The sequence below is a fragment of the Conger conger genome, chromosome 6 (assembly GCF_963514075.1).
Source record: "Conger conger chromosome 6, fConCon1.1, whole genome shotgun sequence".
NCBI classification, from domain to species: domain Eukaryota; kingdom Metazoa; phylum Chordata; class Actinopteri; order Anguilliformes; family Congridae; genus Conger; species Conger conger.
The window spans coordinates 16,238,381-16,302,002 of NC_083765.1; the positions used below are offsets into that span (position 1 = coordinate 16,238,381).

General features: G+C 43.5%; 1 protein-coding gene across 2 annotated transcripts; it reads right to left on the reverse strand.

Moving 5' to 3' along the window:
• Positions 1-17,010: 17,010 nt before the first annotated feature.
• Positions 17,011-45,778, reverse strand: LOC133130735 (synaptic vesicle glycoprotein 2B-like). 2 transcript variants are annotated; one of them, XM_061245540.1, is made up of 13 exons: positions 45,650-45,778; positions 27,550-28,318; positions 23,530-23,710; positions 22,691-22,842; positions 22,444-22,577; positions 22,144-22,233; positions 21,624-21,734; positions 21,424-21,512; positions 20,883-21,047; positions 20,256-20,389; positions 19,940-20,140; positions 19,240-19,399; positions 17,011-18,757 (listed from the first exon to the last, which is right to left on the reverse strand). In XM_061245540.1, exons 2-13 carry the CDS (start codon positions 28,034-28,036, stop codon positions 18,574-18,576), a joined length of 2,088 nt encoding a protein of 695 aa, XP_061101524.1. In that variant the 5' UTR covers positions 28,037-28,318; positions 45,650-45,778; the 3' UTR covers positions 17,011-18,573. The 2 variants fall into 2 exon arrangements, with proteins under 2 accessions (XP_061101524.1, XP_061101525.1); XM_061245541.1 differs by having other exon boundaries at positions 18,629-18,757; positions 19,240-19,340.
• Positions 45,779-63,622: the final 17,844 nt, after the last annotated feature.

The following is a 63,622-nucleotide window of genomic DNA, read 5'->3' on the forward strand; positions in this document are numbered from 1 at the left end:
CTCCTGCAGATTTGTTGCCTGTCACTGCGATGAGCGTAATCAAGCCCAGTCATAAATTTCCCACCAAGAGTTCATGTTTAATTAATGTAGTTAAATACTCATTTAAAATTGAGATTCCCTATAGAAAGGATATGTGAGCACAGGAGATAATGTGAAAGAGATGGAAGTTTTTTTGTTTTTTTATTTTTTTATGAAATTGCCCTAATTGCCATAATTTGGCACACTTGATGCGACTTGATGGCAAACTTATGGGATAGTAGATCTCCCAGAACAGGGTTGGTTACCACTGGTTTACATTTTGAACAAACACTGACAGCAGAAATATAGCCAGAGTGGAGGGGTGAAAGGCTGAGGTGTGGAGTCTCACAGACCTCAGCACACTCCTACCTCCCAATCCACACGGCAGCTGTGGAACACACTCAGTACTAATAAAACTCCCCCAATGCAACGGCAGCCATGTTGTCCTCTCGGAGATGTTGTCTCACTGTGACACAAAGGGGGAAATGGGGAGGAGAGAAGAGAAAAAGACAGGGGCTGAAAGAGAAACAGAGAAACAGATGTGTGGCAGAGACAGGTGGACAGCTGATGGCAGTGCAGTGTGATCACACAGGCCCTCACCATACCCGAGCAGCCAGCTGGCACATTCCTGTGCTGCCTGATTATCTACAGGAAAGATCAATATTAGCATTGTCCACTTAATGCCTTTATTTGTGCAGCTAATACAGGGGCCTATTATAGGACTCTATTTCCAGGTCTTATTGCAGAAGCACACAGCAGAGAGATCCTGGAGGTCATAGCTCATTTCTCCTTTATTCTGAGTGGCAGGTGTGTTCCAGGATTCTGCCCATGTGCTGAAACAGCAGCTCAGACCTAAGGCCGCCTTTGGGCTGATTGGGCAGGACACCTGCAGATTCCAATGGCTTCCTTATTCTGCTGCACCCTTGACTGTGACTCATAACTCTACTTGGACTCCACCCAAACTTGAACCTGGGCTCTGCCATGGTCCTGTGAACAAACCCTTTCTCCAAGCTGTGCACCATGGTGATGAGGCAGTTTGCTACATGATGTGACACCAGAGGTGTGGTTGATGACAGGGCAGTTCTCACACTTTGGCTACTGGTTGATGTTTTGACATCCTGCTGCTTCTTGATGTCAGAGAGGCAGTCAGGACCATGGACAGAGACTGTCTTACATACACACGCATACCCAACTGAGGTTGACTGGTAATCCGACCCGGTGTAGCTGGGTTCTTGTATAGCCTGCTACAGAACAGAATTGACTGGCAAAGTGAGAGACAACCTGTTGCTAAGGGGGCTGAAGGGAGCTTGAGTCTTGTAAAGCAAAATTTGTAATCTTATGTTCTAGACACCCCTTCGGCTCTCAGTGAACATTTTGTGGCCAACGTTGTTTTTAATGCCTCCATCCAGATGTGATGTGTTCCCATCAAACCAGCCTTTTTTGCATTGTTATTATTCTGTTCTTAACCTGCTGGACTCTCTGGCAGAACTTCATTTCCTTATTTCCTCCTCAGGAAAGAGGAGCTAAATAAACTTTATTTAAGAAATAAAGCTGTTACATTCTGTTGTTTTTTTCCCTCCTACCCTCTCATCATCTGATGAAGTGCCTATATCGGCCACCATGACGCGTAATGGTTCCTAAATTAAGCCAGGCAGAACAGACACTTAAAGGTCCTGCACAGTCAATATATTTTCCCAGTTTGTCCCCAAAATAACAACCAAAGCAAAGCACTCTAAACATTACTCCTCAATACCGATGCTCTCGATAGAATAACATTGACATTTTCTCCCATCTATAACTATTAGGCAGGCAAAATGACAGGCTGGGTGGGTGGGCCAGCTGGCCCTGGCAGAGGCAGTCTGGTCACACCCCTTCATCTTTTGTTTTGGCTTCACAGACAGACAGGCACGTCTTGCACTAGCTGGCTGGCTATGCTAGCTTGAGTCAGCTATTTTGCTTTGAATAAGCTATCGCTACTGATGCTCTTTCATCTTTGGAGATGTATCCCATGGTAAATTGTAATATTTTAGATGATGAATGATTAATTAAACCACTGTTACTGTCAGTGAGTGAGTGTGCTCAAAAGCTTGAGTTTGCAGAAGTTTGTAAGAATAGTTAGCTACAGTATAGAATCAGTATGGTCCCTGGCCAGATCCATAACAGCTAGCTAGCTACGAAGACACCAGGAATCATGTTTAGAATTTACTCAGCAGCATGAGCACACCTAGATGAACTCCTATTGGTCTGCTATATAGAATTGCAACATTCATGGCATAGGATAATCTGACTTGAATGTTTCACAAGAGTACGTAGTCAAGCATTTTCACATTCAGTTTTACAAATGGACATTCAGATGCCATTCTTCACTTTGATTAAGACCTAATAACTGCATTTGAACCACATCCTCCCTGTTTTCTGTTATTCAGAAAAAACAACCAGCCAATGACAATGAAAATATCTGGCACAAGACTGCAAAGCAACAAGGCCTATATCTGCTGCAGTCACTCTGGATAACAGCTTCTGTGGAATGCCAGTACACTCAGCAGGACAGACAGCTAGCAGGAGCCATGCAGTTCTCACACTTGCCTGAGCATTACAATCCCATTAATGAGGGAAATGTGGGAGAGCTTTCAACACTGTAGCTGTTCCTTCTCTAACAAATGCTCCTGGGGAGTCTAAACAGAAAGATACATATCCAAGCCACCCAAACTGGCATCTCAGGCACTCCAAGACAAACTCCAATCCCTACTTTGATCTGGGTGTGGATAACACTCCCCCAAGACCATTAAAAAGCCATTTATCTCAATATTTTAAACTGGCCGTCATACTTAGTTCGAGTGCTGCCAAGAAATGAGAGACAGTTGCCATGCAGTGGTGAAGGTTGTCTCTAATTAACCCCTGAAGCACTACTTATGCCAAGAAATCCACCAATGCTCAATACTGACTGGAGTAATGTCAGGGAATGACTTAAGACTGTAATCTAGGTCTAATTAGGATACCTTGAGGAAGAGCTGATTGCTTAAGCATGGCTGAGATCTTGGCCTAGTTGACCACCCACCTCAGGCATAACCTCTCAGAGAAAGACCTGCTGTGTCTCCCACTCTAGGTCCTCATAATCAGAACACCAAGATCCCTTCCAGACCACCAACGACCTTAAAGAACCAGTTTCACAGAATAGATCATTAAAGTCCTCCTAACCCCTTAAATTGCACACTAAGAAAGCTTATACTGCTTGAATGAGCAGACCATTAAGGGGTTAAGCTGTCATACTCAGTTGAAGAAAGTCTTGGAAAGAAGGCGTTAGCTTGGCACATGAGCTTTTTCATTGAACACACAAGCCACACTACAAAGCTCACCATACGCTATTGATATGTTGGACAAAGAAATGGAAGCTAAAAATGGAATTTTAAAGATTTTCCAGAGGAGTAATGGGATCCTTTGCTTCTCAAATCATCCAAGTTCAAATCGCAAGAACCTGTGCTATTTTGGAAAACACAGCTTAACATCCTCCATGGCCCTCTACATAGCAGTAACCCAATATGTAAACATACTTCCACCAACCGCACAACATCTTGACACTTATGAACCCATATTGGTGAAGAATCCTTAAATACGCTGGGAGAAGACAGAGCGCTAGCGTTAATGGTAACAAGCGCGAGCAGGTGGGCTGGGGGTTGTGACTCATTGGTCCACAGAGAGGAGAAGCAGAGGGCAACGCCACTCCTGCTGTAACACCAGCTGGGTCATTGATCCATCGGGTCTGAAAGGGGAAACCCAAAATATGCTGCCTTGTCGCCCCAAAACGCAATCAAACTTGGCCGGGGAGCCCCCGTCCCTCACCAGGTGGCCACTACCATCCGTCCAATCACCATCTCCCTCCAAAAAAACCACAGACAATTACATTGGGCTCTGAGAACACCGAGTCATCCATTCCTGGCAAGTGAGCCGCACCCCTCATCTGAAAACCCCAACTGACCATTGTTGTGAAGGCGCTCTGCATCCAGATACGTGGCAGTTTTTGCACTCGCCCCTTAGAGGGGCAACACTCAGCACCCCACTCCCCCTCCGTCTCTCAGCGCGGGCGGCAGAATGCTCCGTGGTGCACAGCCTGCTCTCAGATTTCAGTCCTGTCTCAGGACAGATGCCTCTGGGGCAGGCGATAAGCCCCCACCGCCCCACCCCCCTGGGTTCCGCCCTGGAGGCCGGAGTGTGCCTGTGTGGTCCCGGCCAGAGGCCCACATTGTTCTGTGTCTCAGCCGGCTGTGCTGACAGACCGCACGGTGTCCTGCACTCTGTCTGCTGGGGGCTGCGCAAACACACCCCAAAGTTAGACACGCAAGTCATTAATGTCTCCATTCAAGCACATGATCACCTTTATCTGAAACAATCCAGTAAGCTGGTATTTGTTCCGGCCAATTTCCCCGGCTTAATTGGTCCATTAACACAGTTAATTATCAGCATATGTCAGCATCTGAAAGACAGTTCAGGGTACTACAGCAATCATCGACTGAACTGGATAGTATCATCATATCATTTTCTTTTAAAAAGTGAGTACACATTTTGACCTTCCAGATGCCAAACACTGATATACAGCAACTGTAATAAAACATCAGTACAACCTGATATGGTAGACAAAGGGAAATTGCCACACATACAGTGCTTCTTGTGAATGAATTTACATTTATCTGTACAGTTGCATCTGGAATGCATCTGGAAGCACACATTGCATTTAGACTTCAGAGGAAGTGTGACTGGGCTTGTGGGCCCCTCAGTGCCTTTGGAGCACTAGGGGCGTGTGGTCTTGAAAGCAGAACCAGCTGAACCACCTTCAGGCTGGTAATACTGGTCACAATGAGAGAGGGCCCTCAGATGGCATATAAACAGTTACAGAACATGAATATTGCCGACCCAACATGCAGACAATTCAACAATCTTTGTTGTAATATATATAAAATATATCTGAAGTTCTGTGCAAAACTGAAGATGCACAGAGAAAAACACACTGTTCCAGCGTGAGCCGAAAATTTGATTGGGAATATTTTCACACACGAGTCATGGCCAGCTCTACATTGGGTCTTGATGAATTTATTATCACAATTTATATAATATATATATATAAATATATCACAATTTAACAAAAAGGTACAGTATGTTGCTGATGCAGAGAGAGGCAGTGGCCCAATGCTCGCCTAAGGGTTTTAAAGCTTTAAACAATTGATAAACAAGAGGACATTAACAGAGCTTCTGTTTCTGCAGACCTGTCATACGCGTCTCAGGAGAGACCAGACGTGCGCACGCGCCCCGCCCCCAGCCATCCGTCAGACACCTCGCCTTCGTCGCTCTGAGAGCATGGTTATCTCAGGCGAAGGCTCTCTCCCATGGTCGATATCTATTTCCTGCAGGGTCGGATTACAGAATAATGTTCATATTGAACCAACGCTGCAGAAGTCTTCAACCACATTTTTATCTGAAGCACCCACTGCTGGTCTGTTCAAGGGAAGTGAATACCTGGAAATCACATTAAATAAATGCTTCTCTAGCAGTGATCGATCGCCCTTTTAGCAGAGGGTGCGTGGATTCTGCCAGCGAAACACCAACCAATTAGGGCCAGGATATTTCACATCTAAGAGGAATTTCTTTAATGGTTTATTTGTCTATAATCTAATTCGCGATTGTTTACCCCCAATAGAATCGGTGGTAATTATTTGATGGTTGCAGCCACCACATCAAAGTTAATGTGCAGGATGCTGGTTATGGAAGAGGTTCACTTTATCCACTGTAACACAAACCGGGCATCGGAGAAACATGCCTGCTTCTAGAAAGCACTGCAGACATGATTTTAGCTTTGATACTCTCAAAAAGGCAATTAATGCCTTTGCAAATGTGCCAGACTGCACAACAAACACCAACAAATGTGAAAATACAGGAATGGAACTAAACATGATGTAGGCTGATTCTGAATCATAGTAAGGCCTTACTCTGAGTATCAGCATCTGAGCTAAGAGTGCAGGGAGTGGCAAGTGGAGTATGAGGTCTACAGGAGCCGAGAGACTTGCAGCAGGTCATAGATACTGTTTTACTACTGCTTAACTAAGAATTAGGAAAAATACAATTGCAAATAAGCAATATGATTTATGGATGTACACTGACTGAGCACTTTATTAGTAACACCGGTACACCGACTTATTTATGCAAGTATCTAATCATCCAATCATGTAGCAGCAGTGCAATGCATAGAATCATGCAGATACAGGTCAGGAGCTTCAGTTAATATTCCCATCAATTATCAGAATGGGGAAAAAATGTCATCTAAGTAACTTTGACCATGGGATGATTGTTGGTGCCAGACAGGGTGGTTTGAGTATCTGATTTCTTGGGAGTTTTCAGATAAATAGTGCAAAAAACATCCAGTGAGCAGCAGTTCTGTGGGCAGAAATGCTTTGTTAATGAGAGAGTTCAGAGGAGAAGGGCCAGACTGGTCAAAGCTGAGAGGAATGAGCAGAGTAAGTGTATAAGCTACAGCAGCAGTAGTAAGTATATAGGCTACAGCAGCAGTAGTAAGTGTGTAGGCTACAGCAGCAGTAGTAAGTGTATAGACTACAGCAGCAGTAGTAAGTGTATAGGCTACAGCAGCAGTAGTAAGTGTGTAGGCTACAGCAGCAGTAGTAAGTGTATAGACTACAGCAGTAGTAGTAAGTGTGTAGGCTACAGCAGCAGTAGTAAGTGTATAGACTGCAGCAGCAGTAGTAAGTGTATAAGCTACAGCAGCAGTAGTAAGTGTGTAGGCTACAGCAGCAGTAGTAAGTGTGTAGGCTACAGCAGCAGTAGTAAGTGTATAGACTACAGCTGCAGTAGTAAGTGTGTAGGCTACAGCAGCAGTAGTAAGTGTGTAGGCTACAGCAGCAGTAGTAAGTGTATAGGCTACAGCAGCAGTAGTAAGTGTGTAGGCTACAGCAGCAGTAGTAAGTGTATAGGCTACAGCTGCAGTAGTAAGTGTGTAGGCTACAGCAGCGGAAGTAAAAAAATAAGTCTAATAAATACCTAATAAAGTGCTCACTGTATTTTTTATTTTCTTATTCCCTTTTTCATCGTTGGAATCAATAACATGTGTACAGTAAAACGTTTTTACTATTGGAAAAAAAAATATTGTCCCTAAGGGAGAAAAAAAACATGGAAGTACACAAGGCTTCAGATCAATGTACAGCCTGTACTGAAAGCACAAATTGGGGGACCACTTAAAAGCTTGGACGTTTATGTTTTAATCAATTTACGAGTGTAGTAGTCATTTGCTTAAAGAGAGGCCAATGAACGGGTGAATTACCCTGAATTACAGCTCTCCTCATTGACCGCATCTGTTTTACGATCAGGGGCTGTCATGCAAATGACACAGTTTTGTTTTAGGATTTGACATAGCAAGTATTTACCAGTCATAAAAACACAAATGATGCTGAATGCCTGCCATGGGTATTCATTTACTCATCCCCAATTTGGATCCAGTCCATTGAAGCTTTAAAGTCCAGAACAATCTGTATGACATCAGCACCACCATCTAAATGAAGAAAAAAAATAAAAACGATCTATATTTCAAAAAATTTAATTCAAGATTTCAGTTAAATTTAGCACCTGGCATACTCTCGCAGCGTTCTAATATGTAACATATAGTAGGATATGAATTCCCATCAGTGTCTATTGTAGGGAATAACAATACCACATAATAAAGTTACTGTATGGCACAATACAAGATTCAGTACATACACTGCTGATAATGTGCTCCAGAGAATGGGCTGATATCTCCTGGCCGCACCCCTGCACTCGGTCCTCAGAGGAGTGGAGAGGTGGAGGCTGACTCAGAGCCAGTGGAATAATAGAGCTGCTAATGGCCCTGTTTGAAGGGAATGTCTGTGGAGGCCAGAGGGAGCCCTCCTCTGTGGAGCTCAGATTGTACTACGCAGCACAGGTAACCCAAACCCCCGCCACCAACAACAAAACACAAAACAAAACAAGCCTCTGGATCGGGTCAGACCCGCCCGGCCTGGGCAGGGTTTCTGGTGCCGTCGCCATGAAGGCCGGCCTGTTCTGGCAGAGCGGAGGAGGAAACAAAAGACCCAAAGAAGAACACAATGCTTCCCCGGTCCAGATGCGCAGCTGGAATTACCAATTAGTTTACCAATTGGCTGCGACGAATTCGATTGGTTTGTAATGAATTCTAGTTACCGGGCCGCGGAGGAGGACGGATGGCGCCGTGCCTTTGTCCTACTGACACACAATCCAGGGGCCGGGGGCCCCGAGGGAGCCACGGACATCAATACGGGCCCCGCCGCTGTGCTCGGCCGAGCTCGAGAGGGGGAAACCTCAACCGCCTGAGAAGGTGCTGACGACCAGGAGAAAAGGAACCTTGTGTTTCTCCAGCGCTGCCTCCGCCCCCCCCCCCCCCATCCCCCACAGAGGGCCAGGCGAGCGGGCAGGCGGGCGGTGTGAGGGAGGGAGGGTGGAGGTCACACGGGCTCATTGATACTGAAGGTCAAGGCTGGTACCCAGAGTCGAGGAGTGGTGTGGAGGGGGGGGGGGGGGGGGTTAGGGAGGGTGGTGGGTCGCTGGTGGGATGTGGAGAGCCTGATCGATCCCAAGATAAAAATACACAGGGGTTCAGTTTTTGTCTTCAAATAAGACAAATGGCCTAAACTGTACGTAAATTGTAGTAGCTTTCCCTGTTGCTGAAACCGATATCGCACCGTGCCAAGTGCGTTTGCGTTGACCGGGTGACTACCACACTACGCAACAAAGGCGCCCGTTAAAAGACGGTCGCACGGTTGCACGGTCCCTGCCCTTGCATTAGCACGGTCCCTCTCCTTGCGGTCTCATCCTACGGCCTGCGCTTCCTCAGTACCGCTGGCCCTCACGCAGTGTTTTTATTAGTAAAGAAACTCCACCATAAAACACACGCAAGCACAGCTACAATCTTCCTAATGCAGAGCCCCCCAGGAGAGCGGAGCGCCTGGGATGTCCTCCCCGCGGAGGCGACCCCAGGGGAGGGTGCGCGCTGGTGAAACGGGCACGCCTGATTTATGGCATCTCTAAAGGGAGTGGTAATTGGGAGTAAAGCTCCACGGTGCTTTTAGTTAATAGACAAGTCAACCAGTGAAAGATGTGTTGGGCACCAGCAGCTCTTATTAAGCCTTAGTTAACGATACGGCCTGCTGTCGCCTGCTCATTCCGTAATGAACGCCCACTTCGCTGTGGAGAGGAGGCCGCAGACAGAGGAGGGAAACAGGGACAAACAATGCACTGCCACTGCCACGTGGTCGCCAAACACATCCCCCAACAACCCCCGCACGAGCACTTTAGACCTGAGAAATGACTGTTTATTTTAGCAGAAAAATTTGAGACTGGACATTTCCTGTTAACACTAACCAAAGGAACAGATAACATTCTTCATTTGTTGGAAAGCAGATGAAAGCTTATGGACCCGTGTTCAGACAGATAGCACCAAAATAAGCGCAGGGGCCACAATATTTCACAGTGAATTGGGGATACAGTAGTTCCACCATGGCATTCATTTCTATGCATGAGCACACTGTAACCTGGCAAACAATGAATCACATACTGAAGAATAGACCATTTCCCTGCCAGGATAAAAGAGGTATGTTGGCTTTGATGCATTATCAAAATGAACAAATAATTGTATGTAGCAGGCAAATGTTTGAGGGAAATGTTTTTAGAATTCTTCTTTTATGAGTTTCAGATATATAGTCTATATCTACTGTAATTATATTACAATAACTGAAAAAAAAACAGTAAGTCACAAAGATTCACAGGTTCTCTTACTGTATACTGTAAATATGATTCCAGTTCATCCCACATTTAAAAGCCTCATCCCCTACCATGCAAGAATTATAAATCAGAGCTTTGATGGAACAATCAGAATAGAGAAAACGAATTAGGCCTTTGTGCTCGGGGTTAAAGAGGTTTTCCAAGTTATTAAAATAAAAACATAAATCAGATTCAGTAGCACAGTCTTGGCCATTGGCAGTAGTTGGGGACCCCTGTGTCTAGTGTGTGTCTGCAGGTTGTGTGTCTGCAGGCTGGTTAGTGTTTGCGTTCATGTCTGCATTTGCATTTGTGTTTGAGTTTGTGTCCACTGCACGGGATTGATTACGTTCTATCAGCAGGTAGAGTGAAGCTGCTACTGTCCCCTCTGTTGGACATCTCCATTTAGTTCAGACTCCATTAGCCTGGGGCTAAGGGGGCAGGTGGCCCAGAGTGCATCTGTGGTCAGTGGAGGGGAGGGGGGGGGGGGCTTAGACTGAGCACCAGGAGAAGAGGGGAGGGGCCAGGAGCAGTGCCTGTAACCGTGGCTGCACACACTGTACACAGCGGCCGATCCCCTTGCATAGCTTCACCGTCTGCAGCCTGACCGCAAGCCTCCTGCCTGCAGACTCGACCGCAGGCAGTCAACAAGGCTACGCTCGGCATTATCTTGTATGACACGCCGATCGATAATGATGCACACTGCCATGTGGCACCGCAGAAATGTAACGGGTACATACCTGTCACCGTAAACAAACAAGAGGGCTTCAAAAGCCTGTGGCCTCCTGTTATCACTTTCTGAGGTGTTTAAAGTGCACTCCCCAATGTTACTGTAAAATAGTAAACCCTGCCAAACACTTTCTCTCTCTCCCTCTCTCTCTCTCACTCCCTCTCACAAACATACACATGCAACCATGCTCAACCACACACAATAAACTCAAATGCAACTTCAGATTTAGACTACTTGAATATGTCTCATCCGATGGCATGAGTGAAAAAAGAAAATTTGACGAAAACACAGTAGATGCTGTTCCACAACTCAACTGTAATCCTCCACAGAGAATGAGGGCAGTCTTCTAGGGTAGAAATGGTAAAATGGCAAACGGCAGGCATTTATGTAGCGCCTTTATCCAAATTGATGCTTCTCCATTCACCCATTCATGCACACACTCACGGCGATTGGCTGCCATGCAAGGCCCCGACCAGCTCGTCAGGAGCATTTGGGGGTTAGGTGTCTTGCTCAGGGACATTTAGACACAGCCCGGGCGGGGGATCGAACCAGCAACCCTCCGACTGCCAGACAACTGCTCTTACTGCCTGAGCCATGTCGCCCTGGTAGAACAGTGCAAACAAGTCACTCTCCTAGGCCTTCAGTCTCACCCATCCCCCCAATGTACGCAAACACACACACACACACACACATTCACATACACACACACACACACACGCATACGCACACCAACATACACACACATTCACATACACACACACACACTCACACACACACACACACACACACACACACACACACACACTGTTTACACACTGTCATCAATCTCTCCTCTTTCCAGGATGGGCAGGGAAGTGTAGAGATTATTCCCTCAGCAGGATGTATTCAAAGCACCTCCTGACACAAACCAGAGAACAACAGGAATGTGTCGAGGTGAAGAAGGATGATCCAAAAAGCTCTCAACACTGCTATCTACTGGCTTTTGTTACACATTACAGCTTTATTACTTTTAAAACCTGCATTCTGTCAACTTCTGTTTAAATTGTGGTGTTAACTGTTTGATTTTTAAATATGTATTTTTACAGTTTTTTACAATCGTTTTCACACTTGTCTCAATACCATGTCCTCTTTTTCAAAACTCTTCACACAGTGTGCTTTTGAAACATGCACCTGAGCACATCAGTTAACCTTTGGTGCAAAATGCACCAAAACACGTAATATTTCACCCAAAAGTGACTCCCGTGCTGCCGTAATTATAGCATATGCTTTCTCCCATAAGACTACTTTGTCACTCAATGTTCAATGAACTACAAAACACAAACAACTTGGAGCATTGCTAAATAAATATATTATGTGTTTCCCTTTCCTCTATTTTTGCATCCACAAATATTTCAAGCCAAGCAGCTAAAGAAACTTTTGATCTGTTGGTTTGCCTCTCACAATAGATGGCATGACTGAGTGTGGTAAATTACAATAAACTGTAAATGAACGAATGTTTTACTATATTGCAAACCCAGAATAACAATTTTTACTGTGTAATGTAAAACAATATATGATAAAGAAACAAATCACAAAAGCAACAGTATTCCTCAGAGGGTTTACAGTATTTTGACGTTTGTTCTCACAGTGCAATATACTGTAATTCAGAAAAGAATACAATACAATCAATTACTAAAAATACATTACAATCAATAACAATCAGTAATTCGCACCTATACCTATCAGTATCAAAAGTCTACTGTTGGCCTGGCCCATCCATGCTGTCCTATGGAATTTGACCATAGATTTTCATCAACATCACTCCGAATGTTATCTCTTGCTATACACTGAGGAAAACATATTTTTCCGTGCCTTATCCAGCCCTGGATGTGTTCCACTGTTATGTCATACACCCAGCAGTATTGCATCTAGAAGTGACATCTGTTCATGTGGGTGGTGGTCCTAAACCTTCACATATACCTTCATAAACTTCATATTCAATATATCACAGGGCCAGTCCCGACTACTCCTTTGTAATCACTTCACATGCTCTTTACTTCTTACTTTTCTGTGAGTGATTTTGATCTTTATGTGTGTGAGATATGTGTGTATATGTGTGTATGTATAAGCTACTGGATGCCTAAAATTTCCCTCGGGATGAATAAAGTATCTATCTATCTATCTATCTATCTATCTATCTATATTGGTACCTGAGGTCCTTGACACCCTCAGAAGTTCCTGTCAAAGGGGACAGTGTACAACTGTTTCATTCTGATCTGATGTTTCTGTAGCACTCTTGAAATGGTTGTAGTGCTTACACTGTCAATGTTTGGAAATATGTTCTTGTCTGCGATTATGTTGTTGCGTATTTCTCTTAGCCTGATGCTGTTGTTGACAATGACCATCCCAACTATTGTAACCTCCTGTTGAGGCATAAACATTATTCCCCTTCCCCCTGTGTGACTGTGTGAGGTAGCTGCTGGGTCCTGTAGTGAGTCAAAGACAAATGTGCTCTGATACATCTGCTTTTTCTGGAGACTTCTCAAATCACAGTACTGCTTTGTTGTACGTCGCTCTGGATAAGAGCGTCTGCTAAATGCCACGTAATGTAATGTAATGGAATGTAATGTAATATACACATCAATTCCTTCAGTCAGAATGTTGTAAATACTGTATAGTACCTGTTGGTTTCCCTGAAAATCACTCAATATTGAAGCCACTGTGGATCTAGGCAAGTTTGGTTGAACCCTCTACCCGCTTCCCTCAGGGACAGACCATGATTTACCACATGATCACTGACTGTGGCTCTGATTTCATCAGACACAACTGTTCTTGCTCTTCCACGATGTCTTCTTCCTCTACTTCTGGCTGCATCCATTTTCCCCACCAAGGCTAAAGAATGCAAATGCAAATCCAAAGGTGGCCCCTTTTGTATATGTGGTAACGGTGCACAAACAAAAAAGACCTGGGTAGGTTGTTCACTGAAATGACAGCAAGGTGTTTCAGCAGTAATAGTGGAAAAATCTCTTCAGTGACAACTACATCTATATTTACCCTTGCTACATGCCCATTTCAATGCAAGTATGATCACTTTTGTATAGATCGTAACAAGGCTGCAAACAAAAACTTTCTGCTCAAATCTGAATGATCTGTCTTACCAAAATGCAGCATATTTCCTTCCACAATGATCAGAATTTTATTGGGTTCTGAACTGAAAGTTAACTGTTTTGAACAGAGTATCTAAATGTCTGCTAAATTTGCTGTATTTGTACTAACTTTTGCCTTTAGTATGAAAGCAATGCAAAAATATCCACAGTTTAGTTCACATAGTCTAATGATATGGTGAATGTGTTAAGTGTTTTGAAAAAGTGGACATGGCGTTGAGACAAGTGTGAAAACGATTGTAAAAAACGGTAATTGCATCCTTTCGAACATTCTAGCACATTCTCAACTTTGTGATGAAATTTTCATTTCTCAATTGTTGATTGTGAATAAAATAACCACTGAATAACCCTTTGAGTAACCACTTCAAATGATATGCTATAGTCTATATATTTTGTAAATGGTCTCTTGGTTGATTAGTAATAATAGGATGTGTTCAGTGATATCTGTTTGCCCGAGTGACAGCATGACCTTAATGCTGTAAGGCATTTAATTTCAGAGGACCATGAAGACATGAAGGCTTTTTAAATGTGTGTGTGCGTGTGTGTGTGTGTGTGCGTGTGTGTGTGAGAGAGAGAGAGAGAGAGAGAGAGAGAGAGATGTGTAGTGAAGCAGAATCCCAGTTCTGAGTGAACGAGATGAAACCACTTAACAAATTAGCAGCCATGCCCGATTCTCACACGCGCAGAGGGACGGCTAAAAGGCCTGCGTGTCTGGCAGGCCTCAGAAACTGTGTTCGGGGACATGGAAGGAATGGCCAAAGAGGCTGAACAGGCCCAACTGGGGGTCTCAGAGCAGGGGTTTACATGCAAGTGTATGTGGCTGTGGGTAGGGGTGTATATGTCTATAAGTATAGCTGTGGGTAGGCATGTATGTGTATGTGTATGTGAGTGTGGCTGTGGGTAGGTGTGTATGTGAATGTGAGTGTGGCTGTGGGTAGGTGTGTATGTGTATGTGAGTGTGGCTGTGGGTAGGCATGTATGTGTATATGAGTGTGGCTGTGGGTAGGTGTGTATGTGTATGTGAGTGTGGCTGTGGGTAGGGGTGTATGTGTATGTGAGTGTGGCTGTGGGTAGGTGTGTATGTGTATGTGAGTGTGGCTGTGGGTAGGGGTGTATGTGTATGTGAGTGTGGCTGTGGGTAGGGGTGTATGTGTATGTGAGTGTGGCTGTGGGTAGGTGTGTATGTGTATGTGAGTGTGGCTGTGGGTAGGGGTGTATGTGTATGTGAGTGTGGCTGTGGGTAGAGGTGTATGTGTATGTTAGTGTGGCTGTGGGTAGGGGTGTATGTGTATGTGAGTGTGGCTGTGGGTAGGGGTGTATGTGTATGTGAGTGTGGCTGTGGGTAGGGGGAAGGGGGATAATAGTGTAAGGTAGTATGACTGCTGTCCAATGAATCCAACACCACCAAGGTCATTTATTATCACAGCATTCATGTTGTTAGGGCTGAACTGGGATCACTGACTGAACCAAGGCAGTATCCCCACCGACATAGTGCACCCCACCACCCAGGAATGGCATTCTGTTTCCAGAACATATCCATTATCTCATCTCCTCAAATGATGGCATCATCCTCCCACTCAACCCTTCCCTAGGTGAGTGACAGGGGCGGAAATGGTAACAAGTGAAAAAGAATGCAATTAAAGATATCTTATGGCTACACGTGCAGTCCCTATGAAATTGCCGCTAATGAAATATTCATAAAACTGAAAAATCCATATCGGCAGCATACCATCGGTGAGTGGTGCCACGTATCTCAGCGGCAGGGGACCGGGACTGCTTGTAATGAACGATACCGATGAAATTGATCAAATCCCATGTTCTTATAGCATGTTCCACAGTGGATTAGCACCACTAATAAATGTTTAATTACAGAGTGGAGTTTGGAAGCACGTTTTCTCTGGCTTTGGCTCTCCCTGATGTTTGCTCTCAGACGCAGTATGACAGCCGTGATAGATCCTCTCTCTAACTACAGCCCCGCCAGCACAGCCCACACATCATTAGCCACCCGTCTGTCAGGAGCAGAACAGGTTTGAGCCAGGGCAGTGAGCGCTCTCTCCACGCCCGTCTAGCCTGTGCTTCTCACCCAGTTACTGCAGGCTCCGTGGGCACCAGCACAGATATGGGACTGCCATCAGGCCTTCAGAGTGTGTCAGAGAGGGGTGTGAGAAGCTATGCACGGGGAACGTTACATTTCAGTGCTCTTCTGCAGAAAAGGCTTGATAAATATGTTTGCGTCTCATGACCTGAGAAATAAATACAAGTCCACTACTACGAACAGGCATACACACTCAGTCACAAACAAACAAGTGCTAAATGTGTACACAAAAATGTGCACATGCACACACACCCACACACACACGTTCCAGAGAAGACACAGCACAGACCAACTGTACTACCCACCTACACAGAAGAGGTACAGTATGTGTGGAGTCCATTCGAGCCGTCTGCTGAAGAGTAGTACATGCACATCGTTTAGACCTGCCTGTGCATGGGGACTGCATGCACATCTGGCTAACAGGAAGGTCAGAGGGGAATCCCCTGGGCAGTGGGCAGGACTGACAAGGCCAGTTTGTGGCAGTTCAATAACTGCCACTCTGGGGCCCCTGAGCCCTGTTGGACTGGCTCCTGTCCGCATACAGCTACTTCCCAGCATTTCTCCCCCATTAGCCATCTCAGACAGGGTCACTGCGGCCTCTACAGCCCTCAGCAGGAGAGGGACAGGGGCCACAGGAGCACCACAATCCTGACCACCTCCACCGGGAGCTGCCACACAGGGGAAAATACCTCTAATCTCTTGTTCCAGAGTGCATCTGGATATCTTTGTTATGTTTCATTGAATCTAATAGTTTGAATAGTTCATGAGCTAGATGTTTCTGTTAAGTTGTGTTTTATAAACAAGGGCAGTGCTGATTGTACATTTTCATTCTATTTTTGATGGCAAAACGTAATCTTCAGGCTTCATCTTGTGCCTTTGCTTATTCATACATGTGTAAGATAATTCCTGATCTCACACTTATGTATTTTCCTGATGTATTTTCTGGTGGGTAAGGATGCTTGTGTTGACTGGTGGAATTATATTTACAGAGGGCAGTGTCTCCCTCTGGTGGTACAATTCATCAATTCATGCATCTTTTTCTGCTTCTGTCTTTTCCTTACTACTTGTCTGTGAAGAGGATACACTAAAACGGACAGAGGACAAACAATGCAGCTACCATTAATTTCTGGATTATTTAATTCCATAAAATACTTAACTGCTGCCTTAAATAAAGAATTGTCTGTCCATGTTCCAATAATTACTCAAAAGCCTTCAAGTGTATTGATAGAATTTTATTTTTACCATCACACAACAAAACCAGAAAAAAAGAAAATGAAAGAAACAGTTTCCATTACAGTCTTTTTAAAATAAAATATAAAAACAATACAGTTTTATGGCCATAATTTAACACCATAAATGAAACACTAATTGACTAACTTAAAACACATTTAAAACCTAAGACTGTTCTTACTATCATAGTACAATTCAAACAGATGGCTCCAGGAAAGCTTGAGTGATTTCTTAGTGTCTGCATACACACTGCTGGTCTGGACCGTAGCAGTCAGATAAGGCCAACATTCTGTGGCTTGATTCACATCACACTACATACTGAATGCATGCATTCAGAGAGGAACTCCTGTCCTTGGTGATCACATGAGATATTTTGATTGTTTTGTGGAACTCAAAGTACAAATCTAAAGGGAATGATACCTCAACAAAAGCTATGCTTCTGCTAAAGCAAAGACAAATAATACAATTATTTTCAACTTTGGATTTAAATATATTAGTTTCAATAATACTGTATTTGCTGTCCTTCAATGAACTGTAACACTGAACATTAATGAGTCATACTCAGCTATGAAGCAACATTACATGATCACTATGAACTATGGCAGTTTCTGTGATAGAAACAATTTTTATAATAACATTTACAGTGGAATGAAACTTGTATTTTCTTTTGAAAATGAAGGGACTCTTCAAGACTCAAGACTGTCCAGTAACTGCTCATCACAAGCACCAGATGAATGGATCCTTTACTAAAATGATTGTACATTTATGCTGCCAGTGGCTACAATTCAATTTGAACATATGTATTTACAGCGAGACATACAGTAATCACCATTCAGAGTACCTTTTTTGTTGTTAATTTCATTTCAAACATTTAAAAGGACACAAATATTGTTTGCATCATCAACACACATGCATCTCAATCAGCAGCTTTTTAAAGCTTTATAGGAGCTTTATAGGAGCTTTTAAAAAAAAGACTGTATAATGCTATATCTCATTTTCAATGCAATGAATGTAGTGTGAAAATGTAAAAATATATAATCCTTATGTTTCGATTTCTGTTTAGTATATGTATGCCGTGACACAGAGTTACTGAAATAAATTACAAAGGGAAAGAAAACATAAACCTTCACATTGCTGTGTCAAGGTTAGAAAAACAACATAACAACATGAACAAACTAAAAATAGTACAGGAGAGTTTAAAACAGTATAACTATTTAAGAAATGCTACAATATTCTGTGGAAAAAAGTTGTGAAATTGAATCACTTCTCATTGAGGAAATGCTTTCAAGATACAACCATTGTGTGCACACGGTGGCTGCACACGTTCTAGTGAAGTATTCAATACAACCATATGATATGAGGCCTAATAAATATTAACAAAAATAACGGGGCACTAGCTAAATATAATGCTACTAGGTAATGGAAAATTTCCACCCCCTTGATGTCTGGAAACAGCATGTCTGCCATTTTGTCAGTCTTTCTCTCAACTTTGCTCAATCCGCTGTACTGTACTTGTGTAGTACCTAGACCTTTGACCTGTGTTTGACCTTTCACAGGAGGAGTTTCTCACGTGTTTCGGGCAACTTGAGGGCCAGCAGCCCCCCACACACCAGTGCAGAGAAGGACATGAGAATGGGGATGACCTTAGTGATGCCCACGAACGCGGCGAAGATTGAGCTGCTCAAAATGGCGGCGAGCTTGCACAGGCCATTCAGGACCCCGAACGCCGTAGCTCTGCAAAAAGACAACACTCACAGATGAGTTATGCATAACCACTCTGGGATTAATACCCTAAAGGCTTATAAAAAGAGACATTGGAGGAGCTATTATCCCTGGGTAATTGTAAATGCCTTGTTTATAACACTGTGGGAGAAGAGCGTAGCATTGTAGGCTACTGAATCCTGAAGGTCTGTATTAAATTGAAATAGCACAGGTCAGCTGCTATCTTGGTTAGGTCTTCCTTGAAAAAGAAAATTCTTTGATTAATTGAAATTTGTTTCAGTTTTCATTGTTTGTTATATAGTATTTAAAAGAACAAACAAGTTAAAGCGATTATTGATAATGGACATGTATTCCCTTATTTAGCCTGCTTAATTGAGCGGAGCTTATATTATATAACTTGCATATAATATTGGCTCATTGGCTCAAATTAGAGGGGCGATTTAGCAGACAGAGCAGTGTTTCCCCTGCCTCGTGGGCATGATCTGCACCATTACCTTTTAGATGTTGGGTACAGCTCAACTGTGATAACTTCAATGCCATTCCAGGCTGCCACACTGGTGCCACAGAAGAGGCACTGCCAAGCGATGATGGCGGCCTGGCTGAAACTCAGGAACAAGAAGAAAGTGCAGCCAGCCGAGATGAGCATGGACCCACCTGCAGGGAGAAGATGACGTCTTCACTGATTCAGTATCTGCTTCAGGACTATTTCAAACATTAACGTTTGACCTCCAATTTGAATAGGAAAGGCATCATTCAGTATACTACAGACTAAATGTGTAGAAAGAAAATTATATTTAGGCCTATGTGCAGTGAAATATTTCTAAAGGCTTTTTCAGACAAACTGGGAGCCCAACAGAGGTACATAAACATATATTTTCCAACTTTTAATTCTGTGCAGGTGGTACAGGTCTGCTTGGTGATTTTTTTATATACATTGCTGCACTCTCAAAAAGATCTTATGGTTGTGCCACAAAACTTTTTTACATTTGCTTGAAGTTAGGTTTTCATAATAGCGCAGTTATTAATGCATTTGATGTCATTCCCTACCTCGACATCAATGGCAGGCACTGACCAAGAAATCAAACCAGCAACCTTGTAGCTACATTACAAGGCCACTTTTCAAGCACACCAAATTTCAACATTCCAAGGCAGAAAAATGATAAGACGTTCGTTACCTTCTACTTCTTTACTCACCAATCATATTGATCCTTCCAATTTTGTCCATAAAAAGGGCTGATATGATGTTGCCTGGCAACACAGCCAGACTTCCCAGAAAGCTGACTAGGTATATCAGGATATCGTTTTCCTCTTGAAAGTTTAGATGACAGCCCTTTTTGGGATGCAGGAATGTGGCATTCTCCAGTATACAGTCAATAAACTTCTCCTCCCACAAGTCTGTAAATGGTATTTAAAATAACACTTAAAACACAAACACAACCTTACAGATGACATCATGTCATGTTAACGTTGTTGGAAAATGAAACAGCTTGCAACTTCCAATATGTCTTACCTGTGTTGTAGAAGACAGTGTTTTTGATAGTGCAGTTCTCAAAGAACGTCTGAGTCGAACTGATGCCCTCAAAGTAACAATTTTCAAACAGTGAATCCTCAAACTTGACAGATTTAATCTCTATGTTGATGAACCTAGTGATGAAATAGAAAACCGAAATCCACAGCCGTTACTAAAAAGCTTTACAAGTATACAGTGCAGTTTGTAAGTATTTAAACAGTGACAGAAAAAAGAGTATGCAAAAGAGTCTGTGCATGCTCACCCATAACACATTATCTGCATATCTGATGTATACCAATACTTTCTATGACAGATTCTATTTATTTTAGTCAAAAAGTATCCATAATGCATTCATTCACATCTATTTCAAATCCGAATAATATGAAAACTAACCATAATTACATTTTTACGCGCAAAGGAATATAGTTTCATCACCAGCAGAAAATATTTAAGTTTCTCTTTCTTTAAAGTAGCAAAAGATAATTCGCATTTATCAATTAGCTCTAAGATACTGCACATTAGTCGATGAGGCAACATAAAAGACGGCACTTCATTCATGTAAATGTATATATTGCATTTACATCTTAGGTCTTATAAGTAAAGTAATTGATGAGTTGTGTCCCATACTTGTCATTGATGTACTCCCCCTCTTTGTGGACCTGGTTCTCCAAAGAGAAGTTAAAGTGGAAGTTCTCCACCTTCTCTCTGTGGAACAGTTTCACCTTCGACTCGTACTCTTCAAACTGCAGGTACTTTATCATGTCAGGGAACCACACTGACAGACCATAGTAACTGAAAAACAAAGTATTAAATGTCACAAGTTTACATTGTATTTGTGTGTTTATGTTTACATTTACTGTTACCCTGGCATATGCTGCTCTGCAATAAAATTACAATGAGTAATTAGCTTGAGTGAAATTATTGAGTTTGTCCTCCGTGTTTTTATTTAGCCACAGTTTATGATAAATAAAAGGTGTTCCATTGTATGTCATCACCTGGAGTCTGTGTCATGACCTGGAAACTGCTATAGCACCCTATTGCCTTCATGGAGTGAACATTTCTATAGCTTAATCATGGAAGTTACCGAAGCGCAGCTACAAAAAATTAATGCATTTAGGTATGTCACTGGTTGTTGTACAGTATCTAACATTTAAAATGAGCTGTTTACCTGAAGGCCATTGTAAACCATATGATGGCCATAAACAGGCCAGTCAGACGCAGGTCAGCAGAGGCAAGGGACATTACATTCTGCATCACCTGCATGGGAGATGTAACATCATGATGTTACACACATACGCACATTACTGTTGCCGCAAAGTTTAATCTCCTGTCTTAAGCTTTTTGTCATTGTGGAGATCCCTAGCATACCTGCTTGACCAAAGTCATTGTCCTGACCATCCAGCGCTGAAAAGCAGTTCCAGTGGAGCTTTGAATCTCAATGAACTCATCCTCTTGCTTTGGTGTCTTTATTTGAGAGACCTGAGTACAGAAAATAATAATGTATTCCAATTTTAACCCAAATATCACCCGAATTTGGAATGCTAATTGAAACTCTAGTCCGACCCCATCACTGCAGGTTTGAGAATACAGAGTGCTGACATATTTCAATGGATGACCAGATGAGCTGCTATTGAGCAATCAGTCAGAGAAACCATGCCAAACGAAACCCTCCATCCATGAACAACTTGGTGCCCCATTTTCCATCATTGAGTTCTCAAATATCGACTGCAGAGGCACCGTGCACTTTTGATCCAGAACTGCAGATGCACCAATGTCAATGTAGGAGCCCGCAATCTGATGGTTTTCTATTGTTCTAGTTCATAAGGCTGCAGAGTGGAATGTACAGCAAAGTGCAGGTTTGAAGCCAATGAAGCACAGGTTCACTCACTGTGAATACTCTCTCTGGCTCTCCCTTCGCCCGCCAGTTAGTGTCATGTACCTTCTTCAAGATCATCCAGGCTTCATCATGTTTCGCATTCTGAAAAACATGAGCATGTAAACTATTATGAACACAGTTTATAATAGTCATGAATGAGTCATGAAGGAATACATAGACTGCAGTATTCTCAATATCAATATTGGAACATCTTCAATTGAAATAGAATGAAGCATATATTTCCTGTAATCCAGACTTTAATGAGAATACTGAGGGATTCAGATTCTGTTTCTCAGTAAATATTCACGGTACCTCCAGGAGGAAGCGAGGACTCTCTGGCATGAACATCAGGCCCACGAGGGAGCCGATGGCTGGCAGAGCACAGACCAGCACAAACACTCGCCAACTGTGGAACTGGAACTCACTGCCCATGCTGAAGCCCCAGCCTGGAGGATACAACGCACTTATTCACTGAGGGATTCAAATAAGCAGGTATGACAACGTGATTAGTCTCAGTGGGTGACCACCGGTGAGATCTGTAATATCTTTTGAGGTATACCATAGTGTGGGATGATGCCCCAGGCAGTGAATGAAGCATAAAGTCCTCCCATCATCCAGAACATGCACAGCCAGCTCAGGTGTTCCCCCCTCTTGTCCATGGTAAGGAACTCAGAATAGAAGGTGTAGACAATAGGAACGGAGCCTCCAATACTGAGAGGAACACACAGTCACAAATGTTCTGTCTCACACAGACACAGCTCAAGAGCAACAGGGAATAATGACATGAAGCACTGGCACTACCCTGCATTTTGGCTTGTATGGATTCCTAAATAGATCGTTATTGTTGTCCGATAACAGCTGTATACCTGGGCATTACACAGTCCAAAGGGAATTTTTCCAAAGTCTAATTATCCAAACTGCATTCTTTTATGATGGCAGTAAGCTGAAAGTTTCACACAAAGGAGAAAGGTGGAATTCCATGGAGGATACGATGTCATTTTCATTATTCACTATTGTCATTTTAACCAAAGAAGAAATACTTCTATGACTGTACAGCTATGACTGAATTGCTGATGTGGGGTTTGTCCTCATTCAAAGTAGACAATTGGGAAAGTATATTGTGTTGGGGATCTGAAACTATCACTTTTTTGCTGCCAAACGGCTATGGGCTCTATAATGTTATGTTTATTATACTGTCTTTCCATCTGCACTTTGATGGAACTACGTTTCTATTAGGTAAAAACCTTATACTGAACATTACTATATGTTGTGTTGATGGGTGGTGGCTTAATATAATGTATGGACTTACACAGGCAAAGCTTATGTCTGTCTTATATCGTATATTTGCTGAGAAAATGTCCCTCTAAGGCCCTAGCGAATGCAATGCTGTTTTCTCACCCAAAACCAGAACATAATCTGAAGAAGAGGAAGAAGCCATAGCCCTGGGCGAAGGACGAGAGGAAGGCAAAGACGCAGTGGATGGCCAGTGCAGTGACCAGACACTGCCGACGTCCAATCTTGTCTGCCAGACCGCCCCACACAAAAGCCCCCACCATCATTCCGACATACACTATCAATCCTGCAATCGAAAGAAAGAAGAAGAAGGCTGTCAGGACACTGAACAAGATCATTATCGTGTTGGCAGTGGCCACATAGAAAGTACATTTCACTATATTGTTCAGTATCAGCAAACCATGCACTTGATGCAGTACACTCTTTGCCCTCATTCTGCATAGATTTAATAAACTCACTGTACAGTACCTACTCCCAAATGGGAAATTGATCTGGATAAGCGTGTCTGAATGAGGAATATCTTTGAAAACTAACAGTCCCACATTAAAATAACAGCCCATCCAGTTAATTCCCAATGATTTAATGTGTCAGGGAATGTTATTTGAATGATATTTGCTTACTCTTTACAGTCTAAACACAAGTAGTAATTTGTGTTACGGGACCAGTTGAAACTGTTGCATATCAAGCTTGTGTCCACTAGGGGACTCTCTCACCCCTATGTCTCAGGGATTTGTAAGAACATCTTTATTCATGATGTTCTCAGATTGAGCTGTTTATATGCATAGAATTCCCATTGACATTTACCCATGAAAGTGAAAGCGATGTGCTTCAAAAACTCCCTAGAAAAGATGAAGGATCTAGCACAGAGGATCTAGCACAGAGGTTTTATCTTGGCATTTGAAAAGAATTGCATGCAACAGAGCAAAAACTTCACACAGTTTCACACAAGAATATGACATAAAATATTGTACTATTTGCTTTTGTAGAGAGATTGCTTCTCCGGCATATGGTCAGCATTTGAAAAAATTTAATTTGAGTTTATCCATCTTTCTAAAATGTATTTCAATCTCAATTCATTATTAAATGCTAGGTCTGCTAAAATACTTGGTAAGAGGCTGAAAATTATGTTTTAGTGATCATGTTATACTCTTTTAAAAGGATTGTTTTGATTTCAGAATTTTGTAGAACAGTAGTTGTCCATGAGATAATTTATCCTTGAAGAACTGCTGGCCAAAGTCAGTGCACTTTCTATTATGAAGTTGCCCAAGAAGAATGTTACATTCTGCATAACTAGAGTACAGAGCACAGCTACAGAGTCAAAAGAGCCCATGGGCCTTTCTGCCTGTCTTCACTGGCCTGCAGAGCACCATGGGTTTGCTGTGAATTTCATGGACCCTCTCTCCCATCCTGTTTGTTTTTACTACAGGGCCCTAATTACAGCATGGATAAGCAGCTTAACAGGCCCATGTGGCCATGGTACAAACCTCACTCTGGATTACTCCACTAATAAGGTCTGCCCGTATACTAGCCAGTATTACTTACAATTTACCTTGGCTTTTCTAAAATAGGTTACATATTATTGAAGGTAATGCCATTCTTCCCTGTTAAATTACTGTCAGGCTTTGTGCCTCTTTACCCTATGCTTCATGTCGAAGAGCACCTAATCGCAAAGCTGTCCTGTGTAATTTACATCTACAGTTGCAGTCTGTGGACTGAACTTCACTTGCATGTCTACACAAAGATCTGTAATGCCTATGCACATACCTTGCTCCTTCTTTTGAGTAAACCTTTTGGATTACTCATTACAGGTGAATAGTACAGGCATTGCATCACCTTTTTATTTACAAAGAATGGTCAGGAACAATAAAACATTTTCTTCAGTAAAGCACCATTTGTCAAAAAGGGGTGAGTCATTTGTAAAAAAAAAATAAATAAAATAAAAAGTACCCTTAATTCACTTAACCAACACAACTATATGACTACAGCCATGATGATTTGGTGAAGTATATTATTTGATGTTTTTCAGAGTTAAACATATGCATATATGCATGTATGGCCCACCAACATTTTAATATTTTAAGTCAGAAATCTTTTGTTTTGGAGACACGTACAAGCAGTCTTCCATTATATTACAGGGACCAGTGGTTTTATTGTTCAAAGTTAAGTTCTTGAGACGTAGCTGAAGTCTGTGGCTGAGAGCCCATGAGATTAAGTGCCAAGCAGCATTTTCTGTAAAAGCTGATCTGGATGTGTGACAAGTAGAAGTGAAGCAGCAGGTTTACATTTCCAAAACGCAAGGTCAGGAGTGAGGCTATCGATTACAAAGCCACCTGCTGACTCAGAATTCTGCAGACCCAAAAAGCAACAAAAGAGGACAAAAAAATTCTCTTTGAGTGAGACTGGTGACCTGATAGTGTCATAGTAAAAATATCCTTCAGAATATGAGATATTTTGACAATATCAGATATTTTCCATTTCCCTTTGAGTTGTGCAGCAGTAGCTAAATCCAGTTCTTTAACTACAAAGAAACTCTCTCTCAAGAACAACTCATGTTGGAATCATCTACTACAGTGTTTGCTTTGAATATTCTGATTTTTATTTTGCTGTTGGTACTTAAATAAATGAATACAGTAGATGCCACAGTGATTAGAATAAGACCACAAGCAGGGTTATACAAAAATATGATAAATAAATTAAGCAAGGGCTCAAACAGAGTGAGAGAGTGGGATTGAATGTTTTAAATTAAATTATTATTTCGAAGGATGTTTTTTTTAAGTGAGATCCTTTCCTAGTCAGTGAGACCATTCACTCTAGTAGTTGATCTGTTTTCACTCTATAGACTGAGAATAAATGAGAAAAGCAGAGGTTCCCCTGTGCTGCTTTCGCCCATGCCGTGAAAAGTTGGACTGCTGAGCGGTCACACTCTCCTTGATTAGTAGCATGCATCAGCCGTCATTATGCTACAAAACCCCTTCAGGTTTCGTAGTCAATCCCTCCCCCGCCTTACTAAGCAGGAATATATTGATGTGAAGTGGAATGAGCAAGGCAGCCAGATTAATTGTGCCATCGACCGCACCATTAACTAATTTGCCAAGGCACATTTTTCATTTACAGGCTTACTCAAGTACCTACTGGGCAAAAGTTTATTTCCGGTAGCAGCTATGCCTCAACCATTTAATTTGACAGCCCACTTGACTTTGTGGGCAAAATACACAAGTATGCATATGGCAGAACTAGTATTTATGGAAAATACCATAACATTTATGAGCTGCAAATAGGCATGTTTTTTATACCTGATTTGCTCCATTTAGGCCACACTTTGTTTACTCAAATACCTGTACCTTAATTATAGCTTTCTTTAGTCAATGTAATTGAAGAAGACACAGTCAGACACAATCATTATTCTTTGTCTCAACGTAATCCATTCTCACCTCCTTAGAGCATTTGATCTGCTTAAAAGGTCAAATTAATGAAGCCTAGTAAAGCACTGACAAAGATGAAATAATGGCTTTAGAAATAGTTTGGTTATTGCATTCATGTAATTGTCTCTGTTCCATGTCTCATTTAGCTGTAGGTCCTAGTTTGTCACTTGGTCTATTGTCTTATTCCAAGTTATTTATAAACTGCGTCTTATTTGTTTCATTATGCCTGCATATACAGTGATACAAAAGTGCTTGACTGTGTACAGTTTCTCAAGTGAAACAACTGGAAAATCTGGCCACACTAACTGTTTTTTTAGTTTTTTTTCATTCCAGTAGGAATTTTGATTAACTGATGCTGTTGTTAACATGGCTTATGATTTACAAATACACTACCAGACAGATTAACTTCTCAGTAGTTAGTTAACTACTACATTAGTTAATACCATTATTATTGTAGAGTGTTACCAATACAATATTTAAAATCTTGGTTCATTTCTCAGGTAAATAGTTTAAATAGAATGTAAGTCACAATGAAAAGAAAAAAAAATTATCTGAGGCTATTGGTTTGTTTCACATCCCTTTGGCACAGCTGTAACTTATGGTAGCCTACTCCAAGCAAACCATTACCCATTAAAGATTATCTGTTGCTACAGAACAGTCAAAATGGTGACTAATATTTTGCTTCAATGTACTCATGACTTACCCAGCATGCCTTTTTTGGAATTGGAAAGGCACATGTCCTTCTCCGCGCTGGGCAGCACAAAGCCCACCACGTAGCATTCCACCCCGTCGGCCATTAGCGCCAGCCCAATCACCACGAAAAGCGTCCACTGGAAGCGGCCATGACCGCAGTCCTCCATGATGCCCTCGTACTGGTCCGCCAGCTCCTCCTCCTCCCGGATGCCAGAGGCGGCCGCCCGGGCCTTCTCCCTGGCTGCCGCTGCCGCCGCCCGCCTGGCGGCCTTGACCTCGTCAGGGTGGGGGATGCCCTGGTACTCTCCCTCATACATCTGGTCTTCCTCATCATGCCCTTCGGTCGCATCGCTGGCTGCGTCCTCTTCCTGAGGGGGGTAGTCTGTCTGGTAGCCATAACCGTCCTGCCCTCCTTCCCCGTAAGTGGAGTAGGTGTTGTCTCCGACTACATCAGTGCCTTGCTGCTGGTACACATTATTTTGGTATGGGTCATCCATCCTTGCAGAGAGAGAAAGACCAGGGAAGCACTGTTGCCGTTATATCCTGGTATCGCTGTTGGCTATATGGGCATAATCCTTTTCAGCCTCTATTCTTGGGTGCTTAGTGGCCGTGTCTGAGTTATTTCACTCCAAACACTGATTGAAACGTAGAAAACACTTGTTATCCTTGACAGAAAATTTGGTGTCTTTTTTCAAGCTTTCCTCCAGTCTTAGATAAGGCTTGGATTACTGGAACAAATACCTCCGTCACACATCCCTGCACAAGGCCACATGCTGAACCTGAAAGAGAATGAACACTGTTAACATGTGAATATGCACCTTAAATAAAGTGTGTCACTTCTTTATGAAATTTCTTTATCACAATCAAATTGATCTCCACATGACAAACTTTTCGTATCATTCTTCAAACAATAAGAATAAGATGTTAAGTTTCCCTTTATAGTTATAAAGCCACAGGAGCTCAGTAACTTTCAGTTTCATTTTATAATCACTTTCTCTCTCTTAGTCTATTAAATGTTAAGCAGCAGACTGCTTTAGATTCTGCAATATTCATTCTCAGCGTTTACTCAGCAATACTTTTAATAGTTTGGCAAATAGCTTGTATCTAGCTGTTTGCTTTCTACAATGCTGTGGCCTTCTTTTCAATTTGCATGGCTATTTCCATGTATTAATAAGTTTATTGATAAGACTGCCCCAAGATGACCTCACAAAAGCCACAAAGACAGAAATATGTATATAGAATGAGGTGCAAAAATTTGGGCACCCCTGGTTTAAATGTTTGTTACAATTAATCTGTATATGATCGAAAGCAAACCTGAACTCTTAATGGTAGGGTTAAACATGAGATTGCTTTATATATATAAAAATGATAAAAAAATGGAAAGGGCCCTATTAAAAAAGGGCCCTGTACAAAAGTTTGGGAACCCTTTTGAATTACTCTTTGTCCATCCCTAAAAATGTACTTTTTAAATGATTACCTAAGGCCCAGACCCAGGTGATTTACTCGTCACATGAGTCAGGTTAGTACAATTCTAAGTAGAATGGCCTGATACCTGGTGAGAAATCACACATCACTGCAAAAGAGCTGCAAAAAAGAGTGCCAAACACAGGTCTAGCTCTTCACAGGACAACAATTTTAAACAACAAATACCTACATGGCAGAGTTGTGAGAAAGAACGACTTAATTAAGTGTCTGAAGTTTGCAAAAGAAAACATTGAGAAGCCTGAAGCCTTTTGGAACATTGTGCTTTAATCTGACGAAACCAAAACATTTGGGCCACCACCAAAGAAGGTATGTTTGAAGAAAAAAGATAGAAACACCTCGCCAACTGTGAAGCATGGACGTGGATCCATTATGTTTTTGGGCTGTGTGGCAGGCCTTTTTTATTTTTTATTATTTTCTTTTATTCTGTAAAATCTTTTATCAAAAGTCATCTTTGTTTAAAATTTTAAGAAATATGTCATGTTTAACGTTGTACCGTTTAGAGGTGAGGTTCACTTCTGTTCTAATTATTTCAGAAACTGCTGATCTCCTGAGATTTTCACACACAACAGTCTCTAGAGTTTGCAGAGAATGGTGCGAAAAACAAATAACATCCAGTGAGCAGCAGTTCTGTGGGCAGAAACGTGTTGTTAATGAGAGAGGTGAGAGGAGAAGGACTGGTTGTAGCTGACAGGAAGGTGACAGTAACATAAATAATTACAGCAGCATTGCTTATGAAACCTCAATATGGCCTAGAAAGTGACTGGATGCATTTTGCACCTTTATCTTTTGCTTGTAAATATTCATCGATCAGTAAATCAGATGAAAAAGGAAATTCTGGGAATTTGGAGCTCAGAGATAACGATAGAAAGGTATCCATTCAAGGTGCCCTGGTAACACAGCTAGTAAAGGCATCAAGTTTTGGACAGAGCTGACCAGTCCAAATTAGGTCGAAATGTTGTTGAATCATTTGGTGGCTAGTAATGGGGACAAAATTGGCTGCTTAGTCAATGGTTAGTCAACTGGGCTGGTCTCTCCTTCTCATTGATCTCCAAGGACAGCTATTGGTAATATGCGAGCCGTACCAACAGTATAATAACCAAAATAGCACTCTCCTCCAAGCGTGTTATGTTGCCTAGTAACTAATCACAGTCACAACAAACCATGTGAAAAAATAAGTTGTTAGCATTGATAGCATCAGAGGAAGCAAGCAGTTGTCTTCACAATACAGGATTCTGGTGGATGATATCGATGAAAGCGACATTTGACAATTTTGGGAATTGGCTGTGAAAAATTTAGGAGAAAACAGAAGATCCCAAAAATATATGGTTGGTAGCAGAATTATTCCCTGGTGCTGATATGAAAAACCTCTTCATTTGTCTTGATTTAATTATTTGCACCATACATGATCACAGTTATTATACCTGTCTGATTATTAGTGTGCTTTCTAAAACAGGCTGTTACTGCTTTGTAAAGCATACTGTGATGAAGCATGCCTGACAGTGATTTCTTCAACATCCCAGATTAAGAAATCAATTTTCCAGCCATTTAATTGGATCAGAGAAACCCAGACAAATCTGTCCTCTGATCCTTCACATAATAGAGCACTTTACATCTTTATTGCTCAGAGCACAGATGAATCCAGATTTCCCTGCTTTTATCCAAAGCCTATATCAAAATCTCTCATAATGCTGCAAAGTTAATTTGTCCCACTCATGGTTATGCTGTCTGTCACTTTATAATGGACTTCAGGGCTGCCCCATGTGCTACTGAACACAGACATGGTGTGATAATCATAAATTCAATATTAATAATGTGATTCACAGGCTAATATTATTGGAAAGGCTGTGACTTCCATTAATTAGAAGCAGGATAATGCTCAAACATAAAACATCAAACAAGATTTTCCCATGGGAAGCTTGGTCTTCTACTAGAGGGCTGCATTTGAAACGATAAGTGAAGTAGACAGCAACGGAGGGATTTTTTTGTGTGGCAAAGCTATACATTTGCTGCTAATTACACTTAAAGGTACAATAGGTTATTTCGGACCCCTAACGGTCAAGAGAGGAATTGCAACAACAAACGACACTTTTTAAGCTTCCCACCGTCTACAAATTTTAACACATAATATAAAGCGTTATTATACAGTTCAGTGCACTCGTGCACTGTTTTGGAAAACTGACAGTGACAAGCACAACAGAGCCTGCCGTCTTTTCGTAGTGTTCTTGTAAGTAAATGTTCAGCGAACAGGTGTTTTTATGAAATTTTGACTTTGGTGTGCTACACAACACTATTTATATTTTTTGTATCTTTGATGTTTTCACTTTAGCTAACCAACTATTTTGTGAGCAAACAAGTTATTTGGCTACATAACTAGGTGGCTATATAACTGAGATATGATAGTCCACCACAAACGATGCAACTGTAACTTACAGTTTGTGAGAAATAAAGGTTTAGCAAAACATGGATGATTGAACAAGGAATGTGCACCTGCCCAAATTGCACTCAGACAAGCGATCACTGAAACTCTGTATACTATCTAGTTACACAACAATACCAGTTTGCTATCAGTAAACTTACTAGTTACCTTCCCATATTTACAAATATCCTCTTGAAGCACAACGCTTGCGCAATTGCTATTATTTTCGTATTGCCTATATTTTACCCCAAGTGGATATTTGTAAATTTGTCAAGCTAAGTACAGCTAATTTGCTTGTTGCTACTGATAACAAACTGGCATGGTTTTATAATTAGATATGTAGACATCGCTTGGATAATAAGCAATAATCTACAGAGTTTCAGTGATCACTTGTCTGGAGTGCAATTTGGGCAGCTACACAAACAATCAGAATAAGCCCCCAGGCTCTGGCAGTTAGAACCGATTTTCAACCAATGAGCTTGAATTGTTGTACAGCTGAACAATGTTTTCATACAGAGTAACGGCCTGACAAATGTACTGTCACGTTTCAGGTCTGTTTTGCCTTGTTTTATGTTTATTCATTTTGTCTTAGTCTCGTATTGTCTTATCATGTATTATGTTAGTCTAGGTTCGTCATGTTGTTTAGTTTATTTCTTGTTACGATTTATTTTCCCCTAGTTATGTTTCGTTACGATTATATTACCTTGTTATGTTGAGTGGTTATCATCTTAGTTTCGTTTTGTGTTATGTTTTGATTTATGTTTATTGTTACGTAGACTGGTTACTGTTTAAACATACACTTTTACATGTCTTTCCGCAAACCTTGCGTTCCGCCTTTTCTCTCTCTCTCTTTCTGTCATTGACACCCTAATTGTTTCCATTTGTCTATTTACTAAAACTACTAACGCTAGATTGGGTAGAACTAACAAACTAATCATGTGTTCATGTTACCTTATGTTTCTCGTGCATGTCATTTACTAATTTACTAATGCTAGGGCAGGATAGGTTTATTACTAACGATTACTAATTACCTTGTCATCCATCGCACCTGTTTTCTATTTCCTTGCTGCGCTCGAACTAATTGTCTACACCTGTCTACGCCTGCATTTATATCCCAGTCGTGCTACTGTTCACTGTGAAATTGTCTGCCTCTTGTTTTCAACGCAACGCTTGAGCATTACTGTTATTGATTACACGTTACGATCCAAGCCTGTTTACCGACCACTGATTATTGATTTCTGTTTTGTTGACCATCGTTTGTTTTTGACCACGTCTTCGCCTACCGTTTTTGTACCTTTGCCTCACTGATTGTTTCATGGTTTCGACTTCCGCATCGCCCTTGACTACAACTCTGCCTGCCGTCCGCCTGTACTTCTGCCCCGCTGACGGCTCTCCTGCTACCGGACCTTCCTGCACGTCTACCGACTACGAGTTCGCCTCTTCCCTCGGCATCGTGCTTTTTGTTTGTTTACTGTTTAAGATAAGATAAGATAAGATAAGATACACGTTTATTGAACCCCGTGGGGTAATTTGTCCTCTGCATTTGACCCATCCTAGTTACCTGGGAGCAGTGGGCAGCCACAGTGCAGCGCCCGGGGAGCAATGTGGGGTTAAGGGCCTTGCTCAAGGGCCCAACGGCTGTGTGGATCATTTTTATTGTGGCTCAACCGGGATTCGAACCACTGATGTTGTGGCTCCCAGTCATGTACCTTAACCACTACGCTACAAGCCGCCCCAAGTGAATGGTGTGTGAATGGTGTTTGTTTGGCTGGATCTTCGTGTATGGACTTTGCTTGTGTTGACCACTCTCCTGGGATTCGTCCTGAATAAAGCCCTGACGGGACTTTATCTACTCATTGTTTCTGAGTCGTGCATTTTGGGTCCAACCCCCACGCACCCGTCTCATGTACACTTTGAAACCCTAATTTAGGGACTATAAACACAGGCAGAGGGTGAGTCAACATGTCAATTAGCCTTTTTCAGTGGTCTTTTATTTATGTATTAATGTTTTAACACAAAAATCTTACCTATTGTACCTTTAATTTAATGCCTTTTCACTCGTTCCTTTCTGTTGGGTCAAATGTCTCATGTATTTGCAATACATGATATGGACACCAGCAGATACGTGTCATAGTTGTAATAGTAGGTGTACAAGCAGTATAATCTGTAGTTGTGATGATAGTAATGGAAGTCATAAAGGTAATAAATTGTAATCATTAGTACTCTCAGCACCACTATTCCAGCATGATTATATTTACTGAATTGTGAATCCGAGCTTAATGTGCCTGTTTCTGGAATGCGAGTCAGGGCATATGCTGTAAAATTCTTCCAAGTGTGATTTCCTTCTGGCTGATGACTAAGAATTCCCATCACACATACTCTACACCTCAGTCTCACTCACTTCCCAGACTGCTCCGCACAATATGTTCTTAGTACATTATTGAGTCTGAATCTCAAGCTTCATAGTTAAATTGGTCAAATTCATTGAACTCTCCAATCAGCCTAACCTGCATGTCTTTGGACTGTGGGAGGAAACCGGAGTATCCGGAGGAAACCACACAAACACGGGGAGAACATGCAAACTCCTCACAAAGAGGCCCCGGCCGACCGGGATTCGAATGCAGGCGGTGCTACCCACTGAACCATCCGTGCCGCCTGGAATCTTTTCCGATTAGTCCAAATTTGTAGATCACGTTATCATCATCACGCCGCTAGTAGCCTACCAAATAAAACACAATGAGGGATTTTATAGCATCCTTTGACCTTCTCTGGGATTTGGAAAGGAGTAGGAACTAAAAAAATTCAACTAAGGCAGCAGTTACGGATCAAAATACCAGCAAGACCACCAAACTCCGGCAAAGCAAATTATGTGTTTTTGGCTGTTGATCAGTAGACTAGTTTATGAGTACTGGCATTGAAATAGCATTGAATTATCTCTCCCTTTAAACTTCATATTTCCATATTGCTGATGTCTTTGCTTACCAAATCTGTAACATGAAATAGCATAACGGTAGCCAAACCTGTTTTGCCACCCACATGTTACAAAATAAGGAACTGTTGTCGCTAAAGCAATGGCATCTTAAAATAGGTTACACAGATGGAACCGTGAGTTTTAAAACTTTCAAATGGTACGTCCTGTTACCATCGCGATTGAAAATTGCACTGTGAAAAAAGGAATGAATGCAAAAAACCCACACCAGCCCAGCCCTGGGTGAGACTTAAGGGGTTACGGTGAGAATGAGGAATTCCCAGGTGCATACTGGGAGATTTGTTTAAATCATTCTGCATCTATAGCCACTTGGGTAATACATACTGTAGGAAGATCTTATATAGCAAAAGGGTGTCTGTAAGTCGAGGCCCTTCCTTAGAAGTTGGGACCATTTAGCCACACAAACACACTGTATGCTTACGGGGGGCCCTGTTTTACTACGCGAGCGATCATGGAGGCTGTTTTCAAATTCATTGGAAATGCATGGAGGGAGTAAAGCAGAGCGGGTAGTGTAAACAGTTCCCGGAACAAACCTACAGTTGGGTTTCCAAGCACAGTAGGGGAGTCTGCCAGTGCACGTCTGCTTCAGCTATTGTACAGCACATTTGGAACAGGAGAGTAATTGCATTTCACTTGACTGTTAATTCAGCACAATGCACATCAAATGGAGAGCTGTCAAGCAGCACATCTGACTATTAGATGATATCCTGGTTAATTAGTTTGCAACCATTTAATCGCAGCTCCCTGAACTATTCCCATGTGAAGTTAGTATGATTGCTGGCCAGCACACACTAGTCACTCGGAAGGCCAAGGTGAACTACGTAGAATTACATATATACAATCCGACACGACAGTACTTTCTCACAGTGCTCCATTTTGGGCTACGTTTACGGACATTTTTGTATATGTTTTCCCTGGAGTTACATTGAAAGAACCAGGTGAATAGAGGTGCCCTTTGAGAGGCTGGAGATTACATAAGGCCACTTTGTCTGACCTTTTCATGGTGCTTTCCACTACGGCATATTAGGTTCTGCAAAGGTTCAGTACTAATGAACAGGGAGACCACCCTGAAAAATGCTATTTAGCAAAGGACAAGTGTATTCTTCAGACTGGCTTTGGAAACACCAAAAGCTCATTGTTTTAAATGAACCATGACAGAAGGTATGTAGAGGAACAAAACAGTGCCACACACCTCGAATAAATGTGATTTCATGCACCCTGAGTCTATTTTCAAATTGTGAAAATGGCGTCAAGACCAATTGTGAGTGAATCAATCACAACACAAGTGATGACCTGGCCGACCGACTGGGGCTTGTGTTATTAAACAGGCCCTGCCTCCAAGGCCATGCCTGGTGTCAAAACAGATCAATTAGACCTCAGTAAAGACAACCACAAAACACAAGAGGATTCTGTTGAACTGAGATGGTCCTGCTTTTTTATGTATATAAAAAAAAAACTACATTGCTATTTTAAAATAATGACTATTGCATGGGTCCCACAGATGCACATGTATTGCCAATGTGCTCATACTCTCAGATATGAGGGCCAGTTACTATGTGAGGAGTGTTTAATCACACAGGTCTGAGGATCTCTGTAGAAGAATGACAAATATGTCCACAATATGGCACAGTGACTGCAAGGGGGCTGCATACCAAGCTGAAAGTTCCCAGGATGCAAAAAGGAAGCTTTTCACAGGACATTCCAGGAAAGTTAGGGTAACTATTCCCAAGATATGTGTCCGCTTTGCATGCAGTCATTTGTATGTTATTTTTACATGACAAAAAATTTTTTTTTCGGGGAGTGCTCTTTTGATGATTATCCCACAGCCAAACTGGAATTTGAAGCTGGGTACATAATAAAAGGTTATAAGTTCAAATCAAGCTCGCTCTTGAGTAAGGTGCCTACTGAAACTATTTAATCACTCTGAACTACACACTACTGAGTGATAATGTACAGAAGGACAACATGGTGCAACAAAAAGCCGAAAAAAGCTTTTTTTAGCTATTTATATTTTTGTGTCTGGTATCTACTATGCAAATAGGTTACGTAATAACACGTTTCCCAAAATACTGTGCTGCTTGACCAGCTTGCACATAACAGACGTTAAAACCTCTGTTAGTGAGAAATGTGGCAGACTGTCAGAGAACGATTCACAAGTGAGGCTCATCATACGAGCACTGATCCACAAGTGCACTCCTGATTAAGAATGAAAGGTTTCCCAGAAGCGTGATGTGAGCTATAACTCACGCAGAGCTTGTGGCTTTAGTGTGCACAAAAACAATGGGAGAGACAGAAAGTGGGTATTCTGTGGTATTGACAGTATGCTCTATTTTCAGGAGCAGTCTTACAGTTAGGTCCTGGGAGACGCCTGCCTCGGATTGGTGCTAATTAAATTCCTCTGTGACACGAACAGCCCTGGAAGTGTCAGATCTGCACTGTGTTCCTAGCAACGCAGAATAAATGAAACCACATGCTAATTATTATCTCCTGTTGTGGAACACAATGACTTTCAATTAAACCGTGCTAATTATTGCGCGTGAATTAATAATGCTTTTCTTCCCACAGACTAAAACCTTTATACCAATATCTGTTTTATTCAGACATAGACATGCAAAACAAAACAACAGATATCATGAGAAAATGTGTCAAATTAGAGGTGCGATAAATGGCAATTGTTGTGTGAATAAAATGTTATATTAAAAGTATACCAAGTGATACAACATGATCTCTAAGGTTGACATTGAAGATTTATTTTTAAGTTTCCATCCTACAAATCCACTTGTTGTGGCTCTAACCAATGGGAACAGTGGTACATCTTAAGGTTTGAATCAGTCAGCAAAGATTATATTATTACATGCTATATAAAATAATGTTGTAATCTATTCTTCATTAAACCGTGCTGAGACAATTATCATGCTATTCAGACGGTTATGTACTGTATACTGAGCAGATATTTATAACTTAAGAAATACTGCAGACTTACTACTACACATTTGCATGTTTTGCAAGGCAAAATCTCACATAAGTTATTAAGTATGCTTCTAAGGACCTATATTTAACCTAAAGGGGGAGGTGGGTGTGTAGAGGGGGGGCGGTGGGGTGTATCTGTCCAATAAGATTAGCTCCAACCTTTTAATGTAATTTCTTTCAAGTTTATAAAAGCAATTTCAAGAATTTGATACATTGTGTAGGCCATGGACAATATCCAGAACAATCCCTATATCAATGACTTATTGGCCTGAATTCAAAGCAATTAAATTCCAAACAATTACACAGTGCATGAGTCAGACATTTTGAATGAGTGGGGTCAATGGAGAGAAGCAAGACAATGGCATTGCCCACTACCCCTACTCTTCAGCAGAGAGGTATGCAGACAGGAGGTTGTCCCAAAAGATAGGATCAACCAGGCCTCTCGCTGGCTGGGACCAGAGCTCATTAAAATGCACAGTTCTCCGCCAGGGATGCCATTTTAATCTGGCACAACACAGTGATGGGACAAGGCACCGGCCTGTTCGCTACCCCCATCTGGATTCCCATCGAGGTGCAGTAAGGCTGGGACCAGATCAGGGGTTCTGTTGGACCTGTTGGACACTGCTGAGCTGCAGGGAGTTCTTTCACAGTGTCATCACTCTCCCTGCATCGCAATCTCACACAGTCTCGGACGTACGGATGCCAAGCATCATCAAGCAACAGAATGAAACAAAGCAAATTGCTTTTTGCCCATTAACATTTGTCAAATGACAAAGATCTTAGTGGATCTGGCAGCTCTAGGCAGCATGCAGGGCCCGTTTAACAATTAATGAGAAGAGCAAAAAAATCATCTCTCTCCACATGTTTCTAAGTATAGCAGACAGGCTTGCCAACATTTTATCGGAATGTGCGTCATTTAAACTGAAAGATTCTTGCAGCAATCAATGTGGAGCTTCCACATTCACTTCTGTGCAATGATTGCATATGTATGTTTCCAAATAAATGGCATATCTGTGATAGATTTGGGCAGAGGCCTGAATGTTTTGTGGGCATAGCGTTTCATTTATTGAACAAATCTAATCTTGTTTGTTCTCTGTTTATTGGAAGTGAGACCTCATTCATTAGACTTGATGTTGTTTCCCTGAAAAGGATTATTGGTTATTTAAGAAGAAGATGGCTCCTCCTAACATTATAAATGCACCTAAGATATGTTTGGTCACTCCCTTGCTGCCCTCAAGAGATGGAGTTCCAGGCAAAAATCTGCATCAACATTACAAATATTGTAATTTGGATTTAAAATATTGGAAATACAACACAACAAATGTCAATATCAGTCTATGAGGCAGACAAACTTTTGAAACATATATATTTCAATTATGTTACCTGCTTTGGTCTTTCGAGGTGTTGCACAGCAACTTTGTGTTTAGTTATATGACTGTTGTTGCACATTTTTCAGATATTTGTTACATTAATGCATAAAAGCTTTTCTGCTCTTAGTAGGGCATTTCTATGATATAAGTTCTATGTTAAACATATTACTCACAAAATAACAGGTGAATGGCTACACTAACTGAGCACTTTATTAGTTTTACCCGTGCACCAGCTTGTTAATGCAAATATTTAATCAGCCAATCATGTGGCAGCAACTAATTGCATAAAAGCATACAGTCAGAGGTTCAGCTGTATTTCAGACCGTGGAATGATTGTTGGTGCCAGACAGGGTGGTTTTAATATCTTATCCTGTTTTAGAGAGTCATGTACTGCAGGCATAGCACAGCCTGATGGGTAAATATCAACTTTGTGATTATACAGTATTACATGAGCAAAATGCTTTTGGAAGGCTTTTAGTGAAGCAGCTGTCAACAGAACAGTGCCAAAATATGGACTTTGGTTGAACCCAACTATGGTTTGTTTATTAAGCTGAAAAGTCATATTTCTTTGGAAAATGTTACTATTATTCATTTGATATTATACAGTGTTTAATACCATTGCTTCCTAGACGGAACCACAGGTATGTTCTCAGTGGTGTACAACCATACCTACAGTCCGCACTCTAAGCCTGACTAACTGAGATTAAGCCTTAGCCACTTCCCTAAGCTATCCCTGATAATTCCTTTCCTGTCCGATGTGTGTGCCCGAACCCGCTGATTCAGTCCCCCTCCTCACGGACCCCATCCACACCTCCATTACGGCAGAGGGGTCACTTCTCCTGTGCCTTTGTCCTCATGACGAGAGTGGCAGAAATCATGTTTCCTGCACGCACAGTGAAATCTGCAGCAATCTGCTGTCGTCATGAGGGCTGCAATTTAATCCTGCTTAAGACTGTGGAAATTTCATTCTGTGTGGAGCCCAAAGCACTGGATTACCATTTCAGACCAGAAAGAGAAACAAAATCATGATTATATGCAAATGTATCATTTATTTTTATTGCGTTCAGGAGTATGGGGTAAAGAGGGTTCTAGAAGGTGGTACAAAGTTGCCAACTGTTGCTCATCCACAGTTTAGCCCTGCTGAAATCAGCAGTGACAGCTCCCACGTGCTGCAGTGTCATTACTGAGCATATGGAAGCAAGGTGGCTGCCAGCCTTAATGAAGCCCTCTGTTGGTCACCCTCACTGCTTATATTGAAGGCTTAAAAGGATTTGTTTGTGCGATGAGAGCACACACAAGAGAATACAAAATACAAGGTGAAAATACAAGCAGCAGAACAGCTTCAATGTTATATATTTCAAACAGGCCTGCACCACAGGTTCATTTTCCAAACTGTCACAGCCATTTACTGAAAAGCACCACAGACTGCACCAAATGGATTATACAAATATAACAACAGCACTCTCAGAATGTGCAAATTGGATGCAGAATTTACCTGATTCAATACAATGTCAATGTATATCTACAAATACAACATGACACGTATTAGTAGATATGGCTTGATATTTCAATGCATAAGCTCAATTTCACAGGTAACTTATTCATGATTTCTGTGCACAGTCTTGCTTTTAAAAAAATGTATATGCACATGATGCCAATGTCTCCACGTATACCTAGTAACAGAAAATAAAAATGGAAAAATTGCTTGTTTCTCAGACTACTTGCAGGGATGCACCAGAGGATCTCTCTTGCTGAAAAGAGCATAAGATATTTCTCCTGGGCTATAGCGTTCACCTTCAGCATCACACTCTGTTCTGGCTCTTGTTCAGAAAACATGGACAGCTGGGAATTACTTCACACCTACCTTTGTCTTTGGGTTCATTTATTTACTCCTGGTTTAGACCAGGGCTTCGTAATCAGTGCTGAATGCTGTCACATAGGGAAAGGCCATTGATTGTTAAAGGACTGGCCTTCTCACACCATTCACTTGCTGTACAATAACTCATTAATTTCATTTGTACTGTATTATTCTAGATATATTTTCACTCAAATAATCACTTCAGTATTGCAGAGATCACAATCAAAATGATGATTAATGAAATGAAGACCTGAAAAGGTAGACACTGCAGCATTTGTTTTTGTTTTTTCTGTACTTTTTTGTAAATTACATGGCATGTGTAAGTTACTTATAATAATGGATTATTATATTATGAGAGTCACCTCTGCTGGTAAGTTTCTGCAGTTGCAGTCTGGTTCATGACCGTTAAGATCATTGTTCATGTTTTATTTGAAGATACATTTTTCTAATTTAGTATGATTAGTACCATAAAACCAGAGTAGGTATACAGTGTTCTTGCCGTCAGGGTTTCCTGGTGATATATTATACTTGAATGATCTTTATACAAAGGTTGTTACATTATAAAACCACATAGTTATTCCATTTTGTAAGGAAGCGTAACTGCATTCCACAGCTCATGTCAGTTGCACAGACAATACTCCTAAAGCATCATGTTTGGATTTAATTAGATTTAGATTGGATTTTGCGATCAACTTTTTTTAATGATTTTTCAATATAGAAAAAAAATACATCCAATATTGGTTTCAATTTTATAATTCTGCATTGGCATTAGAACCTCACTGGAACATCAGACCAACACTGCAGTTACCTGCTAATTTGATTCCAATGATTCTTCACAAGAATGTCCCTCCCAGTAATGAATTTGGTAAGATGCATTTTTTTCTCAGCTGGAATTTGCCTGATTTATTAGTGCTGTTTTACGGTGAAGGGTATGTATAAAAAAGGCTGGTGAAGGAGCGGCATTCCATTACTTCTCACCAATCAGACATCCCCAGATAAGAGACAGCTTCTGCCAGTTTATATTTCTGAAATTCTGTTGCATTCCATTGTTACACTATGTGCAAATCATTCAAATAACACACAATGTTTGGAAATGAAAAAGATGTACAGTGAGGATAGATACTTTTTGTGTCTGGGTTGAGAAGGATCCCTTTGGCTCCCTGGTCATACAGCTATATATCATATTATGTTTTGCCCCAAGTCATATTGGTGTTGCTGCCAGAAAACAGTGTTCACTATCACTGAGGTGCCAGAACAGTGCGTCGTAAATAAAACTCCAAGTGCCATTAAACAGACATTGTCAGCTCTCTCCTCAAACCTAGTGTGCATACTGCCATTCTCCAAAGGGCATAAAATATTGCTATTCTGCATGATTGTTATCAAGTCACTTTGTACAGTACACCAAGGAGAAACACTCAACACATAAATATGAGAATGCCCTCACAGTGGGAACACCAGGATTATATGGTTGGTCTCACGAAAGATCATTTGTCAGGTCTAAAATTGTGGGAGTGCAATCAGAGTGGAACACTTTACTGGGCAATAAATTAATTGTGATCAGTCAAAGATTTGTGTCTGGGTTATGATGTTGGGCACAGTACTGTCTGGGTAAAACACAAGTAAAGGTAAAACACAAACCCAAATACTATGTATTATACAATATATTACATAATTTTATATTGATATATTTACTGATAATAACACGTTTTTTAGTCAATTATATTGGAGACCTGAACATTTATTATGGTATACCACAGTATAACAGCCGCAATATGTGCTCCTCAAACCACAACTCAAACCTGGCTGTTTTTAATGTGCGCTCATGGGAGTGATATCTGATCAAAGTTGAACTGCCTGAGTGTGCCCACTTATTCAAAATCAGTCAAAGAGTCAATGATTGACAGAGTCCTGTTTGAATCCAGGCAGAATTTTCACATGCTTTTTGTTGCATTAAATAGAATATCTCCCTTATAGCTACATATGCGATAAGCACAGGAAGCAGACCGGCTTTGTTTCTGGGTGCAAACCAGTGTCCTTTTTCATGTCTGGTAGCTGGGCTGCTGACAGCTCTTTCCAGCTGAACGCTCATGAATCTCGCTCTTAATGAAAGAGTCAATGAGGCTGTCAGACAGCCTGTACTTCAGACTGTTATGAAGAATATATTTCAGGGCATAGTTGAATGGATCTGAGTTGGCCATGCTCTCAGAGAAACAGAAAGTGTTGGTATTCCATGGGGGTGTAGAGTGTGAGACTGATTTGGAGATAAATTGCAGTTCCAGATACGACATGAGGAAAACCCTGATTTTAATTGATTCAACTCAGCGCTTAAACTTATCGGCAACTGTGAGCCTTATTTCCTGTGGCTTATGATATCAGCAATGTTAACAATATCGTACCTGAAATTTTAAACTGATGTTGTATAAAGAGTTTTAAATATTGTTGGCATCCATCCATTATCTTAACCCGCTTATCCTGTACAGGGTCGCAGGGGGGCTGGAGCCAGCATACATTGGGGCGAAAGGTCAGGAATACACCCTGGACAGGTCGCCAGTCCATTGCAGGGCAATATTCTTTCTGTGAAGAACTGCCGATACTAAATAATTAGAAGAAAACCCTAAGCAGTTAGCCTTGCTTTAGTGTGGAGATATTTTCCCAGGACTGTAAAGGGAAAAAGCAATTCACTTAGGAGTCAATATGGTTTACAGTCTCACTTCCCTTTCATGGTGGAAACAGAATAAAGAGGCAAAGCTCTGTACATCATATCTCCAGGTGATCATTATTCAAATATGGCTCCCAATAGATGGGAACAAACGACAGTTCATGGAGAGAGTGACAGCCGCATTGAAGACAGCTCATTAAAATTTCATATTCAGAAACATGCTGTGTTGTTTTCCTTTCCTATGTTGAGACCACATTCACGCTGCAGGAAAAAGCCTCAGGCTCTGCAGCACAGCTGGACCGAAACACGGTTTGTGTTTGGTAGACTAAGGAAGAGGAGAGCTCTGAGTACACAAAAGTTGGATGTTAAACATTTTATGATTTTAATATTCACTCGATGTTTGCCTGAGAAATGCCTACTGCTAGATATTAAGTGCAATGCTGTGAGGGTAATGACTGCCACAGCCCAATTTGAGCTCTTGAATACAAAACAAATAGAACTACAAGGAATATGACCAAATGGATGTCCTCTCACAGCTGTTGCAGTGAACATAACAGTAAATGGAACTATACAACCAGTGAACATAACATTAAGTGTAACTATACAACCAGTGAACATAACATTAAGTGTAACTATACAACCAGTGAACATAACAGTAAGTGTAACTCTACAACCATGTCCAGGGACTGAGGCTGTTCTGTATGCATGCAAGAGAGTCGATTACAGTAGATGAGCGGATTACTGCTCCTTTTCCAGCGGAATGTCTGGAAGCACAATCATATTGTGACAGGCGGATGTAGATGTGGTGGGCAGGGCCTGTGTGATGTCATCACAAAGGGACTGATTGGTGGAGGGAAAACGTGAAGGACACATTCGCCTCAGCAGTATAACAGAGTTCAAGGGGAAAGTTAGCCCAACTTTGGAGGTAAAGACACGGTTTGCATCTTGGCTACAGGGGTTTCAATACTAAAGTACATGTGATCTAAGTGACTTTGACTGTGGAATGTTGGTGCCAGACTCAAGAGTGTACAGAGAATAGTGTGAAAAACAAAAAACCTCAAGTGAGCAGCAGTTCTGCGGGCAGAAACGCCTTGTTAATGAGAGATGTCAGTGGAGAAGGGCCAGACTGGTCAAAGCTGACAGGAAGGTGACAACAGTGGTGTGCAGTAGAGCATCTCTGAACACACAACGCATCAAACCGCTTAAGTGGATAGGCTACATCAGCAGAAGACCAATAAGTCTAAAAAATAAGTCTAATAAATACCAAATAAAGTGCTCTCTGAGTACATATACAGAAAGTAGCAGCTGAGTATAAGGTATCTGGAAAGAGACATCATTTGGTGCGGGATCTTAGGATGGCCATGCCTGGAAACAACATTGGGGAAGTTCCAACAATATCCGTGGAAGAGTCTAATCTCACCCTAAAAAGCCAACCTGTACCTCTCCAGGCAAGTAAAGCACATGATATGAGCACATGCGCATCTCAGTAAAGCACTGATAGGCCCACACTGCCAATGACTTCTAAAGACATTGCATCATACATTTTTATTGCATATGCTTTTGCATATAGCCTACGAGACATAAATTATGCACTGTTGCAGCACAGGCTGGTTTTCATGGCGGGGAGAGTTGCAGTCTGCACTCACACAGCAAACACATCTTGCTTACATGAAAAGGGTCCAGAACAATACAGCAAAGCAGTCTATCGAGCAGTACAACAGTATGCATACAATAACATAATACCTATATGGAACAACCTCCACACATCACGATTAAAGATTTTTTTATTAAAGGTTTTCTCTTTTGCATCAGGATCCATTAAAGCATTCATTTTGTGGCATTAAATCTTGTTCCCTGTAACTTTGTTCCTCATTATGGTTCCTAGCTTATGAAATCCTACACCGCCATCAATGCATTTGATCAACAATGTTCCATTTAGGGACACAACTATCATATCAGTTTCCTGTACAATATAATTGTAGGTTTTCTTATTGATTTTAGAATAGCTTTCCAAATCTATTCAGGCACTTACTGTATACTGTAATGTAAAGCATGCTAAATATATATTTTGCCTTCACTTCATGTGTAATCATTTTCTGAACTATGCAGACTATCATTTGTCACTGTTTATGTCAGCCATCAGAGATGAATAAAACAATAAACAACAAAAACCTGTTGCTGTGCTGCAAGAATAGACTTTATGATAATAATTTGTGTACTTTATAGCCAAATAAATGCACTTCAAAGTTTAGAGTTATAGAGGAATAGAAGAAATATCTTGAAAGAAACATCCAAAATTAGTGATGACAATGGGGAGGGAAACACAATAAACAATAACAATCATAATTAAATTACTTTCTTACCTTAATTGGCTTTCCCTCGGCACAAAATTGAGCGAAAGGGGGGAAAGATCCAGAGAGAGAGCGGAGCGGACTGTAAGCCTCACAAGCCACTCCCGCAGCCAGCCGCTCTGCAGAACAGGAGATTAGGCTCCGACCTCACCATCCTCCCGGCTCATCCCGACACCAGCTCCCTCAACCTGCTAGCGCCTGTGCAAATGGTTGCGTCCATCGCCGCTCACCGCTAACAAGCTCTCCCTGGACGGGGAGGGGAAGAGGGGAGGGGGGCTGTGTGTGTGTGTGTGTGTGTGTGTGTCTGAGAGAGAGAGAGAGACAGGGAGAGGGAGAGCGTGAGAGAGAGAGAGATGGCAGTGCAGAGGTGGGAAGGGATAGAGTGCAACAGCTGCAATGGGGGTGTGGTGCTAGTATGACAGATGTGTTGACTTTTAAGTTTAACAGGAAATGAATACTGCTGTGCACACAGGAAAGAGAAAGAGTGAGAACAGCTCACCTTGCAGGAGATAGGCTACTTCCACTGTCTCTGTAACAGGAGTCTTACAAAGGCCAGGCATATGCCTGTGGAATATGGCACTGCTACATACAGTTTTCCACACAGCAGCTGGGAGCCCTGCAAGTATATCTGGGGATACCATCCTTGGTACTTCAAGTCAGTGTAACTCATAGTTCTATGAGTAAATAATCTACCCAAATGCAACAGGTCTGATAATGAAACTGAAGTGATTATAAACATACAGTAGACTTCCTGGAGGTGTGTGTGTGTGTGTATGTGTGCATGTGTCCGTGTGTATGTGTGAGTGTATGTGCGGGTGTGTGCGTGTGTATGTGTGAGTGTATGTGTGTGTGTGGATTTCAGGGCCTTAATGATTACTATGCCAAACAGACGCTGGTCAGTAATATGAACCATATATCACAGTAATATACAGTACTACAAAAGTAATGTTATGAATTCCATGAGATACTGAAAAGATATGTCACTATCCCCAAGCCTGACAAAATGCAGTTATTATAGTCCGTATTTTACGAGGAGGGTGAATTTCCCTCATATTGTTGATAAAATAATTTTAAGATAATGTGAAAAAAGCTGTTTGAAAGAAATTTTCCCTTTCCGCAGGTATTTATTCTCATATAGGTGCATGTGAGGATTAACATTAATGTTTTACTGAAGTGCTCAACATCATTTTACATCAAAGGCCAATCAGGGTGGATTTCCTATTCCGAGAAGCCAATAAATAAGCCATATACTATATGTACTCACATATCAAGTTCAAGCAATATGATTAATGTGAATTGGGTATTGTTTACAAGCATGAATACACTGGCGTTTGATTTGCGGCTGATGGCCTTTTGCCTCCACCCTAGCCTGAGGTAAACCCATGTCAGGGCTGTGACACATCGCCTCTAGCCTGAGGGGTTTATTGATGTACAATTGATCTGTTATGCTCTTCCATTTGTTTTTTTGTTTTTGTTTTTTCTGTCAGTGCAATTAAGCTTAATGTAGCCATCACAGTCTTCGGGAGCACTGAACCACTGAGAATAAATAGAAAATTACCTCTCCCATTGAATCTCTGTGAATTCTGCGAATGCTATCAGACTCAGAATGTCCTATCATCAATTATAAGAGAAGGATGAAGGAGGGAACTCTCAGCCCAGAATTTATGAGCCGAGTGTTTTTATCAAAACTAGTTGAATAAACTATCATTTGGAATGAATGACTGTCTCCTTGTTCCTCCACCATGAACCATGAAATGCTGTTTGATTCTCATAATCCACATAATGCAATGATATAAGGGTATTTACCATTCCCTGTTGGTACACAAGAACACACTAATAATATATATAATATAGATAATATCCCTGAGTTGGAGGACAGTGTCAGGTCCATGCCTTTTTCCCATTGTTTTTTCCTTTTTCTGTGTTCCCTTCATTTTACTCTGTACTCCCTAGTTTCTGTGTTTTTTCTATTTTCTTTGCGTTTCGTGAGTTTTTTCCCCTGTCACTTTTTTGGACCAGTTTTTTCAGTTTATAATCTTTTTACCTTGTATGTACATGTCTGCCTGGATTGCGACCATTGGCTGTTTTTGGACTACATTTTGAATCTGCCCTTTGTTAATGAAACCTGCCCTTTTCACGTTATCTGCTAAGTGTCCCTGAGTTTGCTCTTGGTCTAGTTGGACCCTGCTGGAATCCACTGATCCAAAAAGTTCAGCTTTGAGATTCACTGAACAGTCTGCCATTTTGTTCCGTGGTAACTTTCAGAGCGAGGTCCAGCATTACACCCAACAAATCCTAAAATTAAAATTTGCTCCTGTTCATGCAGTGACATGGACAGCCCTACCCTCCATTTCACCCTGGGGAAGAGGCAGTTGGTTTGTCCTGGGATGGGACATCATTATGGAGAGTAGATGTCTTGCATAGAGGCAAAGCTCCCTAATCCCAAGGCCAGATAATTCTAGTGCAAAGAGGATTAGCTCCACCCCAGTAGAGCCACTGCCTAAATATAGATCAAACACTCTCCTGTCTTTGCCTCACTCCATACCCCACCCCCTACACCTGCCAGGCCTTGCACACACCCATTCTCATTCACTACTATCCCTGATGAATATTGATGACCAATGGCCATGCCAAGAAGCCCAATTAACAAGCCACTCTGACCCGTATTTGGGGCGGCTGGTTAATTGGGAATCAGGAATTTACTTTTACTGTACTTTTAAATGCACATATATTTAGTTATTGATTTAATTATTTATTTGTCTGTTTATTAGGTTTTGTTTTTGTTTTGTTTTGATCATAACAAGACTCCCTGCCTTGTGACCACTTAACCATCCAACTCAGAAAGCTGTGGCACTCTGGGACTCATGGAACTTCCATTACATTACATTACTTCCTGCCTGTCAGTTATTTTTCTCTTTCCCAGAATTCCCTGTGTCGGACTAGCGGGATGGTAGCGTGAGCCGATGTGCACTGCGCTGTGCACGCAGCGGCTAGTGCGTTCCTAATTCCACGTCCCCGGTGTCCTTCATCCTTTCTGCTCGCTGCTTTTTATCCCATGAGGATTATGGGCTGTGGTGACTACAGGAGCAGGGTCTGGGAGGGACATGAGTGAGCCCGTGGCTAGGTGTGCGGCGTATGGGGGACCCCCCAGATGTGCGGTGGGATTACTGCACTCTCAGGAGCGTGCGCAGAAATTGTAAATCAACCTCTCTTGGGGGGTGGCGTGCAGAAACTCACAGCATATTTAACATTAGTTTAGTAACATAGAGTCACTGTGTTCCAAACAGAACATGGGGAAGTGGCTGCACCAGAAGAAATCCCAGACGTTAAAACTTTTTGACACACTTCCCTGTTTTCTCTCACGATGTTATGTACACCTGTTCACGATGTCCCGAACCGCACCTGAAGCACAACTACTACAGTTTTGCACAGGTTTATTTGACTGAGCCATATAAGCCTGCCCGGTTTGTAGTTTCTCGTTATCAACAGCTTGTTACAGGGAAGCACCATGACCTTGTCTCTGAAACTGAAACACGTACGTGACTCGTTTTTATGAAAACGGAAGGAATTAAACTTTACACACACACATTCATCATGAAAGTTGCAATGTTCGGAACATTGTGACCTAACTCAGTGTTCGGAACTCGGTCATCTACGTTAAGTCCTTGCATTTTAAATGAAACACAATATAGCATTATTAGTGGAATCTGGATGCTACCGCCATCTGCTGGGTTGATTGTAAACTGCCTATAACCTGGTTGCTATTGTGGGTTATTTGTTAACTATTTGTTGAGTTAATTTGGTGAAAATTATTTAAATCTAATAGTGAGCCAGGCAGCAGCTGAAGCTGTGTCATTATTGAGAGAATTGTTGAATTACAAGACACTGACATAGAGCAGGCTACTTGAAAATACAAAGAAGTGAATGTGATATCCGACAATCTCAGAGGACAGGACTACGACAGAGTTCAGACATTGCTGTATTATGGCAACCCCCCGCTGCATGATTTTTATATTTCTAGGCTGCCCAATTTTCCAATTAGTACACCCTCATGCAAATAACCTGCGTGCAAAGCAAAACATTTGCTCGCAGTTGTCTGAATATTCAAGCCACTGTTTAGCTTCTGGAATTTCTTTCCTTTTTTTTTCATGGGCACCCCCCCCCCCCTCGCCACAATGAGTGCACACCCGAGTGCACTCTTAAATCCAGCCAGCGACCTGACAGCCATCAAGAATAGATTACACCAGACAGTGAGGGGGCCCCCTGTTTAGTCATGAGGTTATTATGGCCAAAGAAGGTTTCATCATGATCTACAGGCATAATAGAGCTTCTGAAGAGTTCTGGTACTCTCACTCTCTCTCCCTTCCCAGTGGTCAGATTGTGCATTTAGGAACCTCTGACATTGCACATAAAACATTCACACACACATTAATTGTCAAGAGGATAATTCATAGAGAATTGGAGCTTCACAGTCATGGTGAGTCTAACACAGCACACATTCTTTTTGGGTGTTTGTTGACGTACTGTATTTGCACAAAAACCTTGGAAGAAGTGGGAATAAAATGACTGTATAACTCTGTGCAATAAAAGTTTCGCTGCACTAACTCATCACAGCCCACTCTGTGTGGAGTGTGCTAGACTGTGCGATTCTACAGCAGGAGTTCCCAGTGGGGATCTCTGCTGGCCTCTGTGTTGTCCCTGACTGCAGAGGAGAACTGCCGGGTTTAATCCTCTCTGGGATTCCGTGAATGGAGGTGGGACAGGGAGCCGGGTGAGGCAGGGTCTGTTCTCATTAAATCCCTCTCCACAGATTGGAAAGGCGGTGCTCCGCATCAATCACGAAGCTGCATCCAAGCACGCTACTGTGACATGAATCTTCGTTAAAACCCAAGCACTGTAAATCAGCTCTGCAGCACTCAACACAACCTCTCCGTTTCTTTCGGTAACCAGAGCAACTCTTTCTGTTATTTATTTTATATTTAACAAAAACTACTTTCAAGTCTTTCTTTGATCACTAACCGGATATAGAGGTGTGTGGGCTGGAACAAAGGACACTCAGGCACCTACCTAATGCAGTGGCCATGAAAGAGGCCAGGTGTTGAGTGGGATGGAGGCTCTGTCTCTGTATTCAGCTGGAGTATATTAAGGCTGGGCTCACTGCTCCCTCCGTACCCCAGGACTGACAGGGCTTCTACATTAGGAAATATGTGGCTGACTGGATGTTTATGCTGATTACTTGGTTGTGGGCTACAGAAAATAAGTATTTTCTTAAAAGCCTTTTAAAATCCAGTGCTTCCATTGGCTGAAGTGCAGAAAGAATCTGATGGGAAAGCTAGACAAGCACAATCATTAATCTGTCCGTTTGCATGTGCGTGCACACAAAATGCTTTTAAAGCTGTTGTTTAGCCTTGCTGCTAAACACATAACAGGTATGAAGGAGGCATACCGCATGAATGCATTGAGATGCTATTTGGCTCCAATAGCACTGAGGCTTTACAATGTATCATGACCAAGGTACGAAACAAGATCTTGATACTGTTGCTACACTATATTAGAACTGAGAAGCAGCAGATGAAATACAGTTCACTTATGACAGTGACAAGCTTATCTTTCTGCTAACAAATGTACCTAGATGTATGGGCAGTGACTCAAGAACTTGAGTCTCCCTCAAGTAGCCCCGCATGGTACACCACTGCCCCCGGTGGTATTGTGGAGGTAGTGTGCTGAATGAGAGGGGAAGATAACCTCATAAGCCCAGGCTGCGTCCTGTGCTCAGGTACCAGCGAGTGAACCAGCACAGTTTATCGAGCTGTCAGAAAATGAAAACTAAGATAATTGGTTTTAATAAAAACCAGCATGCAGCCTGGCCCTCCTGAGTTACTCTAACAATAAGCCATGTCGCTTTATTTTATATAAATACCAATTGGCAACTATTAGATGCCACTACTTTTGTAGTACATTTCAGTATCTGCAACACATATGTTGAGACCAGCACAATGAATTTAGATCTAGAATCTCAGTTCAATTCAATTTTATTTGTATTATACTTTTTTACAGAGACACTGTCACAAAGGCACTTCACAGTAGAAATACTAAAGGAAATACAAAATAAAATTGGACAAAAAAATAAAATAGCTTTTTAAACTGGCAAATATTATTTCCTATAACGTCTCGAGGTATTAATATCCAATATGCATCTACCAGAATGCAGTCTGGCCTCATTAGTCATCTAAATATAATAATAGTGTTCTAATATATTTCTAGCTTCCAGATATAGATATATCTCCAGGGGACATGTTGCTGCTTTAAATTGGAATTTCATTGTTATTTGGAGTGATAGTGAGGAAATGAAAGTTATGAAAGACCAAGCAATATTATTGTATTCTGTTATCAATTGCTTTATTCCATTCAGAGAGCATAATTTATTTATTTGAAGAAGGAAGCAGGAGGCATTTTCCATATGAAGCATTGAACTCCCTCCTTGAGATCTATACAATGTGCAATATAAACAATAAATAATTATTTAAATACAAATTAATTTACTAACAGTTCAAAAGTAACTGGGCCCTGTTTCACAAAGCAGGATTACTGAATTAGCAGGACCACTGAGCAAAATCGGGAAGATGGCCTGAAGTAAAAAGAGCTGTTCCGGGTTTTACTCAGTTATCACAGTTATCTCAGTTATCACAGTTATCACAGTTACTTAGTTATCTCAGTAACTCAGTTATCACAGTTACTCAGTTATCTCAGTTACTCAGTTATCACAGTTACTCAGTTATCTCAGTTACTCAGTTATCACAGTTACTCGGTTATCTCAGTTACTCAGTTATCACAGTTATCTCAGTTACTCAGTTATCTCAGTTACTCAGTTATCACAGTTACTCAGTTATCTCAGTTACTCAGTTATCACCGTTACTCAGTTATCACAGTTACTCAGAGAGAGAGAGAGAGAGAGAGAGAGAGACGCAGTTATTGGTGCAGTCTGAGGAGGGACAAAATGTTAATGAGACAGCAGGCAGCCTGCCTACCACTCTTAGGAGAGCTGACTCATTTTACGCCTTACATCATGTCCACCTGCCATCACACTCACTCTGAGGAGCAATCCCTCCAGTCAGCAAAAGCCCTGGTCTTCTTGGTAAATCTCCCCTGCCACCCAGTCACAACACATGCAAATCCCAATCATGACATCGGCACCACCTGATTATCACATATTTTCTGTGTGGATTTTACATAACTTGGTTTATTCTGAGCAATATTATTGAAACAATATTTGTCAGGTTCCTCTGTAAATGTACATTTCATGAACTAAACCTCACAATGTGTTTGGTTTGGGTCCCATGCTAAACTTTTCGTAAAAGAGGAATGGCACTTTTGAGAGATGTATTTCATACTCAGTGTCTAAATCAGTATAAACGTGGTTCTATTTGTTTTTGTTTTTTATCACCTTGCTTGTGTGGTTCCTTTGAATATAATAAGATAAAGATGAAAGCTAATTGAATGTCAGTTCCAAAAAAATTGATATCAATAAACTACTCCATGAACACCTTGAGACGGGTGCGTGGGGGTTGGACCCAAAATGCACGACTCAGAAACAATAGTAATATAAAGACCCCTCAGGGCTTTATTCGGGACGAATCCCAGGAGAGTAGTCAATCCAAGCAAAGTCCATACACGTAGATCCAGCCAAACAAAAAATAAACAAACAAAAAGCACGGTGCCGAGGGAAGAGGCAAACTCGTAGTCGGTAGACGTGCAGGGAGGTCCGGTAGCGGGAGAGCTGTCAGCGGGGCAGATGAACAGACGGGCGGCAGGCAGAGGCGTAGTCGTGGGCGAAGCGGGAGTCGAAACCATGAAACAATCAGCGAAGCAAAAGTACAAAAACGGTAGGCGAGGACGTAGTCAAAAAACAAACGATGGTCACAAAACAGAAATCAATAAACAATGGTCAGTAAACAGGCGTGGATCGTAACGTGTAATCAAACAGTAAATAATGCTCAAGAGTTGCGTGAAAAAACAGAGGCAGACAATTTCGCAGTGAACAGTTGCGCGACTGGGCTATAAATGCAGGTGTAGACAGGTGTAGACAATTAGTAAGAGCGTAGCAAGGAAATGGAAAACAGGTGCGATGGATGACAAGTTTAACAAGGAGATTAGTAATCGTTAGTAATAAACCTATCCTGCCCTAGCATTAGTAAATTAGTAAATGACATGCACGAGAAACATAAGGTAACATGAACACATGATTAGTCTTGTTAGTTTCTACCCAATCCTGATCTAGCGTTAGTAGTTTTAGTAAATAGACAAATAGGACATTAGGGGAGTGAAGGACAGAACGAGAGAGAGAGAGAGAGAGAGAGAGAGAGAGAAAAGGCGGAACGCAAGGTTTGCGGAAAAACATGTAAAAGTGTATGCATAACAACGACCAGTTCAACGTAACAATAAACATACATCGAAACATAACACAAAGCGAAACTAAGACGATAATCACTCAACATAACCAGGTAATATAATCGTACGAAAACATAACTAGACATGACGAGAAAATAAATCGTAACGAGACATAACTAAACATGACAAGAAAATAAATCGTAACGAAACATAACTAAACAACATGACGAACCTAGACAACATGATACATGATAAAACACTACGTGACTAAGACAACATGAATAAACATAAATCAACATAAAACATGGTGAGACAGACCTGAAACGTGACAGGACCCCCCCCTTAACGACCGACTCCTGGCGGTCCTTGGAATTTATCAGGGTGGTCACGATGGAAGTCTCTGATGAGTGATTTGTCCAGAATGAGACTGGGAGCGACCCAGGAACGCTCCTCAGGGCCATAGCCCTCCCAGTCAACCAAGTATTGCACCCCACGGCCCCTCTTACGAATGTTCAAGAGTTTCTTAACCGTGAATGCGGGGTGGTTGTCAATAATGCGGGGGGGGAGGTGGTGGGGGATCCGGGGGACATATGGGGTGAGAGGATACGGGCTTAATACATGAAACATGGAATGTGGGGTGAATCTTAAGGGAAGCAGGGAGTGACAGTTTAACAGAGGAAGGATTGATGATTTTGTGGATTTTAAAGGGACCAATAAAGCGGGGTTGCAGTTTGTGAGAGGTGGCTTGGAGGGGAATGTCCTTAGTGGACAGCCAGACGGAGTCACCTGGTTTGTAGGCCGGAGCTGGAGTGCGGTGGCGATCAGCAACACGCCGATTACGATCTGCCGTGCGTAAGAGCGCGGCCTTGGCGTCCCTCCAAATCTTGGCACATCGCTTCATGTGGGTGGCGAGGGAGGGAACCGCGATCTCAGCTTCTTGGTCGGGAAACAATGGAGGTTGGTAGCCAAGAGAGATCTCAAATGGAGATTTCCCGGTGGCGGCGCAGGGTAAGGTGTTGTGTGAGTACTCCACCCAGGTGAGCATCTTGCTCCATGAAGCCGGATTCTGGGCAGAGACACAACGTAGCGCGGCTCCCAAATCCTGGTTGGCCCTCTCGGTTTGCCCATTGGATTGAGGGTGGTAGCCGGATGAGAGGCTGGCCGTGGCACCGAGGGCCAGGCAGAAAGCTTTCCATACTTGAGAAATGAATTGTGGGCCCCGGTCGGATACAATGTCTGAGGGGATTCCATGGATGCGGAACACTTCCTTAATAAGTACATCCGCAGTCTCTTGGGCAGTGGGTAACCCTGGCAGGGGGATGAAGTGGGCCGCCTTACTGAATCGGTCCACCACAGTGAGGATGGTGGTGTTACCTTCGGAAGGGGGAAGTCCGGTAACGAAGTCCACGCCGATGTGGCTCCAGGGTCGGCTGGGCACAGGCAGAGGTTGGAGTAGACCAGCCGGGGCTTGGTGGGAGGCCTTGCTTCTGGCACAGGTGGTACATGCCTTGATGAAGCGCCTGGTGTCAGGGATCATGGAGCTCCACCAGAATCTCCGCTTCAGCACCGCCAAGGTGCGGGTAAAGCCGGGATGGCAGGAAAGGAGGGATGAATGGGCCCATTGCAGCACCTGTGTCCGAGCGGCTGAGGGAACGTATAGGCGTAATCCGGGGTTGGACCTGGGATCGGGATCCTCCCGTAGAGCCCTCTGGATCACCGCCTCGATCTTCCACGTGACAGATCCGATAGTGCAGGAGGCAGGAAGGATGTTCTCGGGAACCTCGCGCTCAGAACAGGTGTTGAATTGACGGGACAGGGCGTCGGGCTTAACGTTCTTCGAACCCGGGCGGTAGGTCAGAGAAAAGTTGAACCTCCCGAAGAACAGCGCCCATCTAGCCTGTCGAGAGTTCAGCCTCTTGGCTGTCTGGAGGTATGCCAGGTTCTTGTGGTCAGTCCAAACGATGAACGGCTTCTCGGCCCCCTCCAGCCAATGTCTCCACTCCTCCAGCGCCAGTTTGACTGCCAGCAGCTCTCGGTTTCCAACGTCATAGTTCCTCTCTGCAGGGGACAGCTTCTTGGAGAAGAAGGCGCAGGGGTGTAGTCGGTAGTCAGCGGCCGCCACCTGAGAGAGCACTGCTCCCACCCCTGTGTCGGAAGCATCCGTCTCGACCACAAACTGGCGGGTCGGGTCGGGGTGTACCAGGATGGGAGCGGAAGAGAACAGTCTCTTGACCTTGGTGAAGGCCGTCTCAGCTTCGGGGCTCCACCGGAATGGCACCGCAGGGGACGTGAGCTTGGTTAAGGGGGCGACCACTTGACTATAGGATCTGATGAACCTTCAGTAGAAGTTGGCGAATCCCAAGAAGCGTTGGAGCTGCTTACGTGAGGTGGGTGTGGGCCAGTCGGTAACTGCCAGAATCTTCTTGGGATCCGCCCTGATCCGTCCCCTCTCTAGGATAAACCTTAGGAACTCAACTGTGTCGGAGTGGAAGATGCACTTCTCCGCCTTGACGAATAATCTGTTCTCAAGGAGTCTCTGTAGAACTTGCCTGACGTGGTGCTCATGATCCTTGGCATTGGTGGAGTAGATCAAGATGTCATCCAGGTAGACGAACACATGGCGACCCAACAAGTCCCGAAGAACATCATTCACCAAGGCCTGGAACACAGCAGGAGCATTGGTGAGGCCGAATGGCATGACCAGGTATTCGAAGTGTCCAAGAGAGGTGTTGAAGGCGGTCTTCCATTCATCGCCCTCACGGATATGGACCAGGTGGTAAGCGTTGCGGAGATCCAACTTGGTGAAGATGGTGGCCTCGTGAAGTGGGTGGAACGCGGAGTCCATCAGGGGCAGAGGATACTTGTTCCTCACCGTGATGTTGTTCAGCTCCCTGTAGTCGATGCACGGGCGTAGGGAGCCATCCTTCTTCTGAACGAAGAAGAATCCCGCACCGACGGGAGAGGAAGAAGGGCGAATTAGTCCGTTAGCCAGGCAGTCACGGATGTATTTCTCCATCGCCTCCCTTTCTGGTCTGGAGACGTTGTATAGGCGACTTGAGGGAAGTGACGAACCAGGAAGGAGCTCGATGGCGCAGTCGTAGGGTCGATGAGGCGGCAAAGACTGAGCTTGTGTCTTGGAGAACACTGTGCCCAGGTCATGGTAAGGAGAGGGGACCCTATCCAGGGAGGGTTTGGGAGTCTGTGGTAGGGCTGGCACTCCCTCTGCTGGTGGTGGGGCGGAACGCAAGCAGGACAGATGGCACTTAGGATCCCATGCTTGCACTTGGTTAGAACTCCAGTTGATCGTGGGGTTGTGTTTCTGGAGCCAGGGTAATCCCAAGATGAGTTGGTCATTAGGGGACTGGATGACGCGGAATTGGATCATCTCCCGATGGTTTCCAGAAATGATCAATTGTACGGGAATAGTGATGTGCGTCATGCGACAGAAAGTCCTTCCATCCAGCGACCGCGCATTCTCAGGGTGGGGTAGAGGGAGGGTGGGAATGTTCAGTTCAGACACCAGAACCTCGTCGATGAGGTTGGCATCCGCTCCAGAATCCACCAATGCGTTAACCCGGGTAGTTCCGTCGGGGAGAATCAGCAGGGTGGTGAGCGTGGGACGATGGTTGTCTTTGTCAGAACCCCCATGCCTGTCGACTGCTCTCACCTCTACTGGTCGCCTGGTCCTGAAGGAGCACCGAGCCTGGGTGTGACCCGGCCTCCCACAGTAGAAGCATGAGCCGGTGGTTCTGCGGCGTGCTCGTTCCTCGGTAGAGATCTTGGTACCGGCTCGGGACCGGTCCATGGGTTCGGGTCCCTCCGACTGCTGCTCCTCTTGTCGCGGACTTGGCCCCTGCCTGGGGTACAGGTTGCCGGGAAGGATCGGTCTTTCCGACCGGCGTTGTCTGGCACGGTTGTCCAGGCGGATCGTGGTGCGCACGAGTTGGTCGAGCTGGGTTATGGGGTCCAGTCGCGCCAACTCGTCCTGGAGCGTCTCACTCAGGCTGGCCAGGAAGAGATTCGCCAATGCTGCATCGTTCCAACTAGTAGCCGCCGCGAGGGTGCGGAAGTCGATGGAGTGATCTGCCGCGGTCTTCCGTCCCTGGCGCAGAGCAATCAGTCTCTGGGATGGCTCCTGGTCGCTGGATGCGTGTTGGAACACCTTCCGAATCTCATCGGCGAAGACTGGGTAACGAGGAGGAAAAGAATCCCCGGACCACACCGCCGTAGCCCAATCCAATGCCCTCCCCTTGAGCAATCCCATCACATAGCCTATCCGACGGTCGTCGCTGTTGTAGGTCTGGGGCTGTTGCTTGAAAACAAACTCGCATTGGAGTAGGAACGCCTTGCACCTCTCAGGTTCTCCACCGAACCTCTCCGGAGGGGGTTGTTGGGGCTCCCGGAATTGCCAGGCTCCCGAGGGGTTGACCGCCGGGGAAGTGGGTGGGTGGGTGGGTTCCTCCTGTGGTTGTGGCAGGACTGCGATGGCGAGCCTCCTCATCTCTGCACACAGTTCACGAATCTCCAGGTGAAGCTCGGAGATTCCTTGTGAATGCAGCCGGACGATGGCTCCTTGTTCCTGGAGGGCGTGGAACATGGCAGTTGAGTCAGCAGGGTCCATAGTGGCGAAATTGTTCTGAGACGGGTGTGTGGGGGTTGGACCCAAAATGCACGACTCAGAAACAATAGTAATATAAAGACCCCTCAGGGCTTTATTCGGGACGAATCCCAGGAGAGTAGTCAATCCAAGCAAAGTCCATACACGTAGATCCAGCCAAACAAAAAATAAACAAACAAAAAGCACGGTGCCGAGGGAAGAGGCAAACTCGTAGTCGGTAGACGTGCAGGGAGGTCCGGTAGCGGGAGAGCTGTCAGCGGGGCAGATGAACAGACGGGCGGCAGGCAGAGGCGTAGTCGTGGGCGAAGCGGGAGTCGAAACCATGAAACAATCAGCGAAGCAAAAGTACAAAAACGGTAGGCGAGGACGTAGTCAAAAAACAAACGATGGTCACAAAACAGAAATCAATAAACAATGGTCAGTAAACAGGCGTGGATCGTAACGTGTAATCAAACAGTAAATAATGCTCAAGAGTTGCGTGAAAAAACAGAGGCAGACAATTTCGCAGTGAACAGTTGCGCGACTGGGCTATAAATGCAGGTGTAGACAGGTGTAGACAATTAGTAAGAGCGTAGCAAGGAAATGGAAAACAGGTGCGATGGATGACAAGTTTAACAAGGAGATTAGTAATCGTTAGTAATAAACCTATCCTGCCCTAGCATTAGTAAATTAGTAAATGACATGCACGAGAAACATAAGGTAACATGAACACATGATTAGTCTTGTTAGTTTCTACCCAATCCTGATCTAGCGTTAGTAGTTTTAGTAAATAGACAAATAGGACATTAGGGGAGTGAAGGACAGAACGAGAGAGAGAGAGAGAGAGAGAGAGAGAGAAAAGGCGGAACGCAAGGTTTGCGGAAAAACATGTAAAAGTGTATGCATAACAACGACCAGTTCAACGTAACAATAAACATACATCGAAACATAACACAAAGCGAAACTAAGACGATAATCACTCAACATAACCAGGTAATATAATCGTACGAAAACATAACTAGACATGACGAGAAAATAAATCGTAACGAGACATAACTAAACATGACAAGAAAATAAATCGTAACGAAACATAACTAAACAACATGACGAACCTAGACAACATGATACATGATAAAACACTACGTGACTAAGACAACATGAATAAACATAAATCAACATAAAACATGGTGAGACAGACCTGAAACGTGACAGGACCCCCCCCTTAACGACCGACTCCTGGCGGTCCTTGGAATTTATCAGGGTGGTCACGATGGAAGTCTCTGATGAGTGATTTGTCCAGAATGAGACTGGGAGCGACCCAGGAACGCTCCTCAGGGCCATAGCCCTCCCAGTCAACCAAGTATTGCACCCCACGGCCCCTCTTACGAATGTTCAAGAGTTTCTTAACCGTGAATGCGGGGTGGTTGTCAATAATGCGGGGGGGGAGGTGGTGGGGGATCCGGGGGACATATGGGGTGAGAGGATACGGGCTTAATACATGAAACATGGAATGTGGGGTGAATCTTAAGGGAAGCAGGGAGTGACAGTTTAACAGAGGAAGGATTGATGATTTTGTGGATTTTAAAGGGACCAATAAAGCGGGGTTGCAGTTTGTGAGAGGTGGCTTGGAGGGGAATGTCCTTAGTGGACAGCCAGACGGAGTCACCTGGTTTGTAGGCCGGAGCTGGAGTGCGGTGGCGATCAGCAACACGCCGATTACGATCTGCCGTGCGTAAGAGCGCGGCCTTGGCGTCCCTCCAAATCTTGGCACATCGCTTCATGTGGGTGGCGAGGGAGGGAACCGCGATCTCAGCTTCTTGGTCGGGAAACAATGGAGGTTGGTAGCCAAGAGAGATCTCAAATGGAGATTTCCCGGTGGCGGCGCAGGGTAAGGTGTTGTGTGAGTACTCCACCCAGGTGAGCATCTTGCTCCATGAAGCCGGATTCTGGGCAGAGACACAACGTAGCGCGGCTCCCAAATCCTGGTTGGCCCTCTCGGTTTGCCCATTGGATTGAGGGTGGTAGCCGGATGAGAGGCTGGCCGTGGCACCGAGGGCCAGGCAGAAAGCTTTCCATACTTGAGAAATGAATTGTGGGCCCCGGTCGGATACAATGTCTGAGGGGATTCCATGGATGCGGAACACTTCCTTAATAAGTACATCCGCAGTCTCTTGGGCAGTGGGTAACCCTGGCAGGGGGATGAAGTGGGCCGCCTTACTGAATCGGTCCACCACAGTGAGGATGGTGGTGTTACCTTCGGAAGGGGGAAGTCCGGTAACGAAGTCCACGCCGATGTGGCTCCAGGGTCGGCTGGGCACAGGCAGAGGTTGGAGTAGACCAGCCGGGGCTTGGTGGGAGGCCTTGCTTCTGGCACAGGTGGTACATGCCTTGATGAAGCGCCTGGTGTCAGGGATCATGGAGCTCCACCAGAATCTCCGCTTCAGCACCGCCAAGGTGCGGGTAAAGCCGGGATGGCAGGAAAGGAGGGATGAATGGGCCCATTGCAGCACCTGTGTCCGAGCGGCTGAGGGAACGTATAGGCGTAATCCGGGGTTGGACCTGGGATCGGGATCCTCCCGTAGAGCCCTCTGGATCACCGCCTCGATCTTCCACGTGACAGATCCGATAGTGCAGGAGGCAGGAAGGATGTTCTCGGGAACCTCGCGCTCAGAACAGGTGTTGAATTGACGGGACAGGGCGTCGGGCTTAACGTTCTTCGAACCCGGGCGGTAGGTCAGAGAAAAGTTGAACCTCCCGAAGAACAGCGCCCATCTAGCCTGTCGAGAGTTCAGCCTCTTGGCTGTCTGGAGGTATGCCAGGTTCTTGTGGTCAGTCCAAACGATGAACGGCTTCTCGGCCCCCTCCAGCCAATGTCTCCACTCCTCCAGCGCCAGTTTGACTGCCAGCAGCTCTCGGTTTCCAACGTCATAGTTCCTCTCTGCAGGGGACAGCTTCTTGGAGAAGAAGGCGCAGGGGTGTAGTCGGTAGTCAGCGGCCGCCACCTGAGAGAGCACTGCTCCCACCCCTGTGTCGGAAGCATCCGTCTCGACCACAAACTGGCGGGTCGGGTCGGGGTGTACCAGGATGGGAGCGGAAGAGAACAGTCTCTTGACCTTGGTGAAGGCCGTCTCAGCTTCGGGGCTCCACCGGAATGGCACCGCAGGGGACGTGAGCTTGGTTAAGGGGGCGACCACTTGACTATAGGATCTGATGAACCTTCAGTAGAAGTTGGCGAATCCCAAGAAGCGTTGGAGCTGCTTACGTGAGGTGGGTGTGGGCCAGTCGGTAACTGCCAGAATCTTCTTGGGATCCGCCCTGATCCGTCCCCTCTCTAGGATAAACCTTAGGAACTCAACTGTGTCGGAGTGGAAGATGCACTTCTCCGCCTTGACGAATAATCTGTTCTCAAGGAGTCTCTGTAGAACTTGCCTGACGTGGTGCTCATGATCCTTGGCATTGGTGGAGTAGATCAAGATGTCATCCAGGTAGACGAACACATGGCGACCCAACAAGTCCCGAAGAACATCATTCACCAAGGCCTGGAACACAGCAGGAGCATTGGTGAGGCCGAATGGCATGACCAGGTATTCGAAGTGTCCAAGAGAGGTGTTGAAGGCGGTCTTCCATTCATCGCCCTCACGGATATGGACCAGGTGGTAAGCGTTGCGGAGATCCAACTTGGTGAAGATGGTGGCCTCGTGAAGTGGGTGGAACGCGGAGTCCATCAGGGGCAGAGGATACTTGTTCCTCACCGTGATGTTGTTCAGCTCCCTGTAGTCGATGCACGGGCGTAGGGAGCCATCCTTCTTCTGAACGAAGAAGAATCCCGCACCGACGGGAGAGGAAGAAGGGCGAATTAGTCCGTTAGCCAGGCAGTCACGGATGTATTTCTCCATCGCCTCCCTTTCTGGTCTGGAGACGTTGTATAGGCGACTTGAGGGAAGTGACGAACCAGGAAGGAGCTCGATGGCGCAGTCGTAGGGTCGATGAGGCGGCAAAGACTGAGCTTGTGTCTTGGAGAACACTGTGCCCAGGTCATGGTAAGGAGAGGGGACCCTATCCAGGGAGGGTTTGGGAGTCTGTGGTAGGGCTGGCACTCCCTCTGCTGGTGGTGGGGCGGAACGCAAGCAGGACAGATGGCACTTAGGATCCCATGCTTGCACTTGGTTAGAACTCCAGTTGATCGTGGGGTTGTGTTTCTGGAGCCAGGGTAATCCCAAGATGAGTTGGTCATTAGGGGACTGGATGACGCGGAATTGGATCATCTCCCGATGGTTTCCAGAAATGATCAATTGTACGGGAATAGTGATGTGCGTCATGCGACAGAAAGTCCTTCCATCCAGCGACCGCGCATTCTCAGGGTGGGGTAGAGGGAGGGTGGGAATGTTCAGTTCAGACACCAGAACCTCGTCGATGAGGTTGGCATCCGCTCCAGAATCCACCAATGCGTTAACCCGGGTAGTTCCGTCGGGGAGAATCAGCAGGGTGGTGAGCGTGGGACGATGGTTGTCTTTGTCAGAACCCCCATGCCTGTCGACTGCTCTCACCTCTACTGGTCGCCTGGTCCTGAAGGAGCACCGAGCCTGGGTGTGACCCGGCCTCCCACAGTAGAAGCATGAGCCGGTGGTTCTGCGGCGTGCTCGTTCCTCGGTAGAGATCTTGGTACCGGCTCGGGACCGGTCCATGGGTTCGGGTCCCTCCGACTGCTGCTCCTCTTGTCGCGGACTTGGCCCCTGCCTGGGGTACAGGTTGCCGGGAAGGATCGGTCTTTCCGACCGGCGTTGTCTGGCACGGTTGTCCAGGCGGATCGTGGTGCGCACGAGTTGGTCGAGCTGGGTTATGGGGTCCAGTCGCGCCAACTCGTCCTGGAGCGTCTCACTCAGGCTGGCCAGGAAGAGATTCGCCAATGCTGCATCGTTCCAACTAGTAGCCGCCGCGAGGGTGCGGAAGTCGATGGAGTGATCTGCCGCGGTCTTCCGTCCCTGGCGCAGAGCAATCAG

Bases quoted from the DNA above. Each gene is read 5' to 3' on its own strand.
- LOC133130735 (XM_061245540.1), bottom strand. From the start codon at position 28,036: ATGGATGACCCATACCAAAATAATGTGTACCAGCAGCAAGGCACTGAT. The intron at 21,735-22,143 runs GTGAGTGAACCT...TTCTGTACTCAG, and splicing joins AGCCAGAGAGAGTATTCACA to GTCTCTCAAATAAAGACACC. The intron at 18,758-19,239 runs GTAATGGTGCAG...GTCTTTTTGCAG, and splicing joins CTGTACCCAACATCTAAAAG to AGCTACGGCGTTCGGGGTCC.